The following is a 72,089-nucleotide window of genomic DNA, read 5'->3' as shown; positions in this document are numbered from 1 at the left end:
CTCTTTGGAGCTTCAAGGTGTTCTGGGAGGTCTCTGAGAAAACTTGTCCTGGTGCCTTGGACTGGTTCAACAGTGGGTTTTGTGTTGGTAAAGACAGTACCGGTGGGCATTGCAAAGGCTTTGGCGTTTCTGAACTGTTCCTGGAAGGCGGTGGGTATCGCTCAGGGAGTTTCGGAGGGCTTTCTTCTGGAAATCATGGTTCTGATGGGTGTCACACTGGGGCTTGTAGTACTGATGGGCATGGTTCTGTAGGTTCTGGTTCTGATGGGTCCAGTCTTGTGGGGACTGATTCTGGAATTCGGTCTTGCCGGGCTGTCCCGGTCATCATGAATTATCAGTCAGACTGTTTTGTTGGAAATTTCAGTTTTGAAAAGCGTCTGGAATCCACTTTTAAAGGCGGGGGTACTGTAATGATCGCTGCTGCAGCAGCTATTACTGGAAGTATTAGTGCTGCAGCTCAGGCAGTTCTGATCTATTTCCATGCAAGTTGCATAGCTTTGTCTGTCTTTCCCTGCTGTCAGCTTGTGACTGATTATCATTCACCTGTGTGGGAATCTGCATGTCTGCTCCCATTGAATGACCTCAGTATAAAGATCTGCTTCCTGCAGGGTTTCCTTGGGTTTTCATAGCTTCAGCCTAAGCCTGTCTTGCTGTCGCTTTAGCCCCCGATCGTGTTTCTTGTTATAAAGATACTTTGCTGGTCTTTGCATCATATATTGGTTCATTGCCAATATATATGCATACCAGCACGTTTATTATTTTCCTTGTATTTGTGTTACGTGATACATCAGTGTCGCTGATGTCAGGGCCGGCCTTAGGTTTCACAGCGCCCTGAGCGAAGCCTGATTTTGGTGCCCCCCCCCCTTCATCCTCTTTGCATACACCTACACACAGGCCCATATGCAATTTTCTCCTGGGAAAGTCTGAATAGATAATATAGGAATGGATGAATAGGGAGAAAGGGATGGACAGACAGACAGGTATATATACATAGAGAGAGCAAGAAAGACACAGATAGGGATGAATGGATGGAGAGAGAGAGAGAGAGAGAGAGAGAGAGAGAGAGAGAGAGAGACACAGATAGGGATGAATGGATGGAGAGAGAGAGAGAGAGAGAGAGAGAGAGAGGGACACAGATAGGGATGAATGGATGGAGAGAGAGAGAGGGACACAGATAGGGATGAATGGATGGAGAGAGAGAGAGGGACACAGATAGGGATGAATGGATGGAGAGAGAGAGAGGGACACAGATAGGGATGAATGGATGGAGAGAGAGAGAGGGACACAGATAGGGATGAATGGATGGAGAGAGAGAGAGGGACACAGATAGGGATGAATGGATGGAGAGAGAGAGAGGGACACAGATAGGGATGAATGGATGGAGAGAGAGAGGGACAGATAGGGATGGATGGATGGATGGAGAGAGAGAGAGAGAGAGAGAGAGAGGGACAGATAGGGATGGATGGATGGATGGAGAGAGAGAGAGGGACAGATAGGGATGGATGGATGGATGGAGAGAGAGTGGGACAGATAGGGATGGATGGATGGAGAGAGAGAGGGATGGATGGATGGATGGAGAGAGAGAGAGAGAGGGATGGATGGATGGAGAGAGAGAGGGACAGATAGGGATGGATGGATGGAGAGAGAGGGACAGATAGGGATGGATGGATGGAGAGAGAGGGACAGATAGGGATGGATGGATGGAGAGAGAGGGACAGATAGGGATGGATGGATGGATGGATGGATGGATGGATGGAGAGAGAGGGACAGATAGGGATGGATGGAGAGAGAGAGGGACAGATAGGGATGGATGGATGGATGGATGGAGAGAGAGAGGGACAGATAGGGATGGATGGATGGATGGATGGATGGATGGAGAGAGAGAGGGATGGATGGATGGATGGATGGATGGATGGAGAGAGAGAGGGATGGATGGATGGATGGATGGATGGAGAGAGAGGGATGGATGGATGGATGGAGAGAGAGAGGGACAGATAGGGATGGATGGATGGAGAGAGAGGGACAGATAGGGATGGATGGATGGAGAGAGAGGGACAGATAGGGATGGATGGATGGAGAGAGAGGGACAGATAGGGATGGATGGATGGAGAGAGAGGGACAGATAGGGATGGATGGATGGAGAGAGAGGGACAGATAGGGATGGATGGATGGAGAGAGAGGGACAGATAGGGATGGATGGAGAGAGAGAGGGACAGATAGGGATGGATGGATGGAGAGAGAGAGGGACAGATAGGGATGGATGGAGAGAGAGAGAGAGCTAGACAGATAGATAGGGATGGATGGAGGGGAGGGAGAGAGAGATAGACAGATAGATAGGAATGGGTGGAGGGGAGAGAGAGACAGATAGGGATGGATGATGGATAGAGGTGGGAGAGAAAGACTGGGCACTCTGGGGGAGCTGGGGCGGTGTGCTACTGCACACACAGACCTGTGGGCTGCATCAAAATAACTTCCCCTCACTCGTGGCTCCCTCCATCCCTGGCACTCACTGTCAGCCCTGTGTTAGTTCAGCGGTGGGGGTGGCCCAGCAGCATTGATGATAGAGCGAGTGAAGCCTGTATACTTCAAATACAGGAAGTGCTCATTCAGGAAAGCACTTCCTGTATTTTAGGTACACAGCGCCACCACTGGGCTCCCTCTGTCATCACTGCTGCCGGGTAGCCCACGGCTGAACTAACACAGGGCTGACAGTGAGTGCCGGGGATGGGATGGGAGGGAGACGCGGGGAATAGAAAGCCCTGCGCATGTGCGCCCTTGGCTGGTGGGCGCCCTGAGCGACCGCTCCGGTCGCTCAGGTCAAAGGCCGGCCGTGGCTGATGTATACGTACACGAACTGTTTATATCCTGTGTGCAGTTAGTCAGCTTTCCAGCACGTTTTGGTAGGTTGCGCGTACCGTGACCACCCGTGCTGAGGTAGTTACCCTGCTCCTGGTTCTGTTTGTGGATTGCGTTCATCTCTGCGAAGAGATAACGAATCCTTCTGAATCCTGTTCTGTTACTGTTTGTGGATTGCGTTCATCTCTGCGAAGAGATAACGAATCCTTCTGAATCCTGTCCTGTTACCGTTTGTGGATTGCGTTCATCTCTGCAAAGAGATAACGAATCCTTCTGAATCCTGTTCTGTTACTGTTTGTGGATTGCGTTCATCTCTGCGAAGAGATAGCGAATCCTTCTGAGTCCTGTTCCCTGTGTTACTCCATTCCTAGTCAGCGTTCCTGCCTATGTCATATATCGGTTCATTGCCGATATATACATATGTTAGTCAGACGTAACAAATAGTTTCATTGATAGCTGTAATTGTAATACGCTAGGAAAACATACTTATTGTATATTTATCTGTGTTACGTTCTTCTATCTCAATCCTGCTATTTTCTGACTATCCTGTCCTGTCTTTGTGAGGCACGCCATCGCCGCATCGCATTGGCTGCCTCATTCCAGTCTGTCTGGTTTTGGACGCTTGCTGTCGCTAAGTAGCCGCTAGCTAGCAAGCGTTCATTCTGACTACCTGTCCTGATCTCCTCAGTTCTGGTTTATGCGCTCAGCGCTACTTTGCGCTGAGACGTTATAACGAAAGCATTGTTTGTGGCTGTCAGATCTGCACTGGCTCTGTGCGCCACAATCTCCTATTGGAGTCAGTCCTCCCCTCCACTATACTAGGGATAGCCTGTTTCCTGGTGCTAGTGTGTGTACCTCCTCCACGCCAGCTCATGCGTTGCATGCTGACTGTGGAGAATACACCACCAAGCCTTACACAAACTCACTGTGTAACGCACCGCAAACAGCTGTTTGTGTAGTGACGGCCGAGCTTGACTAGTGCGCAACATGGCGAGAGTGCAGGCGATAACGGTTTTCAAGCCCATATGGTTGCCAGGCTGAGGTAGCTGAATAACAGAACAGTGACTGTCCAGCTGAACTAATTTGGTCTGTCCACAATGAAGCAACCTTATTATCTATCTTCTTTGGTCAGGTGTGCCCCCAACACACTCATTTAGCCGGTCATTGCTTCATTGTGATACGCAAGCCCCTTCACCGCGGCAAGGATACGATCATGAAGGGGAATTGACACATGTACATGCCTTTTTTTGTTGTTGTTGCAGCTGCAGTGCAGCCAGAAAAATTAGGCAGGCATGTACACGCACCAGAAAAATTGACTAATACAGTGCGTTTACACAGGTGCAGTGAAAAGGTTGCAGTGACTGCTGGTACAACAACGTGCGGTTACACGGGTGCAGTGAACAGGTTGCAGTGACTGCTGGTACAGCAATGTGTGGTTACACAGGTGCAGTGAACAGGTTGCAGTGACTGCTGGTACAGCAATGTGTGGTTACACAGGTGCAGTGAACAGGTTGCAGTGACTGCTGGTACAACAACGTGCGGTTACACAGGTGGTGAACAGGTTGCAGTGACTGCTGGTACAGCAATGTGTGGTTACACAGGTGCAGTGAACAGGTTGCAGTCACTGCTGGTACAACAATGTGCGGTTAAACAGGTGCAGTTAACAGGTATGCACGGACTGGTATATAAAACAGCGTGCAGTCACACAGGTGCAGTGAACAGGTATGCAGTGACTGGTATTCCAAATGTGCAGCTGTCACACACACAGGTACCCTGAACAGGTATGCAGGGATTGGTATTACAAATGTGCAGCTGTCACACACACAGGTACCGTGAACAGGTGCACTGACTGGTGGTATATAGCACTGTGTGCGCTCACGTAGGTAGGAGCACTGAACAGGTAGGTATGCTGTGATTGGTATTACAAATGTGCAGCTGTCACACACACACACAGGCACCGTGAACAGGTGCACTGACTGGTGGTATATAACACTGCGTGCGCTCACGTAGGTAGGTGCACTGAACAGGTAGGTATGCTGTGATTGGTATTACAAATGTGCAGCTGTCACACACACAGGTACCGCGAACAGGTGCAGTGACTGGTGGTATATAACACTGCTTGCGGTCACGTAGGTAGGTGCACTACTGAACAGGTATGCAGGGATTGGTATTACAAATGTGCAGCTGTCACACACACAGGTACCGTGAACAGTTGCAGCGACTGACTGGTATATAATATAACACTGCTTGCGGTCATGTAGGTAGGTGCACTACTGAACAGGTATGCAGGGATTGGTATTACAAATATGCAGCTGTCACACACACAGGTAGTCACTGAATGTGCTGGGCCTGGCAGTAGCAGTAGGAATCGCCAAGGGCCAGCTACGACTGACTGACAGGGCTGTATATGCAACAGTGTCTGTGGGACACACACACACACACAAAAAATAGATCACAAGAACATTAGCTCTCAAAAGAGCTGTTGAGGGGTGCTTTTTAGCAATAAGTATCAGCAGAGAGCAAGCTAACAAGTCTAACGAGAGCCTAACTAAGATTTCCCTATGTCTACAGCAGGTTCTTTCCCTTCTCTAATTACTGCAGCCAAACGAGTGAGTGAAAAGGCTGACGCTGCCTGCCTTTTATAAGGGGGGAGGGGCTCCAGGAGGGAGTGTAGCCTGATTGGCTACCCTGTGTCTGCTGACTGTGATGTAGAGGGTCAAAGCTGACCCTAATGATGTAGTATAGGGGGCGAGTCGAACTCACATATAGTTCGCGGTTCACTGTGAACGCGAACCACCGAAGTTCGCGCGAATAAATTTGCGTGCGAACCGTTCTGGCCATCTCTATTTAGCACTACTCATCACACGTAAATTATCTATATCTTGTTTTTTTCACCACAAATTAAGCTTTCGGTGGGCGATACTTGTTTTCAGTAATTATTTTATTTTCTATGCATTTTATATGCAAGTCCTCCCTCTTTCCCCCCCCCCCCCCCCCCCCCCAAGAAAAAGAAAAAATACACTATTTCTCCAGTTTTATCCCCTATAGTTATAAAGTAAGCAATGCTACTATAAATAAAACCCACCCATTTTATCCGCCCATTAGTCCCGGGTATCACAACATTTCAATTATGTTCCCAGCACAATGTATGGCGCCAATATATTATGTGAAAATAAAGGTGTATTTTTTCAGTTTAGGGTTTTTTTTTTTTTGTGTCCCGTCAATTCTAAGCCCTTATGTACTAAAATAACAGTAATATACCCTTATGACATACATATTAAAAAAAAAGCTAAGTCCCTCAGGAAAATAGGGGAGATAAAGCTTTCTTTTTTCCAGGGTTGCTGTAAAGGATCACTCTGTTACAGTTTAGGTACAATTTAAATAGGTTGTAAACATATGAACTCTTTGCACCTTGAAATGTATGGATTTTTTTTATTTTTTTACTGTTTTTTTTTTTTTTTAAACATCTGCTTGGTAACTGGGGTGGGAGTTTTGGAATGGATTGATTATATTATTTTATATTATTTTTAAATTAAAAATAACTGGTGTATGTTATTTAACTTTTCGCCACTAGATGGCGATAAAAACACTCCCTGGATTACCAGGAAGTTTTTAATTTATTTTTTTTGGCTACATTTTCATTCACAATCTTTATTATGAACGGACATGGCCCCTGAACGGGGTTATGTCCATTCATTACACACACTGCCATTGCTACAGGGAAGCCGTGCTTTCCTTCCCCAACCGCCAACACAGAAAACAGCCGGGGTGTGCACCGCCACACAAACACTGGACGTGGATACGCTCCCAGATAGACTTGAGCGGCGCCCATCTGGAAGAGAACACTCGTCTGGTTAAAGACGGGAGATGAGATTAGTGAATTATGGCCATTGTCTAACTTGTAGAGATGGACAATAGGATTATTATAATTAATGCAAATTGCATGCAGCATGGAATTAGACCAATCAAATTCACTTCTTGGCATTTTTCCCTGACCCAGTTCCAAACGGCATACAATTTGCATTAGATTTGCATGCAAGATGGAAAATGTAGCATTTCATTGACTATCACTACTCAGTCTCTTACAAGGTATGCTTCCAGCATACTCAATGAAGAACTAATGTAAATATATCGAAGACACAACATCACCTCATAATTTGCAATACAATGCATGCTTCAAATGCTTCCTCCCTCATAACAAGATCATTCTGTTTGCCCTTGTTACTTGTAATTGTCTCACAGATTAATGCAGAGGCAAATTAAATTATTAACTGATTTGAATATATTTGCATATATCTTATGAAGAAGGATGACAGCCGGTATAGAGGGATTATACCGCCAATAAATTCAGAGAGAAACTCAGGCTGATTGGATAGGGTGAGTGAAGTATGGAGTGAAATGTACAATAAGGCTCTCAAGGCATTTTCCACCCTCAGTGTAATTATTGTCATACAGACATGATAATGCACTGAAATTATAACACATTTCATGATGTGCCGAGGAAAAAATGTATGGAGAAGACAGAAAAGACTATTTGAATATAAATGACAAATTTGAAATGGAAAAAAAAAATCATCGCCCTTATATAGGTTATCACACGCCAGTGCAAGCAAAAGTCATATTTCCGTTTGGCCAAATGTTAAACCTAACTTCAAAAATCCTTCAAGCAATCTATGCAATTTATGTGAAAACAACATAATGAATACAATTGCTTATTTTTTACAATATTCATTTTTAGAGTGTTTAGTCAGTGTTTGGCCATTGTAAAACCTTTCCTCTCTCTGATTTACATTCTGAAACTTATCACAGGAAGTGACATCTTTAGTTCTGCCAAGTGATCTGTACGGAATGTTCGTTACTGAGAGTTCTATGCACAGAGGAAGATGTTGCTTGCTTGGCAGTTGGAAAAAGCCGTTATTTCTCACAATGCAATGAGGTTGACAGATGGCAAACTGTCAGGGCCATGGCTTTCCACCGCTGTCTCCGTTCAACTTTCACACCTTCAAGAGTCCTTTAAAGATTTTGGAAGTACTGACGTCCCCAGGTGCTTCCAAAGATGGGCGCATTGGTACTGCACATGCGGACTTGCGCATGTGCGGCGTATGGAATCTACTCGTCTTCAGAAGAACTCAGGGACACAAGTACTTTAGAAGGCTGCCTGAGGAGGGGCAAAGATACACTGTAGTCAACCTGCAGGTTGAATAACTTGAACGGAGGTGGGTTTTTTTTCCACTTCAGGGTTCCTGGAAAGGATCACTATGTTACAGTTTAGGTACAATTTAATCACTTCACCCCAAAGACGTTTTACCCTAACGGACAAGAGCGATTTTCCCCTTTCAGTACTCATCCCTTTGATTTGCCAATAGCTTAATCACTACTATTCACAATGAATGATCTATATCTTGTTTTTTTCACCACCAATTGGGCTTTTTGGGGTTGATATTTGTTTTCAGTAATTACTTTATTTTCTATGCATTTTAAAGGGAAAAACAAGGGAAAAATGAAAAAATACATTATTTCTCCAATTTCATCCCCTATAGTTTTAATATTAACACTGCTACTGTGCATAAAACCCACACATTTTATCTGCCTATTTGTTCTGGTTATCACAAGATTTTAATTATGTCCCTAGTACAAAGAATGGTGACAATATAGTATTTGGAAATAAAGGTGTCTTTTTTTTGGGAGGGTTTTCTTTTTCTCTATTTTCACGTGCACGGGAATGCACGTGCACCCGCGGGAGCATGCACGCGCACGCGCACAGCAGCAGCAGCAACACTTATAAAAACGTCCTGGAGCCATTAAGAGGCTTTAGCAGGATGTTGTTTTTATAAGTCAGGTTGTCATAAAGTGGTTAAATAGGTTGTAAACTCTTTGCACCTTGAAATTCATAAACACACCCAAACTTTTTCAGACAGATATAAGCAATTATTTTTATTTAGTAGTTATATAGTGCCAACATCTTTGTCTTGTATATTGTCTTGTCACTAACTGTCCCTCAGAGGGGATCACAATCTAATCCCTACCATAGTCATATGTCTGTGTTTGTTATATTGTGTAGTGTATGTATCGTGGTCTAGGGCCAATTTTAGGGGGAAGCCAATTAACTTATCTGTATGTTTTTGTGTTGTGGGAGGAATCTGGAGTGCCCGGAGGAAACCCACAGAGAGAACATACAAACTCAGTGCAGATAGTGCCCTGGCTGGGATTTGAACCGAGGACCCAGCACTGCAAGGCAAGAGTGCTAACCACTATGCCACCATGCTGCCTAATGTACTCATTTTAAGATAGAGAAGAAACAAAGAAGATGGGCCAGTCTAGGCTACACCATTAAAATTGAGCAAAATAGCTTTATTAAAAACAAAAATTAGCACAAAAAATACTATTGTAACCCGATTTATCCTTGTGTTCTGCCCCGACTGAGAGGAATCCACCAGACACTGACTCAAAACGTGAATAACAAGAATTTATTTGTGACCCAACTATGGTCAACTGGTAACTTCCACAACCAGTATTAACTCTCAACACAAATACCAATTCTTTTCACAGTACAATGTCAGAAAATCAAGCAAACTGCAGCGAGTCCCTGTGGAATAGGCCTAGTCAGGTCTATGTTGCCGGTGCACAATCCCTCTGTGGGTCACCACTCCACACACGGTTCAATGTAGTAAATACGAAGGAGGCACTCAATTGGCTTCAAACTTGCGTTTTATCAAATCCCAGTAATACACGACATGTTTCGGGGCATATCCCCTTCATCAGGTGAAGGGGATATGCCCCGAAACATGTCGTGTATTACTGGGATTTGATAAAACGCAAGTTTGAAGCCAATTGAGTGCCTCCTTCGTATTTACTACAATGTCAGAAAATCTCTTCTCCTCTTCATAGCCGGTGCTACGAAGCTGCGGAATAAAATTCAGGTTACTTATACATACAACTGAGCTACAAGAGATCTTTCGGGTCTTACAATCAACAACCAATTTTTAATACAACTCTTGTTTTACAATACCATATGCTGAGGTATGGGGGCTTAGGCGAGAACCGGTCTACTGAGCAATTCAAGTTCTATACAGTCTCAGTCCCTTGTAGCCAACTCCAAGCTATATTGCTCAGCAAATCCTTAGGGTGACAAAGTTTCTCTTTAATGATGGTACGAAGCAGCTCTCACTTTCCTTTGCTGGTTGATGGCATTGAAATGATCTTTCTTTTCTGACTAGAAGGATTTCTCAGATCTTTCCCTTGTTATACTGTGGACCCCAAATAAAATAATAATAAAACAAAATAAAAATAATAAAATCAACGGATAAGGGTTAAAAGAAATAGAAAGAACTAAATAAAACAAATGCACCCAGATATAGCACCTAGACCTCTATGTGATAAGATCACTTTCTCTTTTGGCTGTTTCAATCTCACACTTCACCAAAGCTCCAGCTCATGCAATTGCAATACTTGAATCACCAACTCTGTTTGACTCTTTTTCTCTATCAGGTGCTACTTTCTTGGTTACTGTAGTTCTCGCTGGTATTACTGGATGCAGAGTATCTCCAACCCAAATCTTCTCCTTTTCTACTGACAGATTAGCAGAATTTATTATTTTCAACTGACAGTTCGAGATCTCCTTTAAACAGAAAATGAAAAATTATCTCTAGACCTAGGAGAAAACCTTGCATTAGAGAAAAAGTAAATTGGATTAGGCACTGTGCAAGTAGCATGCTACACCTTTAACTGACTAACTAAATCCTACCTATAAACAGATTCAAGTTTTCAGGCGTAAACATGGCAAGGCCTGTAACATCAATCTTATTTTCCTCTTCAATGAATTAAACCTGAATTTGCGCTAGCTGCAGTCAGGGTTGCGTAACTCATTAGAATTCCGCCTTTATCTGGGACGTCGTGTACCTCTTATAAATGTTTAATGATTGCATTTGTGTATTGGAATATAGCAGCTTGCTCACATTCTATTGTGTATTAAATAAAAACCGCAGAAAGGCATCATTATCATACTTATTAGACCACATGAAAAACAATCTGTGAAAGTTTGATATTAATGAGCCCAGGAAGCTGCAAGAATCATACTTATTCTCTTCTTTTCAAACTCACTTTGAAAAAAAAGGTCAGTGGGACATATACTGTATAACTCTGGCTTGTGTGAAACTTTTAAGGACCAATATTGCGAAAAAAGTAGGCAGTTAAAATCTGACAGAACTGACGGGTTTTGGGCCAGTCCATCTCCTCATGCGGGATTCTCATGTTTTTTTTTGTTTTCAACAGCATTTCTTGAACAGCAGTTTAACTGCCAAAATAGTAAGATACCAGTCAGCCTCCCTACTCGCGTGCACACTATTTTGTCAGTTAGACTTTGCAACTGCTGTTGAGGAAATGATGTTGAAAACAAAGAAAACCCTGAGAATTCCCCATGAGGAGATGGGGAAGCCCAAAACCTGTCGTTCTGTCAGATCTTAACTGCCTAATTTTTTCGCGGTAGTGGTCCTTTAATGCAAATTATATGCTGCTTGGAATCTGGCCAATCAACAGCTTTATAAAGTGCATTTGTTTGGCCTAATTTCAAACTGCATACATTTGTATTACACACACGCAAGCTAGAATCTACATTCCATTGACGATTTCCGCCCGCTGGGTATTCAGAAGTAGGGATGAGCCAGATCAATTTTGCAACAGCGAAACTGCTCCTGAGCGTTCGGGGGGCGGGGACTGCAACAGAGAGGGTTAATCAGGATCAGAATCAGAATCAATTTATTTTCGCCAAGTAAGTTTGCACCTACAAGGAATTTGTCTTGGCAGTTGCTTAACAAACACAAACAAAAACAATACAAGGACAGACAGTGTGAATATTACAAGTTAAGGACATTATAAGTATAGTGGCAGTAAGCAATGTGAGAATTGTTCATGTTTAGTTCTGTGCTGATTACTTTCAGTCCTAGCAGCTCTAACGTGGTTCAGCATTAAGTATGGCTACCGCTTGAGGAAAAAAGCTGTTCCTGTGTCTGGAGGTTTTGGTAGCGATTGACCGGAATCTTACTCCTGAAGGCATGCGCTGGAAGATGGAGTGAGCTGGGTGAGAGGGGTCAGAGGCAATTTTGGTTGCTCTCTTTCTGCACCTGCTAGTGTAAAGATCCTGCAGGGGAGGTAAGCTACAGCCAATTATCCTTTCCGCTGATCGGATGATGCGCTGCAGCCTCCCCTTTTCTAATGCTGAGCAGGAGCCGAACCATACAGTCATAGATGATGTTATGGTTGATTCGATGATTGCAGTGTAGAACTGCACCATTAGATTTTGAGGTAGGCCAAACTTTTTCAGCTGCCGTAGATGGTACATTCTCTGTTGTGCTTTCTTGACAATAACTTACCCGTGACACCATCTCTTGCTGCTGCAATGTACGCTGCTCTCCATCTTCCAGACACTTTTGCCTTCACAGCCAGAAGTCGAGAAGATGGAGAACAGCATCAAACGCAAAGGCGAGAGGTGGCGTTATGGGTAAGTTAACCTTCTCTACCATGGTCTCTCTCAAAGTTTTGCTTTCGCAGAATTGCAAGTGTTTTTTCAAGCGTCCACTCCTGAAAAACAGCAGCATCTGCATAATTCCCAGCAGAGTCTCGCGGCAGGAGGTGTAGTCTGTGATGCATCCGCGGACTGCATCTCCCCGCATGCATTGTGAGTGAGACTGCCAGAAAGTTGTAAATTTGGCAGCTGTGGTCTCACTGTGGAGAAGATGGTGGATCCCATACAGACCAGGCACCCTCTAGGTAAGTAGAGAGGCTCACTCCTGCCACTCCAATGGCACACTTCATTACAAACCTCCATTATGGGGATATATATACTTTTTAAAAAAGCATAGTTTTAAAAAAGCATTTCTTAACCCCCTTGGCATTATAATTCTTTCTGGATTTTAAGGTCTAAAAATAGTGCAATTTTTTGCATGCTTTTAGATCCTAAAACCTGGAAAAAATCATGCTGCTAGGGACTTCTGCAGCAGCCCAGCACTCACTCACCTCCCTGAGAACCAATGCTGCAGTTTTCATGCCATGTCATGACAACAGACGGCAATCTCACCAGGGAGAAGCAGAGCCTCGGAGGAGAGGAAGAAGAATGGCGGCCGACATCAGGATTCCCCGGGAGGTGAGTTAAAATGCCCGCTGTGTGCACTGCTCAGGGGCGGACTGACCATTAGGGCACTCGGGCACGGACCGAGGGCCTGTGGTCAGGGGGGGGCCCGCCACCCGCCAGAGAACCCTGAGCAGGAGGGGAGACAGCCAGTGAAGGAGGGCAATAGGCATAGCAGCGGAGAAGGGGGGAAGTTCCCCCCCCCTTCTCTCACCTTGGGGCCCCCCTTCCTGGCTCTCCCCTCCGTAATCTATAATGTGTCGGACAGCTGGAAGCGGCTGACAGCGGGCGGAGACGCTGTTCAGCCACCGAAGGGATCGCTGATCTGTGTGCAGCTAGTGTGGGCTTGAGAAGCCCAGACTAGCTGCACACAGATTAGCGATGCCTCCGGTGGATGAACAGCGGTAAGTCTCCGCCTGCTGTCAGCCGCTTCCAGCTGTCCTACACATTATAGATTACGGAGGGGAGAGCCAGGAAGGGGGGCCCCGAGGTGAGAGAAGGGGGGGAACTTCCCCCCTTCTCCGCTGCTATGCCCATTGCCCTCCTTCACTGGCTGTCTCCCCTCCTGGAGACACCTACAAGCCTGGCTGCTTATACTGGGGGCACTTATAGACCTAGCTACATATACTGAGGGCACCTATAGACCTGGCTATACTGGGGAGACCTATACACCTGGCTGCATATACTGGGGAGACCTATACACCTGGCTGCATATACTGGGGGCACTTATACACCTGACTACATATACTGGGGGCACTTATAGACCTAGCTACACATACTGAGGGCACCTATAAACCTGGCTATACTGGGGACACCTATACACCTGGCTGCATATACTGGGGAGACCTATACACCTGGCTATACTGGGGAGACCTATACACCTGGCTACATATACTGGGGGCACTTACAGACCTGGCTATACTGGGGAGACCTATACACCTGGCTGCATATACTGGGGAGACCTATACACCTGGCTGCATATACTGGGGAGACCTATACACCTGGCTGCATATACTGGGGGCACTTACAGACCTGGCTATACTGGGGAGACCTATACACCTGGCTGCATATACTGGGGAGACCTATACACCTGGCTGCATATACTGGGGGCACTTATACACCTGACTACATATACTGGGGGCACTTATAGACCTAGCTACATATACTGGGGGCACTTATAAACCTGGCTATACTGGGGACACCTATACACCTGGCTGCATATACTGGGGAGACCTATACACCTGGCTATACTGGGGAGACCTATACACCTGGCTATACTGGGGAGACCTATACATCTGACTGCATATACTGGGGGCACCTATACACCTGGCTGCATATACTGGGGGCACCTATATACCTGGCTGCATATACTGGGGGCACCTATACACCTGGCTACATATACTGGGGACACCTAAAGACCTGGCTATCTATACAGGAGACACCTATAGACCTGGCTATCTTAACTGGGGACATCTATAGACCTGGCTATCTTAAATGGGGACATCTATAGACCTGGTTATCTATTCTGGGGACACCTGTAGATTAGGCTACTTATACTGGGGACACCTGTAGATTAGGCTACTTATACTGGGGACACCTATAGACCTGGATACCTGCACTGGGGATACCTTTTGACCTGGTTACCTATACTGGGGGCACCTATTTTGGGGGAACTGCTGCCAGATTAACTATTTTTGGGGAACTGCTGCTGCCAGATTAAGTGTATTTTGAGAAACAGCTGCCAGATTATGTGTATTTTTGGGGAACCGCTGCCAGATTGTGTATAATGGGGGAACTGCTGCTTCCAGATTCTGTGTATTTTGGGGGAACCACTGCTGCTACATGTATTTTTGGTGATCCGCTGCCAAATTATGTGTATTTGGGGGAACCGCTGCTGCCAGATAACGTCTATTTTGGGGGAACGACTGCCATATTATCTGTATTTTGGAGGAACCTCTGCCAAATTGCATGGATTTTTGGTGAAATGCTGTCAGATTACATCTATTTTTTGGGGGAAACACTATGGCAGAGTTCAGACTTCCCTGGCAGACCTTTTACACCACTGCTAAGGTCATGAATATTTTGCCCCACCCATGACCACGCCCACATTCTGTTGCGTGACCACACCCATTTTTTGGCGGCATTTTTGTCAGTGTACAATATCTCAATATAACATATTTACTGTTGTCAATAAATGATTATATCTTAGTCTGTAAAAATATAACGTGAAAGGTGGGAAACACTGGTATGGGGGCCCCATAATCTCCTATTTCCCGGGGGCCCCATGAGTTGTCAGTCCGCCCCTGGCACTGCTCTACACAGACCTCCCGGCGGCTACCACGAGTTTAGCTCGGGGTTACCGCTCCTGGCTTGCTTTTTCCACCCCGAGCTAAACTCGTGATTACCGCTAAGGAGGTTAAACAGCCTGTGAGAACCTTTGTTTCACGGCTGCTTCACTTATTTTGTTGTAAGAAAAGTAATTAATTCTTGTGCCCATGGAATGAGACTCGTTTTAAATAATAAGACATCAATTTCTGCTGACAGTGTTACACACAGAGAGTGAAGCAAAACCACTACAATTATCTTGTTAGGATCTGCTGTCTGTGAGACATCTGCTTTTTCTGAACTCTGCAACACGATAAATCTGCGCACCTTCTAAATGCCAGGGTAGATGATAGACACACTCTCAATAGTCATCCGTCATTTGGATAACTACCCTTGATAGTACTAGATTGAAAGAGGAACGTTAGCTAAAAGGGTGGAAAAAAACAAATGAAACAAATCAATTATTGCAAAGTGGGAAGTTAACCAGTTAACGGCATACTGACTTATTAAAACGTCCTGTTTGGGCTGGTGCACATCAAAACCTGCTAGCAGATCCGCAAAATGCTAGCAGATTTTTAAACGCTTTTTTTTATTTTTATGAGGCGTTTTGCTAGCGTTTTGCGGATTGCTGCTGCGGTTTTCAGTATAGTAGATTTCATATATTGTTACAGTAAAGCTGTTACTGAACAGCTTCTGTAACAAAAACGCCTGCAAAACCGCTCTGAAGTGCCGTTTTTCAGAGCGGTTTGCGTTTTTCCTATACTTAACATTGAGGCAGAAACGCATCCGAAATCCAAAAAATGCCTCACCCAGGCATTTTTCGTTTCTGCAAAACGCCTGCCGCTCTGGTGTGCACCACCCCATTGAGATACATTGACCAAGCAGATCCGCAGCCGCAAGCGGATCTGAAAACGCCCAAAAAGCCGCTCGGTGTGCACCAGCCCTTTGAGCCTGTTAACGGCAACAGGACGTTTTAATAAGTTGCTCGTTTCCCGCCTCCGCTCCACACATGTGCGCGCCACTCCCGCTGCCGTTTCCGTCAGGACTCCGTGTTCCGTGATTGGGGAAGAGGTCCTCTACCCAATCGCAATGCCTGGAATGAATGGACATGACCACGATCAGCGGCCACATCCATTCATAACACAGGAAACAGTCACAGTGTAGTTAAATGTAAAAAAAAAAAAGTGAACACTTCCTACAAAACAGGAGAGTGTTCACTAGCGCCATCTTGTGGCCAAAACGTAAAATTACATATACAGGCGCATACATACATACATACACAATTTTAATAAAATTAATAACTTACACTTCCAAAGCCCCCCCCCTCCCCCCCCCCCCAAAAAAAACTTAAAAAAAAATCAATTTAAAATAAAATACATAAATAGTTGCCTTAGGGACTCAGCTTTTTTAATCTATATGTTATGAGGGAACATTACTTTTACTTTACTACGTAGGGGCTTGTAATTATGGACCGTGTCAAAAAAAAAAAAACAGAGAAATAACACTTATATTTCCAAATAAAATATTGGCGCCATACATTGTGATAGGGACATAATTTAAATGGTTTAATAATTGGGACAACTGGGCAAATAAAATGTAACCACAGGAGAACGTTTAATTTTAAAACTATAATGGCCGAAAACTGAGAAATAATGATTTTTTTTTCCATTACTTCCTTATTTTTCCTGTTAAAGCGCATTTAGAATAACAACAATTCTTAGCAAAATGTACTACCCACAAAAAGCCTAATTGGTGGCGAAAAAAACAGGTATAGATAATTTTGTTGTGTAGTAATAAAGTTATTGAGGAATAAAAGCGACGAGCACCGACAGGTGAAAATTGCTCTGGTCCCTTAGGGTAAAAACCCTTGGGGGTGAACTGGTTAAAGGAAACCAGAGCTGAGGGGAAAAAAAAAAGTTTTATACATACCTGGGGCTTCCTCCAACCCCATGCGCTCGGATCGCTCCCATGCCGCCGTCCTCAGTCTTCTCCATCTTCTCTGCCGGGTCTTGTTATTTCCTCCAGTCGCAGCCAGTCTGCGCAAGAAAAGTGCGCTCCTCTACATATCTCTCCGGCGGCTGCTGGAGAGATACGTAAATAGCGCACTTCACTTGCGTCAGACTGGCTGCGACTGGAGGAAGTAACGGGAGCCGGTACAGAAGACTGAGGACATCGTGGGAGCGATCCGAGCGCATGAGGCTGGAGGAAGCCCCAGGTATGTATAACACTTTTTTTTCCTCAGCTCTGGTACACTTTCAGAAATAAAAAAAAAGAGATCAAAAAATGATGTAATTTGTTCATGTTGTTTGATCCACAGTGTGCCTGCATGTCATTATCTTTACCATTGGCAGACAAGAAAAAAACTAGACAGCACCAACTACCATTATTTATATCCATACTCACTAACATAGCAATAAATTAAAAGTTTTTTTTCATAGATATACATATGCACAGTGGGAGATACTGGTTGCTTGGCAGTTGGAAACAGCTGTTATTTCCCACAGTGCAGGTTCACAGACAGGAAACTGTCAGGACCTAGGTCCTGACATCACACTGTAGGAGGGGTTTCACCACAATATCAGCCATACAGTCCCCCCTGATCATCTATTAGAGATAGGTGCCTCCAATATAGGTAGCCAAGCATAGGTGCCTCCAGTATAAGTAGCTAAGTATAGGTGCATCCGGTATAGGTAGCGAAGTATAGGTGCCATCAGTATAGGTAGCTAGCTGTAGGTGCCCCAAGTACAGATAGCTAGCTGTAGGTGCCCCCAGTACAGATAGCTAGCTATAGGTGCTCCCAGAATAGGTAGCTAGGTATAGGTGCCACCAGTATCGGTTAGCTAGGTACAGGTGCCTTCGGTATAGGTAGTTAGTATAGGTACTTACAGTATAGGTAGTTAAGTATAGATGTTGCCAGTATAGGTTAGCTAGGTATAGTTGCCTTCAGTATAGATAGCTAGTTATGGGTGCCTTCAGTATAGGTAGCTAAGTATAGGTACCTCCCTCCAGTAATGGTGTCTGCGGCTTGTCCTGGTCTCCCCTCCTTCAGCTTCGGCTGGCTGGAGGGCAGATGAGTAAGCCGGCGGTTGAGGTAGTGCAGTGGGCAGCGTGCGTGTATGTGTTTTTACCCGGTACCGCCGTCAGCCATGATGTCACGCCATGGCAGAACTGTCTCTCCACTTCAGCCATGTCGCCTCTCTCCTCTCCCGGATCAGTGAATAATGGCGCACTGCGCCTATGCATAAAAATGGCGCCGCATTAAAAAGATACGCTTATTGCTATTTATCGTTAGTACTGCATAATAATGGCGCACAGGGAAAAAAGAAGAAAAACGGTGCTTAGGGTTAGGCACCACCAGGGGGGTGGTTAGGGTTAGGCACCTCCAAGGGGGTGGTTAGGGTTAGGCACCACCAGGGGGGTCTTAGGGTTAGGCACCACCAGGGGGGTGGTTAGGGTTAGGCACCACCAGTGAAGTGGTTAGGGTTAGGCACCACCAGGGGGATGGTTAGGGTTAGGCACCACCAGGGAAGTGGTTAGGGTTAGGCACCACCAGGAGGTGGTTAGGGTTAGGCACCACCAGGGGGTGGTTAGGGTTAGGCACCACCAGGGGGTGGTTAGTGTTAGGCACCTCCAGGGGGTGGTTAGGGTTAGGCACCACTAGGGGGGTCTTAGGATTAGGCACCACCAGGGGGGTGGTTAGGGTTAGGCACCACCAGGGGGGTGGTTAGGGTTAGGCACCAACAGGGAAGTGGTTAGGGTTAGGCACCACCAGGGGGGTCTAGGGGTTAGGGATAGGTACAGAGAGGGTTCTGTGTGTTAACGCTAATTGTCAATAAAATAAACAGAGCTAAATAACGATAAGGCTTTACAGGTAAATAGCGATAAGCGAGAAACAGATTAGTGGCAACACCGTGCGCCATTATTCGCAAGCGCCATTTTCTGATGGACCCCTCCTCCCCTGCCTTCCGATTAGCTGCGATCGGGACCAGTGGCCAGTCGCAAAATTTAATTGGATGCGGCCTACCTGCCTGGTTTTACTTGATCTGTATTTTTGACTAATCTTCTGCCTGCTGATTTTGAGCTTCGCCTTGTTGTATATTGGTAACTAACTTTTGTTTGTTTATTAGCTATCTAGGTTTCTGTGCATTTCTGGATTTGATTGCTGTGGTGTTGGTCATTTGGATATGTGTTGTTTTCACTTCTATTTATTTTATTTATTTATTGTATTTATAAAGCGCCAACATATTACGCAGCGCTGTACATTAATTTAGGTTACAGACAATATTTAGGGGTGACATACAGCAAAATGACAATACCTGAATACAAGAAAGACCAGATCACACAGCACAGTATGAGTACCAGGTAATGCTTAGTCAGTCACTGGAGGGGAGCATGGAGATTAGGCAAGTTAGGTTCACTCAGATGCATAGTATGGGTTCACAGTAATGGAGGTGCAAGATCAGGTAGGACACAAAAGGAGGAGGACCCTGCCCAAAGGCTTACAATCTAGAGGGAGAGGTAAGGACACGAATGGTAGGGGACCAGAGTTCAGCTGTAGGTTTAGAGCACTTGTGAGGGGTAGTAGGCCAGAGTGAAAAGGTGAGTTTTGAGGGCTTTCTATCATGTAGTGCACTATTCTAATAAATCATTATATTTCACAGTACTCCTGAGTCCAGTCATAAGTATTGCTGCAAATAGTGGTCACTTGCTGATTTATGCGTGCACTCGTAACACATGTAATAGCAGAGTAAAAATAGTAAAACATGGATGCTAATGGGGACAGCTAACTAACAACAATTTAACTTGGAAACAAGTAAACAGCACAATGAATAGTACAGCATGACTCACCATGCTCCTCTGAGATACATGGCAGCCATGCTTAATTTACAATCTGATGCGCTTGGATAAGTTGTTCTACAATACATGGTACACAAAACCTTCCTCTGACTCCCAGGGAAGCAGAAATTCCCAGGGCCGGCCCGCTCATGAGGCGGGGTGAAACTTTTGCCTCAGGCGGCAAATTTCCAGGGGCGGCACCCGCCCGTCCGTGGGTGCGGGGAGCCGGCCCGCCGAGCTGGAGGGGTAGCTGGCAGGACGGGGGTATTGGGCCAGCGGCGGGGAGGGGGGTCGGACCCCCCCCCCCCTCCCTCGCCTGGGTCCCCCGTCCTCCGCTCCCCTCCAGCCTAAATAGACGCAGCCGTATGTGTAAGAGGCACGGGCGGGGAGGACACTCACCTCTTCCTCGCTCCAGCGTGCGCTCCACTGACATCACTTCCTGCAACGCTGCAGGAAGTGATGTCAGTGGAGCGCATGCTGGGAAGAGGTGAGTGTCCTCCCCGCCCGTGCCTCTTACACATACGGCTGCGTCTATTTAGGCTGGAGGGGAGCGGAGGACGGGGGACCCAGGCGAGGGAGGGGGGGTCCGACCCCCCTCCCCGCCGCTGGCCCAATACCCCCGTCCTGCCAGCTACCCCTCCAGCTCGGCGGCCCCCCAGAGCGCCCCCCCCCCCCCGAGGGGGGGGGAGGGGCGGCGGTGGCAATTTTTTAAAAATTTGCCTCAGGCGGCAAAAAGTCTAGGGCCGGCCCTGGAAATTCCAATAAACAAGAGTCATCCTTGAGAGAGAATACATCCAAACAACGCAAAAGATTGGACAATTGTATTCTATAAAAGCAGACATACCACAAATAAACAAAGAAGAAATGCAAACAAAAATAAATTATTGTTATGCATTTATAGCAATCACATTTTCCATAGTGTCTTATGGCTAAAGTCCTTGGGCTTGATTCACAAAGAGGTGCTAACCTACTTAGCACGTCTAAAGTGTTTAGACGTGCTAACCAGGGTGCTAAGTAGGTTAGCACCGGATTTCTCAATCAGATCGCGTGCTAACGCGCAAAGTTTTGCGCACGCAAAGTCCTATGCACGCTAAGTCCCATAGGCTTTAATGGGCACTTCGCGCGGAGTGCCCTGCGCTCTGTGCAGTGCGCGCGTAAAGTTTTACGCGCATAAAGTTTTGCGGGCGAAAAGCTCGTTTAGACGTGCTAAGGGGGTTTTCACAGGCGTGCTAACAGTTAGCACTGCTTTGTGAATCAAGCCCCTTGTCATTTACTGCCACTCAGAATCTAAACACAACCATTGTCTTATGGTCCTATCACAGCCTTTGGCCAAATGTTGGAGGGAACCACTTAGCATATTAGTATACTTTTGGGATGTAGGAAACTGGAGAGCCCAGAAAAAACTCACACAAACATGGTGAGAACATACAATCTCCATGCTGTTAGTGACTTTGCCACTATCGTGAAAAAAGTAGGCAGTTAAAATGTGACAGAACCAACAGGTTCTCCTCATGGGGGATTCTCAGGGTTTTCTTTGTTTTCAACATCATTTCCTGAACAGCAGTTGCAAAGTCTAACTGACAAAATAGTGTGCAAGCGAGTTGAGAGGCTGGCTGGTATCATACTATTTTGTCAGTTAAACTGCTGTTACGGAAATTCTGTTGAAAATAAAGAAAACCCTGAAAATCCCCCATGAGGAGATGGACTGACCCAAAACCTGTCGTTTCTGTCAGATTTTAACTGCCTACTTTTTTCGCGATAGTGGTCCTGCATGCATTTACCATTTACAGAGGCAGTGAGGCTTACTTTCATTGTACTGTATGCCTCACTGCATGCTTGCACTGCAACGATGCCATGTGGTGCAACTTTCCCGAAAGATGGCGCCGCCATAGGCACCTATTATAAAAGCAGCAATTTGCAGCAGACAACTGAAATTTGGGGCTCTATTGGGCGCCGAAATTTACCTCATTTGCCACAATTCGCAGCTTTTATAATGGCCATGGCATGCGGCAAAGGGGGTAAATTTCACAGGTCAGAGGCACCCGATTAGCTGCAAGAATGTTACATTTTGGCGCCAGGAGGCACCCAATAAATGTTGGTGTGTGGAGCGCCCGCCATGCAATGCTGCAGTTTGCATTTCTGCAAGCCCCGGTGCCCATGAATCTTGACACTAATCGCGGCTCTGCAGCAGATGGGGAGGATAAGGTTTGGGGGGTTAGGCACCACTAGTTGAGTCTTAGGGTTAGGCACCACCAGTGGAGTCTTAGGGTTAGGCACCACCAGGGGGTCTTAGATTTAGGCACCACCTGGGGCGGTTAGGGTTAGGCACCACCAGGGGGTTAGGGTTAGACATCAGTAGAGGGAGGGTTCTGTGTGAGAGTAGGGTTAGGTTTAGCCTTAGTAAAATATCGGTACATATTACATATATTTTACTATTAGAATCCAGCAGTAGAATATTGCCAACTTTAGTGATATTCCACTAGCAGCAATCAATGTGGCCCGGGACTTAGACTACATTTTAGATTTTGGCCCCTTACATGATTGAGTTTGACACCCCTGCTTTAAGACCTACAGGAAAATGTAATGGGGGATTTTCCTTGGAGTGCCAACATAACATGTTGTTGGATAGATGTAGTTGAGTATTGCTGGCCAAGCAATTAAAATGATCCATTTGGCACGAAAGATGACATAATTAAGAACAATTTGCAAGCGTGGAAGAAGATTCTGAAATTCTGTGCCTCAGATGTATTTTCATGCAGTGCGCAATGTATGGCATGCCAGCAAATGACTCCAGGATTGGCTGTGTGACCTCTTTAGCAAAGTAAATAAAAAAAATAAATAATTAGGTTTGAGAGAGAGAAACTACATTGACGGTTGCTGGAAAATACTCTTCTCAAGTAATTATTAACATAATTCATAAACCACTGTGAATATAGAAGTAACTAATTATTTCTACACGGACAATAATAACGGTCCCTTTCACACAATATTCTTTATCATTCCAGAATTATCTCATCTTGTCCTGATTCAGTTCCTAAAAACATTAGTGTTAAGTACCTTAAGCCCCATCTACACCATACAATTTCTTGTCCGATTCGATTCATTGATTCGATTTGATTCAACCCGATCGGGATTCGATTTGATTAAATTTGCCATTGTTTTGCAATGGCACATTGAATACAACTACAACTAAACCGAATCCTATTCTCACGCTGAACCCTACCGATGCCTATCCTTAACCAACCCCCAAGCCTAACCTTAACCACCCCCACTGGATGCCTAACCTTAACCGCCCCCCCCCCCCCTCTATGCCTAACCTTAATCTCCCCCCCCCCCCTCACATCTAACTTAATCCTCCCCACGCCTAACCTTAAAGTGAACCTCCGGACTAAAAATCTACTCAGCAGCACGGAAAAGGCTTGGTGTTTCTTTAACAGTTTCACAGCATCAGAACTTTGTTTTTCTTACCCAAGCCTCATTTTTAGCTGCACAGAAGCTAAGCCCCGCCCCATCAAAGAAATCTGCCTTGATGCTGTGCAAAGCATGATGGGATTTTTGATGTTGTCGTTCTTGTTGCCTAGCGCGCGCAGCTGGGAGGGGTTTTCAGCAGGGCTGTGGAGTCGGTCCAAAAATCCACCGACTCCGACTCCTCAGTTTAGGATTCCACCGACTCCGACTCCGACCCCACGACTCCGACTCCTCTAATTTGCATATTACAATTTTGTTGATTAAAAGTATGTAACATGAAATTCGTCTCTTAACTGCCAACGCTTAGGAATTTTACAAGACAACTGAAGTGAGAAGGATATGTAGACTACTATATTTATTCCCTTTAGACTAAAACTAGTCCTTGGTAAGAGTACTTGTAAAAGGTACAAACCGGAACAAAGAACATCTATCAGGCCCTAGGCAATGTAAGTGTGGGTACATGTAAGAATGATGTGCAGGTACTCTGCAGGGGAATGAGGAGATTGTAAACAGACAACACCTCTGTGTTCAATGTGCACAGCATTCTCAGTGGATTCCCTGCAGCTCTGTGGGGAGTGCATATGTAGAGTATAGTACTACTGTGTAACAAAGTAAACCTGAGACAGATGAAATTAAAGTTTTATACATACCTGGGGCTTCCTCCAGCCGCCTTCAGGATAATCAGTCCCTCGTTGTCCTCATCCGCCACCTGGATCCTCTGCTTTGAGTCCAGGTACTTGAGCCAGTCAGGCGTAGTGCGCATGCACACACTCCACCGCCAGGAGCATACTACACCTGTGCAGCACTATTGCGCAGGTGCAGAATGTTCCTGGCTGTGGGAGCGGCATGTGGCCGGACAGCGCTGACTGGCTGAATTACCAGGACTCATAGCAGAAGATCCGGGTGGTGGAGGACAGCGAGGGACTGATTAGCCTGAAGGGGGCTGGAGGAAGCCCCAGGTATGTATAAAACTTTACTTTTCATCCGTCTCAGTTACCCTTTAATTTGTAGTCACCAAACCAAATTTTAACAACATATCAAATTATTTGATTTCATCAGCAAAGGGAGTGCATACATTTGCATAAATCAGCATCAATGCAGAATTATTTCCATCTCGTTGACCATCTCTATTAGTGACACAGCTACACATCAGGCTTTATTCTTACAGCATAGATGTTATTTAGTATATACAGTGGTGTGAAAAACTATTTGCCCCCTTCCTGATTTCTTATTCTTTTGCATGTTTGTCACACTTAAATGTTTCTGCTCATCAAAAACCATTAACTATTAGTCAAAGACAACATAATTGAACACAAAATGCAGTTTTAAATGATGGTTTTTATTATTTAGTGAGAAAAAAAAACAAATCTACATGGCCCTGTGTGAAAAAGTGATTGCCCCCCCTTGATAAAAATTAACTTAACTGTGGTTTATCACACCTGAGTTCAATTTCTGTAGTCACCCCCAGGCCTGATTACTGCCACACCTGTTTCAATCAAGAAATCACTTAAATAGGAGCTATCTGACACAGAGAAGTAGACCAAAAGCACCTCAAAAGCTAGACATCATGCCAAGATCCAAAGACATTCAGGAACAAATGAGAACAAAAGTACTGTAATTGAGATCTATCAGTCTGGTGAATGTTATAAAGCCATTTCTAAAGCTTTGGGACTCCAGCGAACCACAGTGAGAGCCATTATCCACAAATGGCAAAAACATGAAACAGTGATGAACCTTCCCAGGAGTGGCCGGCCGACCAAAATTACCCCAAGAGCGCAGAGAAAACTCATCCGAGAGGCCACAAAAGACCCCAGGACAACATCTAAAGAACTGCAGGCCTCACTTGCCTCAATTAAGGTCAGTAATCACTACTCCACCATGAGAAAGAGACTGGGCAAAAACGGCCTGCATGGCAGATATAGAAGGCGCAAACCACTTTTAAGCAAAAAGAACATTAAAGCTTGTCTCAATTTTGCTAAAAAACATCTCAATGATTGCCAAGACTTTTGGGAAAATACCTTGTGGACCGACAAGACGAAAGTTGAACTTTTTGAAAGGTGCGTGTACCGTTACATCTGGCGTAGAAGTAACACAGCATTTCAGCAAAAGAACATCATACCAACAGTAAAATGTGGTGGTAGTGTGATGGTCTGGGGTTGTTTTGCTGCTTCAGGACCTGGAAGGCTTGCTGTGATAGATGGAACCATGAATTCTACTGTCTACCAAAAAATCCTGAAGGAGAATGTCCGGCCATCTGTTCGTCAACTCAAGCTGAAGCGATCTTGGGTGCTGCAGCAGGACAATGACCCAAAACACACCAGCAAATCCACCTCTGAATGGCTGAAGAAAAACAAAATGAAGACTTTGTAGTGGCCTAGTCAAAGTCCTGACCTGAATCCTATTGAGATGTTGTGGCATGACCTTAAAAAGGTGGTTCATGCTAGATAACCCTCAAATAAAGCTGAATTACAACAATTCTGCAAAGATGAGTGGGCCAAAATTCCTCCAGAGCGCTGTAAAAGACTTGTTGCAAGTTATCGCAAACGCTTGATTGCAGTTATTGCTGCTAAGGGTGGCCCAACCAGTTATTAGGTTCAGGGGGCAATTTCTTTTTCACACAGGGCCATGTAGGTTTGGTTTTTTTTTTCTTACTTAATAATAAAAACCATCATTTAAAACTGCATTTTGTGTTCAATTATGTTATCTTTGACTAATAGTTAACGGTTTTTGATGAGCAGAAACATTTAAGTGTGACAAACATGCAAAAGAATAAGAAATCAGGAAGGGGGCAAATAGTTTTTCACACCACTGTATAAGAGATTCCTGTGTACACACCATATGAACAGTCACAATCAGATATGTATATCTGACCTTAAAAATACGGGGACTGCTTTATTGAAGCAGCACAAGTAACTAATTTTGATTGGTTTATTTCATTTTTGTGGACTAAGCACAGCTATTACTGTATATATACTGTATATATACATTATTTTTCATGACTATTATCTGAGAAATAGAACATTTTATCATATTTTCTATTTTAATTACAGTTACAAATTCATTAGGAGTCGGAGTTGGTGCATTTTTTCCCGACTCCGACTCCAGGCACCCAAAATTGCCCGACTCCACGACTCCGACTCCACGACTCCGACTCCACAGCCCTGGTTTTCAGGACACAGGACAGTTGGAACTATGTCTCATGCTCCCTGTCACCTCAACCAAAAACCAAAAAGATGGCTGCCCTCATGAAATCACAAACATTTGTCTGTTCTTTTAAAACATGGTCGGTAAGAGATTATATTACCTATTTTAATTAACATAACTAATGTAACGTAATGACAGTATGTTTGTTTAGGCTGAAATTTAACCACACACCCCCACCACACCTAACCTTCACCACCACTGCATGTGAACCTTAACCATCACCAATCAACCCCAAAACTTTCAAATAACAAAATTTCAGGTGCTGCCACAGACACCCGTATATATACTGGCTACAGGCGCCCGCTATTTGTAGCCGTATTTAGCATTGTGGGCGGCCCCAATAGTGGGAATTCATAAAGCGCCTATGGCGATGTCCAAACTCCCACCACTAGAGAGCGCTCACATTTCCTGTTGCCAAGGTAGACCATTGTTCAAGTGTGCCCCATCAAAATGTTTCTATGGGGCTCCATCATAACCTATGTCTCTGTGCAGAATCCTGGAAGTAGAAGAAGAGAGGATGGCCAAAGAAGAAATGTTAAAATGATGCGGCAGAGATAAAAGATAAAGGCAACCGAGCCTGAAAGCAGTAAACAGAGCAGAAAAAGCTAACATGATGGAGGAGGCCAGGGTCACTCAAGGGCTGTAATGCAAGAAAGAGAGAGACCGTGAGAGAAAAGAGAGGTGAGAGGGGTGGAGAGAGATTCAATACAGGTTTCCCTCTTACATCCAATAGCCTATATTCTAATCAGTATGCTATTATAAAGGATGGTTGGGATGTTTGTTAACAGATGATTAGGAGGAGGGGCAGAGCCATTATTACACCAGCGCTGTGTGAGTAATATCACCGGGAGAACGCAGCACAGGAACACACAGAGTAATCACTGAACAAGAGATGTAATGTGGGAGGCCGACACGTCAAGGAAATTGTTGGTTTCCAACACTGCTAGAGATATAAATATATTGTGCTTCCATACTTTATATTACTTACCAGAGATAGGAGATCTCGTGCATTATTTAAACGATTACCCCTTTCATATAGCAGGTGCATTATTTATGAGAGGTATCTCAACCAAATCATATCACTAATCAAATTTAGGTCACTTAGGCTACACATAGATGGGCAGAGCGTGGGAGTGACACGAAGTAAAAGTGCCGCAGCCTGGGAACATTACAGTGCACCAGACAGACAGAGAGCTGTATCCATTTAGCAGTCAGTACAGAGAAGTCTGGTCAGGTGTCAGTCCTGTTACATACGGCCACACCTTTGAATACATGAAATGCTATAAGGGGGGTTCATTTGAAAAGAATTTTGCACTTTGGAGCACCCAAGAGCAGGGGTGTAGCAATAGAGGGTGCAGAGGTAGCGAGCGCATCGGGGCCCACAGCTCCTTAGCTACGCCACTGCCCAAGAGCTCAGTATACTGAGACTGCAGGGACGTTTTATTTACTATTTCTACTACACATATTAATTATCTTAAAACTGTATTTCCAGTTCAGGTGTGCTTGAGGCCAGGCCCAGACTTACATCACAGGAGCCTATAGGCACAGATGTCCTGGAACCCTAAACTTCGCCTCCATGAACCTACAAACCCTCACCAAACCGCACCATACCGCTAGTGTGCTGACCAGCCATGCTGTCACTTCTCCCTTAGTTCTCTTGACCATCATAGGTAGCTACAGGTACCCCTTAGTGTTAGGTAGCCAGAGATACCCTCAGTATTAAGTAGCTAGAGGTTCCCCCCGACTAAAGGGAGATCTCGTCAGTAGGAGAGAGCTGGGTGAGTAACCTCTCATTTATGCTCTTCTTGGGGCTGTGCATTGGGAAGGAGTGAGGGAGGCATTCAGGGAGGAGAGTGAGCTGCCTTTCCATCATCAGGCGCCTGTAGGCACGTGCCTACAGTGCCTTATGGTAAATCCAGCCCAGCTTGAAGCTCAAACAAGATACAGATATAGTAATGCTACAGGGGGATCGCCTATCATTTCACATGGCATTCCCACAGGCTGTACATCTAGATAAATATTTAAGAGAGAATTAGGGTTGCAGTTGTGTGTATATAATGCGCAGGATGAGTGAAGCAAGTTGCATTGCCTGCCCAATTTCCATTGTAAGCGTATAGAGCAAAGTCCCCATTATCCAGAACTCAGGTAACCAAAAGTCTCAACTAACCGGCATGCAGTGCAACAAATACTCACCAAGTATCCAGAGCCGTCTTTTAACCTTCCTGTAGCTTGTAGCAGCTTACCGGCGTCCCAGCACGGCTCCCGACCCGTCACATGACGCGCCGGGAACCATGCATGGTGGGCGCTGGAAAGCCGTTGCGAGCTACAGGAAGGTTAGAAGACCGCTCTGGACACCTGTTTTGCACAAGGGGAGGTTTGTGCTTTTTCGGTCGGTTGCTCAAGCAACCGGAATGCTCAAGTATCCAGCATGAGGCGATCCCCGCCGGTGCCGAATTCCCGGGGACTTTGCTTTACTTATGTAGGGGAAACTATGATAGTAGGCTAAGAATGAATATAGGTTTTCAAGTTACACTGTCATCTAAACTTACAAGACGAAAAAGCCAGAGAAGGAGAGCAGCATCCGGCCAGAGAAATTTCACATCAGGAATCCCTTCCTTTAAAAATTAAAATGTTTGGGGCAGTTTTGGCTTTGATCCGCTTATTGATTGTGGTTTATGAAAGCTTTTCAAACGCTGTTATTTTTCCTGAAAGTGTTATACCTTTCCTTACCAAAGAATAACAGAAGGCTAATTAATGTTCTTTCAGCATTTGTTGTTGTATAGTCAGGTCTAGTAAACAAGCGTTAGGTGTGGGAGTAATGCAGCTCTCTAGCGGTTCTGAGATAAATATAATGTATTGCTGCAAATAAGTCATTAGTAGAGATGGGCCGAACCTCCGATTTTAGGTTCGCGAACCTACCGCGAAAGTTCGGTTCTTTCGCGAACCGCAATAAACTTCAATGGAGAGGCGAACTTAGAAATTTAGAAAGAATTGTGGTAGCCAGAAAAATGATGGAAAAGATGTTTCAAACGGTCTAAAACTTGGGCAGAGACATGGTTGAGTGGGATACACGTCAAAAGTCTCAATAAAACAACTAGATTTGATACAAACCACTGTTTTAAGGTCAGAAATCTCATTGAAGTTTGAATTGCAGGCACACACTGCTTTACAACATCAGGAAGTGTAATCCTCCCTTACTCCTCCTCCTCCAGATGAGGGTCTTGTCTTCCAGGGAAGTGTAGGATTTCAAAAGCCAGCTCACAAACATTGGCCAGGAATCAAACCCAGGTCTAGTGCTTGGTAGGCAGCTCTCCTCACCGCTATACCACCACCAACACTACATGCTGAAGCCAGCCTAGCATGTACCATTATGATATATCCAAGAGAAAAATGAGCTTGCTTAACCACCTTAGCGGTATGGACGAGCTCAGCTCGTCCATTACCGCCAGAGGGTGCCGCTCAGGCCCTGCTGGGCCGATTTTGATCAAATAAAGAGCAGCACACGCAGCCGGCACTTTGCCAGCCGCGTGTGCTGCCCGATCGCCGCCGCTCTGCGGCGATCCGCCGCGAGCAGCGGCGAAAGAGGGTCCCCCCAGCCGCCTGAGCCCTGCGCAGCCGGAACAAATAGTTCCGGCCAGCGCTAAGGGCTGGATCGGAGGCGGCAGACGTCAGGACGTCGGCTGACGTCCATGACGTCACTCCGCTCGTCGCCATGGCGACGAAGTAAACAAAACACGGAAGGCCGCTCATTGCGGCCTTCCGTGTTACTTTTGGCCGCCGGAGGCGATCAGAAGAACGCCTCCGGAGCGCCATCTAGTGGGCTTTCATGCAGCCAACTTTCAGTTGGCTGCATGAAATAGTTTTTTTTTTATTTAAAAAAAACCCTCATGCAGCTGCCCTGGCGATCTTAATAGAACGCCAGGGTGGTTAAGGATTTGTAGAATGTTAAAAGCCAACTCACATACATTGGCCAGGAATCAAACCCAGGCCTACCACTTGGTAGGCTGCTATCCTAACCATTATACCACCAACACAACTCACTACAATGCTACATGCTGAAGCCAGCCTAGCATGTACCATTGTGATATATCAGCAGGGCTGGATTACCATAACGCACTGTAGCCATGTGCCGACAGGCACCTAATGATCGAAAGCCGGCTCGCTCCACTCCCCTAGTGCCTTCCCTCTTTCCATATGCAGAGTCCTCAAACTGTAAATGAGAGGTTACTGACCCTGCTCTCTGTATTCCTCTGACGTGATCTCCCTTCAGTCGGAGGCACCACTAGCTATTTACCCTAATACTGAGGTTACCTATTGCTAAGGGACACCTGTAGCTATGACGGGCAAGATAAGTTCGGGTGAAGTGACAACTAGGCCAACCAGCACGCTTGTGGTGCGGTTCGGAGGGGTTTTGTAGGTTCATGGAGGGAACCTCCAGGACACCTGTGCCTATAGGCTCCTGTGATGTAAATATGGGTCTGCTCCTCATTCAGGTCAGCAGTGCCACCTCCTCCCTTTTGCTGTGCAAGTCAAATGACACACTGCTGTTCTCCTGCCTCCCCCTTCCTCACTCAATGTCAGACTCCTCACATAGCACAACAAGCTGCTTTTCCCCAATGATGACCTCTTCACGTTGCTCTCCTCTCGCTTCTCCTCCTACTCTGACTGCATGCTGTTAGTGTAAACACAGTACACACATGCTGCCCCTGTAACAGGGGTGTAACAATAGGGGATGCAGTCCCTGCACCCTGGGGCCCACTCAGGAGGGATCGCAGCATGAGGGGAGAGCAGTGCACATCAGCGGGGAGGGGGGACAGTCCCCCCCCCCCCCTCCCTCACCTCGGGCTCACCCCTCAGCGCACTCCCCTCCTGCATAAATCATGAGTGGCAGCAGCGACGGGAGACACATACCTCCATCCACCGCCGGAGGTTCCGATCTCTAAGGGTCTTCACATTACTTCCTGTTTGAAATAAAAAATTAAGTAAATTTCAGGCACTGCAATGGACACCTCAGGCTGTCTCCCAGCATAGAGCGTGCTTATTGGCAAAGCCCCGGAACCTCCCCAAAGTAGATTTTGCTCTGTTGAATGCCCCTGTTAAGTTTGCCGTAATGTAACTTCCATGTTTTTTCAATAGACTGTGACATGGGATTTTACTTATTTATTCTTAAGATATGAATTTTATTTTTAGCTTGTCTTCCAAGTTCAGCTGTGTTCATTGAAAACATATATCCGTGGTACTGTTGCTGATGCTACTAAGTTACAGCTGTTTGCATTTTTAGGTTGGTCTCCGGGCCGGCCCTCCGCAGTCCCACATAAGCTGTACAATAGTTCAGAGCATTGTTTCTTCAGAGAGTGCCACGGATTGTAAAATATGGTACTGATCCTTACATGCCCTGAGAAATGGGTGGTTTTGGCACACAGAGCTCACCGGACCCTGAATTACACCTCCCTGGGGCAGCAGGTCGCCCAAAAGATTTGCGGCAGCAGGGCGCCCAACTGACTGGCGGCGCTCCCTGTCTTTCACTTCCTCTTTCATACCGGTTTACCATCGTTCTAATTCAGTAGCATATCTAGAGAAACTAGAGCTTAGGGAAACACTGACACTGGGGGATTCCAAAGGGATTCACCTGCGTACATAAGAAAAGGGCACCTGGAAATGGGTCCCCAGGAAAGAGGATAGTAGAATATAGGTAAAAGTGTAAAGAAGGACTATAAAATATCGGTATTGAATACAGATGCTTTACTATAGCTAAACCTAACCCTACTCTCCCACAGAACCCTCCCCGCAAAGCCTAATCCTAACCATCCCCCCACCTACGCATAGACACACTTCCTGATGCCTAACACTAACTGTACCTGACGCCTAACTTTAACCGCCCCATGCCTAACCACCAACCCCGTCACCAGTTGCTGCAAAAAAAAAAAAAAAAAAGCATAATTTCTTGGGCAACGCCATACCACGGGTGTGCTAAACAGTTAGCACGTGAAGTGGCGTTCACGGACTTTTGCGCGCACAAAGTTGCGCGATTCGCGCACACAAAAGTCCGCGAACGCCACTTCATGTGCTAACTGTTTAGCACACCCGTGCTAAACAGTTAGCACCACTTTGTGAATCAAGCCCTAAAATGCCGGTAATGTGGGGTCATTTCGGCACCTGCGCGCAGGACCCAAAGCTGTGGGCGCCCAAATTTCCCCTCATTAATGCTATTTCAATGGTCGCCTACGGCGGCGCCCAAATTTTCGCCACTGGCAGGCGCCCAAATTTTCTTCTATGGATTCACCTTGCCCAAAAAATTTCCAGCATCACTCATAAATTATGCTTAAGAATGTAAATCAATGTAAGATTTTACAATGGGCAAACACAAAATAAATAAATAAATATTCTACAAAAAAAAAAAAATAGGTGAAATAATGAAAAAAAACGTCAGAGCTTTCCTATAAATGGATGTCTAAACTTCTATTTTAGAAAAAAAAAACGAAAAAAAAAGCACACCTTAGTGTGTGGATCAGCTGGTGCAGGATTCCAGTGCAGTAAAAATCCAGTATCAGAAAAGAGGAATCTGCAAAACAGTCTTCAGGAACAAAGCAGCAGGTTTTTCTATCCTATGCCTTGACAAAGGGGACCTCAGGGGCCATTTGGTCAGATCTTTATTGCATGTGTGCATATTGGAACAATAAACTTGTTGCTTTGTTCCTGAAGACTGTTGTGCGGATTCCTCCTTTCTGACAATAAACTTGTATTTTGAAAAAAGTTTTATTGCACAAGGCAATGCGTTTCATGGGCAGCAACGCCCGCTTCATCAGGTCAATAATGTGCCAAAAATAGCGGTCCGATGGAGCTCAGAGCGGCTGTATATTCAGTAGAGTTCCCCTTTAAATTAAGTATAAATATATACCTTACAGACTATAATGAGCAATAGGTGGAAATCCACATAGTTGTAAAGTTCCCTCTGGAATATGGGAGTTGTTCCCATCTCAGGGCAGTAGCCCTTTAATTCTAATTTCAAGTTGACTGTTGATATTTCATGTTATCATTTTTGTAAGATGGAGCTTTAAACCAAAAAAAGGGTTCCCGCTACTAAAATATTTAGCCAGAAGCCATCTGTGAAGACAGGGCTGCCGGCTATAAATACGGATTGAGTGGGGAATTCACGCAGTGTAAATTGTTAAAATTGGAAGCTCTCAGCAGTTGTCCATTCATTCCACATTGATTCCCTATAACAGATGCATGTCTGGACTGCAATGGAAATATTAATTTATGCCTGCACAGTAGAAGAATAAAACTGTTATGTAACATGGAGATAAGAAAACACGCACACATCACTCCTACACAAATGCACACAAATATCTCCTCCCCACACCCACAAATAAATGACGCACGCATACACGCCTTATCTATGCCATATTTTACTAAAGGTACAGACTAACCAGCAAACTCATGGTGACCCAGAACTCATTGGAGTGTGTAAGGGGCAACAATGGTCCTAAAATCCCCCTTATTATTTATTATTTATTTATTGTATTTATAAAGCGCCAACATATTACGCAGCGCTGAACATTAATTTAGGTTACAGACAATATTTAGGGGTGACATACAGCAATATGACAATACAGGAATACAAGAAAACCAGATCACACAGCACAGTATGAGTACCAGGTAATGGTTAGTCAGTCACTGGATGGAGCATGGAGATTAGGCAAGTTAGGTTCACTGAGATGCATAGCATGGGTTCAAAGTAATGGAGGTGCATGATCAGGAAGGACACAAAAGGAGCAGGACCCTGCCCGAAGGCTTACAATCTAGAGGGAGAGGTAGGAACACGAAAGGTAGGGGACCAGAGTTCAGCTGCTGGTTTAGAGTACTTGTGAGGGGTGGTAGGCCAGAGTTAAAAGGTGAGTTTTGAGGGCCTTCTTGAAGATTTTGAAGGAGGTAGCTGCCCTAATGGGGGGAGGTAGGGAGTTCCATAGTGTTGGAGCAGCTCTTGAAAAGTCCTGGAGGCGTGCATGGGACTGGGTGACACGGGGGGAGGTTAGGCAAAGTTCATTGGAAGAGCGGAGTGAGCGGCTAAGTGTGTACCTCTGAGTAAGATCAGAAATGTAGATTGGACAGGTTTTGTGGACAGATTTGTAGGTCAATCCACAAAGTCTCACCAGCACACCACCAGTTGCAGCACACCTTTTATTGTGCCATTATCCACAGAATTCCAACAATCGTGCCACGCAGGGTCCCCTTTATCAAGGCATGTGGTTACATTACACATAACAGACAGTTGCTCTATATAGACTCTTAATCCCCAATACCCCACCCAGACAAAGTGACCTCAAATGACATCATGATCATTAGCATAGGTAAACACATCATCGTTCTGCTCATTGTAATTGTTTATGGGTCCATTTTCAAACTATATACATTGCTTATACCATCTTGAGTGCACACTGTGCGACTCTCACTCAAACTTACCGCCTCAGATGCCCCCAGATCGCCCCCGGTGTACTTCAATGACAATTAGAGGGGATTTCAAATCCTAATACCCTCCCCTCCATCCGTTACTCCATGACCCTCGTCTCCCTCGGACAAGAGTGTCCGAGTTCAGTCCCGTCTGTCCGAGCGCTGATGGGCGTGGCTTCCGCTCTGCTCTATTGCCCAATTGGTTGAGCTTCCCCTATGGGCGTGAGAAAATGCTAATGCGACCTCTATGCCGCATGTGTTAGCATTTTCAATGGCGCTCCACGCTACATGAAGTCGGAGCTGTTGGGGGCGTGTCACAGATGCCCTGCTCCCCGTCCTATCACTGCCTGGTCCCTTCACGTGGTTAAACCCACGTGTTGTAAACAATCCCCAAACACGTTCTTTTCTCATGAGGCTTCAAGGTTGCCGGCTGATCGCATGAATGTACGTTCACTGCCGCATGGTCTGTCCACAGGACTAGATCCTATGTAATGGTGGATACAGGGTAACGTTCCCCCATGTCCACTCTATTCGGGTCATGTATTAATTTCGAGAGGGGAGTGCATTAACAAATTTAAGCTGTAGAAAACACAGCAATGTGAAGCATATCACTCACCACCCAACGGTCCAGGGGCACCAGATGACGCAAGCTCACATCAGGTCGATCATGGAGCAAGGGATGCCAGATAGATGGGAACACTGATAGATGGTCTGTACTGAGGCTAGGCACTTCTAGTACTACGGGCCCCACCGCTCTGACACCGGACCCCACTGTTATGCACTGTAGTATGGACTGTTTTCTAGACTGTACTCTGCCCTCACGAGGCCATACATACTGGTAGTGAATATGCTATGCACGGTCCTGCTGCTAGGCACTGTTATGCCCCCTATCATGGTATGTTTCTGCTGCTAGGCACTGCTATGTACTGTATATGGACTGTTTCTGCTGTGTACTGCATTATGGACCGTTTCTGCTGCCAGGCACTGCTACGTACAGTAGTATGGACTGTTTCTGCTGCTAGGCACCGCTTCGCACAGTATCACGGACTGTTCTGCTGCTTAGCACTGTATGCACAGTATCAAAGACTGCCCTGCTGCCAGGCACTGTGATGCACAGTATCAGGAGTGATCTGCTGCGGCACACTGTTATCTTGTTATCCGGGCCACTGTGGGGGCAGTGCTCCAAGCTCTGTCCCGCTCTGCTGCCGGACCATGTCTTCCGTGCCACTTCCCCTCTCCCCACGTACCACCTACACCAGATCACAACTTCTCAGGTGGGAATACACTACAGCCCTGCACCCAGAGGACAGGCTCCTGTCCGATTCTGTCTGGAGACACGTTCAGAAAATAACATGCAAGCGACGGAGGGGCTGCCGGGCAGGTGCACGCGCGAGGCTGCAGAGGAAAGGCCTGAAGTCGGCCATACCAGCAGTCCTCCTGGCAAACGTTCGCTCCCTCCCCAACAAGCTAGACGAACTGCGGCTCCTCGGGGCAAGGAGGGACCTCGGCAGCAACACCCCAATCTTCTGTTTTACAGAAACGTGGCTACACGACAACATCCCTGACAATGCTCTTCACCTCCCAGGCTACAACCTCATCCGGGCAGATCGCGATAGCACCCTCTCTGGGAAAAAGAAAGGGGGCGGCATCTGCTTCTACATCAGCCCCGCTTGGTGCTCCAACACCTCTGTACTCGCCAAGAAATGCTCACCAGAGCTTGAACTTCTCCTGATTAACTGCAGGCCTTTCTACTCTCCCAGAGAGTTCTCATCCTACGTCCTTGTCGGAGTGTACATCCCACCCGATGCCGATGTCAAAGCTGCCCTGCACGTCCTTAGCGACACGGTCACGCACTGGGAGATAACCCTCCCAGATGCATTGTTCATCATCCTGGGAGACTTTAACAGGGCCAACCTCCGCCATGAGCTCCCACGCTTTCATCAGCACATCGCCTGCCCCACCAGGAACGCAAACACTCTCGACCACTGCTACACGGTCTTGAGAGACGCTTACAAAGCCACCCCATGGGCAGCTCTAGGCTCATCCGATCACTGTCTCATCCACCTGATACCTACCTACAGGATGCGCCTAGAAACTGCTAAACCAGTCCTTAAAACAACCAAGGTGTGGTCAAACGAGGCCAAGCTGCAACTTCAAGCCTGCTTTGACTGCACGGACTGGAAGGCTCTGGAAACCCCAAACCTAGATGAGTGGGCTGACAACGTGAGCTCGTACATCAGTTTCTGCGAGGACTCCTGCATACCAAAGAAAACGCACAAAGTCTATCCGAACGACAAACCTTGGTTCTCCAAGAAACTCCGGCAACTGCGCAGAAGCAAGGAAGACGCACACAAGGCTGGAAACCATGAGGAATACAGGAAGGCAAGGAACATCCTAGACAAGGAATTGAGAATCGCAAAAAAAGGCTACGCAGACAAGCTGGAGCAGGACCTCTCCTCAAATGACGCACAAGCCGTTTGGCGGGGGCTCAAAGCAGCCACCAACTACAATCCCCCCCCCCCAAAATGCAGCCCCCAGCGCCGAACTGGCGGAAAAGCTCAGCGGCTTCTACTGTAGGTTCGAGGAGCAGGTGGCTCAGGCGGGGCTTCCAAAACTACAGGTCCCCTTCACCCCACCCCATGTCTCAGCCCCACCATGCCAAAACTCGACCACCCTGGCTGTAAGTGAGACAGATGTGGCATACCAACTATCTAAACTAAATGCCAGGAAAGCCTCAGGCCCGGATGGGGTGTCGCCAGCCTGCCTGAAAGCTTGCGCACGGCAGCTTGCCCCCATCCTCTCCTCCATCCTCAACAAGTCTCTTCAGAGTGGCAAAGTACCAACATGCTTCAAGAGGTCCACCATCATTCCTGTCCCCAAAAAACAGGGTGCCTCAGACCTTAACAACTTCAGGCCTGTCGCACTCACATCGGTCATAATGAAAACCTTTGAGAAAGCAGTCCTGCCCCTCCTGAAACACAAAACTGAAGCTCAGCTAGACCCGTATCAATTTGCTTATAGGGCAAATAGGTCAACCGACGATGCCATTAAGATCTGTCTGGAACTTGTCAACAATCACCTTGACAAATCAAATTCATATGCCAGGGTCCTCCTCCTCGACTTCAGCTCGGCGTTTAACACCATTAGCCCCCATATAATACAAGAGAATCTGGCTGAGCTCGGGGTCCACCCCACCCTTCAACTGTGGATCAAAGACTTTCTTACAAACAGATCTCAGGTTGTCAAGCTGGGCTCCATCACGTCGCAGCCAAAGATCACCAACACAGGGGCCCCACAAGGCTGCGTCTTGTCACCATACCTGTTCTCCCTGTACATGAACAATTGCAGATCCTCGGCAAACTCTGTCAAGGTAATAAAATTTGCTGATGACACCACCATAGTCGGCCTGATCTCCAACAATGACGAGCAGGAATACCGCCAGCAGGTGGACAGGATTTGCCACTGGTGCAGGGAGAACAAGCTGGTCCTCAACAATGCAAAAACCGTTGAGGCTATCATTGACTTCAGGAAGCACGCCCCCACCCCGCCTCCACTGCACACTGAAGGGATGGTGGTGGAAAGAGTGCCTTGTGTACGCCTTCTGGGCACCACCATCTCAAATAACCTGAAGTGAGAGGCAAACACTGTCTCCACCCAGAGAAAAGCCCAGCAGAGGCTCTACTTCCTCCGCCAACTGAGGAAGTTCGGCATGTCCCAAAAACTCCTGAGGAACTTCTATACCGCAACCATTGAATCTGTCCTCTGCTCCTCCATCCTTGTCTGGTATGCTGGCTCCACCGATAGCGACAGACGCAAACTACAGAGGGTCATCAGGTCAGCGGAAAAGATCATCGGGAACCAACTCCCTGCCCTGGACTCCCTCTATAAGGCCAGACTACGCTCCAGAGCACTGAAGATTGCAAACGATCCCTCCCACCCTGGCCACCAGTTTTTCAGCCAGCTCCCCGTGGGGCGGAGGTATCGGAGATATCGGTCCATCGCTACAAAGACCACGAGACACAAAAACAGCTTCTTTCCCTCAGCGGTAAATTTGCTGAACGCGATAAACTCTGCTCATGCTCTACCCCCTTAGACTGCCCCTGCTCCTCCATGCTGACTTTAGGCATGTAATTCACCCGGTTTTGGGTAAACAGTGGTTTATGGTTATGTTTTAGGTGATGAAGTGAGGGAAGCTTGTGGTTTATGGTATGTTATGTGGTTTATGGCTATGTTTGTGCAATGGAATGTTGTCTACTATGTTCTATGTCCTATGTTCGATGTCTCTTATGTTCTATGTATACGCCCTGCATCTGTTGTGCCAAGCCCAATTCTGGGCACGACCCAGTCGTGCTTGGCGAAATAAAAGCGATTCTGATTCTGATTCTGAACACAGATCCAAGGAAATGGGAAGGGAGGGGGCGAGGAGAAAAGGAAGGGAGGAAAAAAGAGAAGGGGAGGAGGGGGGGGGGAGAGGGGGATATGAAAAAGTAGAATTCAGCAGATAATTATTACACCCTGCAAAGTGAAGTGTGGTACTGCCTATGCCACTTACCAAGCACCCCGAGAATTTGATGTCGGATGGTGTGCCTGTTTCACCTTGAAAGATTTGTAGGTCAGATACAGTATCTTGAATCTGATTCTGGACTGGATAGGAAGCCAGAGCCAGTGGAGGGATTCTAGGAGGGGATCTGCTGTGGTGGAGCGATGGGAGCAGTGGATAATTCTGGCTGCCGCATTCATGATGGACTGCAGTGGGGCTGTTCGGGTCATAGGGAGACCAGACAGAAGGGCATTGCAGTAGTCAAGGCAAGAAATTATGAGGGCATGGATGAGGCGTTTGGTGGTGGCAGAGGTCAGGAAAGGGCGAATCTTACAGATGTTACGAAGGTGGAAGTTGCAGGACTTTGTGAGGTTTTGGATGTGGGAAGTGAAGGAGAGTGCGGAGTCCAGGGTGACACCCAGACAGCGGGCTTGAGAGGTAGGGCGAATGGTAGTGTGGTTAACAGTGACATGCACATCTGGGAGGTTCGTGGATGGCCGGGGTGGGAAGATCATAAATTTTGTTTTGTCTAGATTTAGTTTCAGGATCCTAGCGGACATCCAGAAGGAAATGGCTGATAGACAGGAGGAGATCTTGTCCATGGTAGTGGTGGATATGTCAGGGGTGTGGAGGTAGATCTGGGTGTCATCTGCATACAGATGATAGTTAAAACCCATGGAGGAGATAACCTTGCCAATGAAGGATGTGTATAGGGTGAACAGTAGGGGGCCAAGGACCGAACCTTGGGGGACTCCCACCGAGAGGTGGTTGGGGGTGGACGAGGACTCATTGAAGGAGATCATGAAGGAGCGGTTGGAGAGGTAGGATGAAAGCCAGGCCAGGGCGAGATCGTGAATGCCCAAGGACTGGAGGGACTGGAGGAGTAGGGTATGATCTACTGTGTCAAACGCTGCTGAAAGGTCAAGGAGGAGGAGAATGGAGTACTTACCTTCAGCTTTAGCTAAGGCAAGGTCGTTGACCACTTTGGTGAGAGCAGTTTCGGTTGAGTGGGCAGGCCGAAATCCAGATTGCAGTGGGTCTAGCAGTGAGTTGGCATTGAGGTACTGGGTCAGGCGTTTGTGAACCAGACGCTCAAGGAGTTTTGAGGCAAAGGGGAGGAGGGAGATAGGATGGTAGTTGGAGGGTAGCGAGGGGTCGAGGGAGGGTTTCTTGAGCAGGGGTAGTACAGTGGCCTGCTTGAAGTCTGAGGGGAAGGTGCCTGTGGATAGGGAGAGGTTGAACAGGGTAGTGAGGACTTACTAAAATGCTATGGAAAACAAGTTTGCTTTCTTAAAACAGAAAGAATTTGCGATAATTCAGGTTGGAGTGAGCTCTGAGATGTCCCCCATGTGCATCACTGCTGAATATATGCATAATAACCATTGTTGCCCTCTAAAGCTAAACACACCCCCAGAACCGCTGGAATGCAATGATGTATCTTCTTGTTTTAGGACCATTGTAGCCCCTTACACACTCCAATGAGTTCTGGTTCACCATGAGCTTGCTGGTTAGTCTGTACCTCTAGGTGTTTCAAGCCCTACCCCATAGACCCAAATTAATACATGCCATGCACTGATGAGGATCAAACAATCCAAAACAGTCTGTATGCATGTTGGATTATTATGGCTCTGTACAAATGAACAAGCTGACACATCATTGCATTCCAGCGGTTCTGGAGATGTATTTAGCTTCTAAGGGCAACAATGGTTCATTTGCATATATTCAGCAGTGTTGCACTGGGAGACATCTCAGAGCTCACTCCAACCTGAATTATTGCGAATACTTTCTGTTTTAAGAAAGCAAACTTTTGTTTTCCATATTTTACTAAAGCAAGTATTTCTACGGTATATTGCTAATTGTTTTGTTAATTACAGGTAGTCAGAGGTGTAGCTATGGGTAGGCAAGGGGGGACATATGTCCCCAGGCGCAGCAGCGACTTTAAAGTTTGAAAACCACTGCGCCTGCGTTGCCGTGTCCTGGCTTCCCCTGATGTCACTCACCAGAAGCATACTGTGCAGGTCTAGTATGGACTGTGCCTGCGCAGTACGCTCCTGGTGACATCGGCAGGAGCGAGGACACGGCAACGCAGGCAAAGTGGTTTTCAGACTTTAAAGTCTGAAATTCCAGAAGTGAACTGAAGGCGGGGCCGGAGCATCGGTGAGTGGCTGCGCGGGCACAGGATGTCTGCAGGGAACCATTAGAAGCCCCGGGTAAGTTCAACTCATTTTCCCCTGACCCCTACAGTATTCCTTTAAGTAAAGGCTCCTGGAAATAAGGGCACACAGTAACGTAGTAGTAAAATATTGTTTTATGACATCAATAATTAACAATTCAAACTGGCTGTTTAATGTGACTCGCTGTTTTGCAAGCAATGTGCCAGCGATACTCCCCCTGTCTCTGCTCTATATTGTTCTGTGACATTGATAATCCACAATATAAACTGGTTGATCGTTCTTCACAAGGAGAGGTAATAAAACAATATTTAACAATCTATGGCTGGACTGGAGTGGACAAAATAAAACATGAGACGTTATACTGGAAAAATTTAAATAGATTCTCTAGATCTTTCATGCAAAGGGGGAGGGCAGGAGACGATATGTAACTAAGTCATAAAACGATATTTAACAATCTGTCTGGAGTGGACAATATACAAAAGAGGGAATTACAGAAGAGGAGGACATAAAAAGATATTTAAGAATCTATGGCTGGAGTGGACAAATTACAACATTAGATGATATTTAACAACAGCAAGCTGTGCGGGGAAAATTACAATACAATCGCTAGATCTTTTCTTTAAAAACGGTAATTAACGTTTTGAAGTAGTAGAAAACAACATACAGTAAATAGCGGGTGCCCAAATTATGCTCTGGTGCCCAAAGAACAATAAATTGTATCGAGTCCAAAGAAAGAGCCAAATTTGTACACTTGCTACATGTGTCCTTTTTTTTCCTGCTCCGACCGCTATGCAGTGGCGTAGCTAGGGAGCTGTAGGCCCAGATGCAAGTTTTACATTGGGGCCCCCCAAGCACTCTATACATAACTGCACACCAAAACCTGCACATGGTGTCAGAGGTGCAAGAAGGGGATAGGGATCAGTTTGTTAAGGATTACTACTATTCAAAGTATCTATAGAAGTGATTATTATGAGCACAGGACCAATAGAGAGCTAATACTGAAGATGAGGGAGGTCCCCTCGGGGCCCCTCTGGCCCCAATGCGGTCGCGACCACTGCAACCCCTATTGCTACATCCCTGCCGCTATGTGAGACCACACAGGGGTCAAGCTTACCTATCTGACGTCTTCTTCGGTCTTTGAAGAGAAGATTCTCCACTCAGTGGTGTCATTTTCCTGAACTTGTTGATTATGTTAATAATCTGACTTTGAGCTAAAATTATTTCAGAAACTCTAGAGCAGGGGTGTCAAACTCGAATAGAAAGTGGGCTGAAATTGTTCAAAAAAAAAAAAAAACCTTCCTCCCTTATAGAGTTCCCAGGTGTCTGATGGCTCTCCTCCAACCCCTATACAGTTTCCTGGTGACTAGAGGCCCCCACCCTCCCTTATACAGTTTCCTCGTGTCTAGTGTTCATCCATCCCCTATACAGTTCCCTGGTGTCTAGAGACCCCCACCCTCCCCTATACAGTTCCCTGGTGTCTAGAGGTCCCGACCCTCTCCTAAACAGTTTCCTGGTGTTTAGTGGTTTCCCCCTACCTCCCCCATATGGTTTCCCTGGTGTTCTAGGGCTTGACTCCAATGTAGCTTGACTGGTGGTCTAGAGTGGGCCAAACATTATGCAAAGTGGAGAGACCACTTGAGGGCCAATTTTAATGTCTTCAAGGGCCAGATTTAGCCACGGGCCAGAGTTTGGCAGGTATGCTCTAGAGCAGTGATGGCTAACCTTGGCTCCAGCTGTGGTGGAACTACAAGTCCCATGAGGTATTGCAATACCCTGACAACTCTAAGCATAACTCGGGGAGGCAGAGGCATGATGGGATTTGTAGTTTTGTCACAGCCAGGGCCGGATTTGTACTCTTTACTGCCCAAGGCCAATGTCACCAGCCACCCCCTTCAGTATAGGTAGCGAGTTGACCCCTATCCCATTCCCACCAATATAGGTAGCCAGATGAACCCTCCCCTCTAGTATAGGTAGCCTCATGACCCACCCTCCAGTATAGGTAGCCAAATTACCCCTCCCCTCTTTCCCTCTAGTATAGGTAGCCAGATAACTCCCTTAACCACTTGCCGACCGCCCACAGCCCATGGGCGGCGGCAAAGTGGACGCCTAAAGGACCGCAATACGCCTTCAGGCGGCGCGTCCTTTAGGCATGCCGGGGGAGCGATCGCGTCATTGATGACGCGCGCTTCCCCCGGCAACTGGCTCCGCCCACCCGCCGTAACATCCCGCCGGCCATACGGAAGCGCCGGCGGGATGTTAACCCCGCGATCGCCGCTACAAAGTGTATAATACACTTTGTAATGTATACAAAGTGTATTATACAGGCTGCCTCCTGCCCTGGTGGTCCCAGTGTCCGAGGGACCACCAGGGCAGGCTGCAGGCACCCTAGTCTGCACCCAAACACACTGATCTGCCCCCCCCGCCCACTGATCGCCCACAGCACCCCTCAGACCCCCCCCCTGCCCACCCCCCAGACCCCTGTTTGCACCCAATCACCCCCCTAATAACCCATCAATCACTCCCTGTCACTATCTGTCAACGCTATTTTTTTTTATCCCCCCCCCCCTGCCCCCTGCCCCCTCCTGATCACCCCCCCACCCCTCAGATTCTCCCCAGACCCCCCCCCCCCTGTGTACTGTATGCATCTATCTTCCCTGATAACCTGTCAATCACCCGTCAATCACCCATCAATCACCCATCAATCACCCATCAATCACCCCCTGTCACTGCCACCCAACAATCAGCCCCTAACCTGCCCCTTGCGGGCAATCTGATCACCCACCCACACCAATAGATCGCCCGCAGATCCGACATCAGATCACCTCCCAAATCCATTGTTTACATCTATTCTCTCCTCTAAACACCCACTAATTACCCATCAATCACCCATCAATCACCCCCTATCACCACCTGTCACTTTTACCTATCAGATCAGACCCTAATCTGCCCCTTGCGGGCACCCAATCACCCGCCAACACGCTCAGATTGCCCTCTGACCCCCCCTTATCAATTCGCCAGTGCATTAATTACATCTGTTCTTCCCTGTAATAACCCACTGATCACCTGTCAATCACCTGCCAATCACCTATCACCCATCAATCACCCCCTGTCACTGCCACCCATCAATCAGCCCCTAACCTGCCCCTTGCGGGCAATCTGATCACCCACCCACACCATTAGATCGCCCGCAAACCCGCCGTCAGATTACCTCCCAAATGTATTGTTTACATCTGTTATCTTCTCTAAACACCCACTAATTACCCATCAATCACCCCCTATCACCACCTGTCACTGTTACCTATCAGATCAGACCCTAAGCTGCCCCTTGCGGGCACCCAATCACCCGCCCACACGCTCAGATTGCCCTCAGACCCCCCCTTATCAATTCACCAGTGCATTAATTACATCTGTCCTTCCCTGTAATAACCCACTGATCACCTGTCAATCACCTGCCAATCACCTATCACCCATCAATCAACCCCTGTCACTGCCACCCAACAATCAGCCCCTAACCTGCCCCTTGCGGGCAAACTGATCACCCACCCACACCAATAGATCGCCCGCAGATCCGACATCAGATCACCACCCAAGCGCAGTGTTTCCATCTATTCTCTCCTCTAAACACTCACTAATTACCCATCAATCACCCATCAATCACCCCCTATCGCCACCTGTCACTGTTACCCATCAGATCAGACCCTAATCTGCCCCTTGCGGGCACCCAATCACCCGCCTACACGCTCAGATTGCCCTCAGACCCCCCCTTATCAATTCGCCAGGGCATTATTTACATCTGTCCTTCCCTGTAATAACCCACTGATCACCTGTCAATCACCTGTCAATCACCCATCAATCACCCCCTGTCACTGCCACCCATCAATCACCCCTGTCACTGCCACCCATCAATCAGCCCCTAACCTGCCCCTTGCGGGCAAACTGATCACCCACCCACACCAATAGATCGCCCGCAGATCCGACATCAGATCACCACCCAAGCGCAGTGTTTCCATCTATTCTCTCCTCTAAACACCCACTAATTACCCATCAATCACCCCCTATCACCACCTGTCACTGTTACCCATCAGATCAGACCCTAATCTGCCCCTTGCGGGCACCCAATCACCCGCCTACACGCTCAGATTGCCCTCAGACCCCCCCTTATCAATTCGCCAGGGCATTATTTACATCTGTCCTTCCCTGTAATAACCCACTGATCACCTGTCAATCACCTGTCAATCACCCATCAATCACCCCCTGTCACTGCCACCCATCAATCACCCCTGTCACTGCCACCCATCAATCAGCCCCTAACCTGCCCCTTGCGGGCAAACTGATCACCCACCCACACCAATAGATCGCCCGCAGATCCGACGTCCGATCACCTCCCAAGTGCAGTGTTCACATCTGTTCTCTACCCTAAACACCCACTAATTACCCATCAATCACCCCCTGTCACTGCTACCTATCAGATTAGACCCCTATCTGCCCCTAGGGCACTCAATCACCCGCCCACACCCTCAGAATGCCCTCAGACCCCAGCCCTGATCACCTCGCCAGTGCATTGCTTGCATCTATTCCCCCCTCTAATCACACCTTGAGACACCCATCAATCACCTCCTGTCACCCCCTAGCACACCTACCCATCAGATCAGGCCCTAATTTGCCCCGTGTGGGCTCCTGATCACTCGGCCAAACCCTCAGATCCCCCTCAGACCCCCTTCCGATCACCTCCCCAGTGCATTGATTGCATCTATTTTCCCCTCTAACCACCCCCTGAGACACCCATCAATCACCTCCTGTCACCCCCCTAGCAATCCTATCCATCAGATCAGGCCCAATACAACCTGTCATCTAAAAGGCCACCCTGCTTATGACCGGTTCCACAAAATTCGCCCCCTCATAGACCACCTGTCATCAAAATTTGCAGATGCTTATACCCCTGAACAGTCATTTTGAGACATTTGGTTTCCAGACTACTCACGGTTTTGGGCCCGTAAAATGCCAGGGCGGTATAGGAACCCCACAAGTGACCCCATTTTAGAAAAAAAGACACCCCAAGGTATTCTGTTAGGTGTATGACGAGTTCATAGAAGATTTTATTTTTTGTCAAAAGTTAGCGGAAATTGATTTTTATTGGGTTTTTTTCACAAAGTGTCATTTTTCACTAACTTGTGACAAAAAATAAAATCTTCTATGAACTCGCCATACACCTAACGGAATACCTTGGGGTGTCTTCTTTCTAAAATGGGGTCACTTGTGGGGTTCCTATACTGCCCTGGCATTTTAGGGGCCCTAAACCGCGAGGAGTAGTCTAGAAAACAAATGTCTCAAAATGACCCGTGAATAGGACGTTGGGCCCCTTAGCGCACCTAGGCTGCAAAAAAGTGTCACACATGTGGTACCGCCGTACTCAGGAAAAGTAGTATAATGTGTTTTGGGGTGTATTTTTACACATACCCATGCTGGGTGGGAGAAATTTCTATGTAAATGGTCAATTGTGTGTAAAACAAATCAAACAATTGTCATTTACAGAGATATTTCTCCCACTTAGCATGGGTATGTGTAAAAATACACCCCAAAACACATTATACTACTTCTCCTGAGTACGGCGGTACCACATGTGTGGCACTTTTTTACACCCTAAGTACGCTAAGGGGCCCAAAGTCCAATGAGTACCTTTAGGATTTCACAGGTTATTTTGCGACATTTGGTTTCAAGACTACTCCTCACGGTTTAGGGCCCCTAAAATGCCAGGGCAGTATAGTAACCCCACAAATGACCCCATTCTAGAAAGAAGACACCCAAAGGTATTCCGTTAGGAGTATGGTGAGTTCATAGAAGATTTTATTTTTTGTCAAAAGTTAGCGGAAAATTGATTTTTATTGTTTTTTTCACAAAGTGTCATTTTCCACTAACTTGTGACAAAAAATAAAATCTTCTATGAACTCACCATACTCCTAACGGAATACCTTGGGGTGTCTTCTTTCTAAAATGGGGTCATTTGTGGGGTTCCTATACTGAACTGGCATTTTAGGGGCCCTAAACCGTGAGGAGTAGTCTGGAAATCAAATTTCGCAAAATGACCTGTGAAATCCTAAAGGTACTCATTGGACTTTGGGCCCTTTAGCGCAGTTAGGGTGCAAAAAAGTGCCACACATGTGGTATTGCCATACTCGGGAGAAGTAGTACAATGTGTTTTGGGGTGTATTTTTACACATACCCATGCTGGGTGGGAGAAATCCCTCTGTAAATGACAATCTTTTGATTTTTTTACACACAATTGTCCATTTACAGAGTTATTTCTCCCACCCAGCATGGGTATGTGTAAAAATACACCCCAAAACACATTGTACTACTTCTCCCGAGTACGGCGATACCACATGTGTGGCACTTTTTTGCACCCTAACTGCGCTAAAGGGCCCAAAGTCCAATGAGTACCTTTAGGATTTCACAGGTCATTTTGCGGAATTTGATTTCCAGACTACTCCTCACGGTTTAGGGCCCCTAAAATGCCAGGGCAGTATAGGAACCCCACAAATGACCCCATTTTAGAAAGAAGACACCTCAAGGTATTCCGTTAGGAGTATGGTGAGTTCATAGAAGATTTTATTTTTTGTCACAAGTTAGTGGAAAATGACACTTTGTGAAAATAACAATAAAAATCAAATTTCCGCTAACTTTTGACAAAAAATAAAATCTTCTATGAACTCACCATACTCCTAACGGAATACCTTGGGGTGTCTTCTTTCTAAAATGGGGTCATTTGTGGGGTTCCTATACTGCCCTGGCATTTTAGGGGCCCTAAACCGTGAGGAGTAGTCTGGAAATCAAATTCCGCAAAATGACTTGTGAAATCCTAAAGGTACTCATTGGACTTTGGGCCCTTTAGCGCAGTTAGGGTGCAAAAAAGTGCCACACATGTGGTATCGCCGTACTCGGGAGAAGTAGTACAATGTGTTTTGGGGTGTATTTTTACACATACCCATGCTGGGTGGGAGAAATAACTCTGTAAATGGACAATTGTGTGTAAAAAAAAATGAAAAAATTGTCATTTACAGAGATATTTCTCCCACCCAGCATGGGTATGTGTAAAAATACACCCCAAAACACATTCTACTACTTCTCTTGAGTACGGCAATACCACATGTGTGGCACTTTTTTGCAGCCTAACTGCGCTAAGGGGCCCAAAGTCCAATGAGCACCTTTAGGCTTTACAGGGGTGCTTACAAATTAGCACCCCCCAAAATGCGAGGACAGTAAACACACCCCACAAATGACCCCATTTTGGAAAGTAGACACTTCAAGGTATTCAGAGAGGGGCATGGTGAGTCCGTGGCAGATTTCATTTTTTTTTGTCGCAAGTTAGAAGAAATGGATTCTTTTTTTTTTTCTTTTTTTTTGTCACAAAGTGTCATTTTCCGCTTACTTGTGACAAAAAATAATATCTTCTATGAACTCACTATGCCTCTCAGTGAATACTTTGGGATGTCTTCTTTCCAAAATGGGGTCATTTGGGGGGTATTTATACTATCCTGGAATTCTAGCCCCTCATGAAACATGACAGGGGGTCAGAAAAGTCATAGATGCTTGAAAATGGCAAAAATCACTTTTTGCACCATAGTTTGTAAACGCTATAACTTTTACCCAAACCAATAAATATACACTGAATGGTTTTTTTTTTTATCAAAAACATGTTTGTCCACATTTTTCGCGCTGCATGTATACAGAAATTTTACTTTATTTGAAAATTGTCAGCACAGAAAGTTAAAAAAATCATTTTTTTGCCAAAATTCATGTCTTTTTTGATGAATATAATAAAAAGTAAAAATCGCAGGAGCAATCAAATAGCACCAAAAGAAAGCTTTATTAGTGACAAGAAAAGGAGCCAAAATTCATTTAGGTGGTAGGTTGTATGAGCGAGCAATAAACCGTGAAAGCTGCAGTGGTCTGAATGGAAAAAAAGTGGCCGGTCCTTAAGGGGTAGAAAGACTGTGGTCCTCAAGTGGTTAATCCCTCCCTTTCCCACTCCCCCTCTTTCAGTATAGGTAGCCAGCTCACCTTCACACCGCAGCAGCCATCAGTGTCACTCACTTCTCTGCTCGTCTTCAGTGCAGAGGTTTCCTCTTCCCCTCCATCTCCAATGCTGTCCCAGTCCGTAGTTGCCCGCCACAACGCTAAAGTGCACAGAGAGCAAGGTGGCTGCTGCACAGGTGGCTGGCACTTGCCTAATCTCCCTGAATTGCAGCATTTGCAAGCCTGCAAATGCTACACCAGTTTAGCCTGCTGCTTTGGTGCTGTTGCTCCTGTGGTGCCCTAGGCCATGGCCTAGGTGACCTTGGCCTAAATCTGGCCCTGGTCACAGCTGGAGTGCCAAGGTTAGCCATCACTGCTCTAGAGTATAGATCAGTGAGCGGGAATCGTAAGTTTGAATTTCAACACATTGGGCCTTTCTTGCTTACCGAAGACTCTCACAAGAAAGGCACCATGCGGTCAATTTCTCACTGAATGATCGTGGGTAAAACATAAGGGCAGTACGGCGCAGAATGGGTGAGGAAACCATTTGCTCACAGGAAGCACCAGCATTCATTAAGAATAGATCTCACCCCATGCAGATATAAAGGAGGGTGGAGGGAAGGTTCTTTCACTCCTTTTTATGTTGTGTGATAGGAGCTATAGAGGAAGACAGGGAGAGAAGTGTAAGCTTCAGGGACAGAAAGCTGAAATTTAGGTCTGTATTACCAATGTAGAGCTGTTATTTATTGGGTGTTTTGTGTGTATGCAGAACTGTTATAGGTAGGTTAGAACTATGTGTGCTTAATTACAAGTTAAGCAAAGTACCTGTAGTCCTCCAGCTTGTTTGCTACTAGCTGTACTCTGCACCTAGTACTGTGAGAAGATCTGTCAGCTATAGCATCCCTAAAGTGTTGCTGAATGCTGAAGTGTGTGTACAAATTGGTTAGGCAAATCTTAGTCTTCAGATCACAAATTTATTTTATAGATGGATTCATTTGCAATCCTGTTTCAGCGAAAAATTGTGGAACTACCCGAAGTTCAAAGAAATGCTAGTTGAGTTTTTCTGCCTAACTAACATACTGTTGGCATGTCCTCCTCTATTTATAGGCTCAGCAGAGTCTCCCTGCTACATGGTCTAGTCAAGGCCATAAATAAAAATGAATGTGAAAATCAATGGTACTCAAAAAGGGTGGAACTCTTCCATAGATTCTGCAAGCAAAATCAAAGACTGCAAGCAACATTCAGTGCCAACTTCTATTAACAAGAAAGGAGCCATACTATACTTAGAGCTGCTGATGAAGATGGATCCAGAAGTAGAAGCCTATAAAGTTCAGAATATAAAAGTCTCAATAGACCCCGTTCTGCAGAGTAGCGCAATAGAGCAGTTTAATACTTCCCTGCTCCAGTGCTTTTGGGTCTCATCTGATTTTCCTGACAACCACATGCTTTATGTTGCACGCCTCTGGCTCCGAATGCATGTCACGTAATCAGAAGTTGGAGTATAAGTATAGAAGCATGGAGCGTGCAGCTGCTGGGAAGAACAGAAGGCACTGATGCATCGCTGGAGCAGGTAAATATTACACCAGTGGTATTCACCAGTGGTGAGGAAGGGGCTTTGACAAATGAGGCAGAAGATTTGTAACCCTGCCCCCTCTTTTAAAGGATACCTAAGAATGATATAGGGCAATTTACCCTTACTGGGGGCTTCCTCCAGCCCTATGAGGTTATGGGCTTTATCACTGTCCTCCCTGGCCATTCCGTTAATCCAGGATCCCCTCTGGTATCTTGCACAGTCAGGGTGGTTTTCTGTGCTTGTTCGGCCAGGCTGCACGTGCACACGCCCATCGCGCTACCGCAGCTTGGAGCAATCTGCACCTGCACAGTACTACTGTGTAGGCACAGAATGATCCTAGCCATGTGAGCTCAACGGGGGGCACACATGCAGCCAGGCCGCGCAGGCATAGAGGACCGTCACTGTTGAAGAAATCTGAAGCGATCCTGGATTAATGGATCGGTCGGGGTGGACAGTGAGAGAGCCCACGGTCCTCACAGGGCTGGAGGAAGCCCCAGGTAAGTATAAATTGCCGCATATAATTCGTCTCTGGTTCACTTTAAGGGGAAAAGGCGGCGGTTCACTGGTAATGTTCACATGGTCAGAGCACATACTATGGTAAAGCATGCCTGATTGCAGGATTCAGTGCTGTGATGGTATAATGGTGTAATAGTCTAGCCTTGTGGTGCTAGGGTCCCCGGTTCAAATCTTACCCGGAACACTATCTGCATGGCTGTAAAATAATCTTTTACTGAGAACACAAGAGAAGACACATCAAAAGTTATGATGTAGGCAGCACATAGCCCTTTGGGGACCTCTTAATTCCAATAGCCTCTAGAAATAAAAAAAAAAAAGAGATCATAATCATAATTAAATTCTCTCTCAGCTCAAATTATAGAGCTTGACTCATGACTCACACAAATAGTGACTTTAAGAAAACGCAATAAAGTAAGATATGAACTGAGAGACCTCTGGAATAAATTCACTGAGAAGGTGCTGAGAAAACTGAACTATTAATTTATTTTATGACAAGGCAAATTAACCTGATAGAATTCTGGCTGATAAACAAGATACAGTTGTGCTTCCAATTGTACAACCCCTGGCAGAGCGTACATTTGTCAAACAATCCGAAACAGTCTGTATGCATGTTGGATTATTATGGCTCTGTACAAATTAACAAGCATCATTGCATTCCAGCGGTTCTGGAGGTGTGTTTAGCTGCTAAGGGTACAATAGTTAATTTGCATATATTCAGCAGTGGTGCCTGGGAGACATCTCAAGCTCACTCCAACCTGAATTATTGCAAATTCTTTCTGTTTTAAGAAAGAAAACTCTTGTTTTCCTTAGTATTTTAGTAAGGGGGCTTTTAGGACCATTGTAGCCCCTCACACACTTCAATGAGTTCTGGTTCACCATGAGCTTGCTGGTTAGTCTGTACCTCATAAGGAAAAGAAAGAGATGGTCCATGTTTAGAAGTTTATATGCCCCTGGTTTTTAGCACGGGGTATTGCCACCTTTAGCGTCAATGATGGCGCGCAGTCTTTAACCACTTTAGTATCAGCGTTCTCTGGTACCTTAAGGACCAGAGACTGCTGGTACAAAAAATGAGGTTTACCCGCCGTTACCGCCGATCACGTTGCTCTACCGTCACTGAAGCTCACCCGCTCTGCTATTGCTATGGCGCAGTAGAGCAGACCCGACGGCCAGTGGCGTAGCTAAGGAGCTGTGGTCCCCGATGCAAGTTTTACAATGGGGCCCCCCAAGCACTCTATACATAACAATTAATACGGCGCACAAAGACCTGGCAATGGCAACTACAGTGTCAGAGGTGCAAGAAGGGGATGGGAAATAGCTTGTTAATGATTACCACTGTTCAAAGTATCTATAGAAGTGATTATTATGAGCACAGGACCAATAGAGAGCTAATACTGTGGTTGAGGGAGGGTCCTCCGGGGCCCCTCTGGCCCAAGGGCCCCGATGCGGTCGCTACCTCTGCACCCCCTATTGCTACGCCCCTGCCGACGGCGATCGGGTATTTCCGCCTACTTCGGAGCCGACAGTCTCCAGAGCGCCTGCGCAGGAGCTGGGAAGGTAAATATTTACGTCGCCGCTGTACCGAGGGCTGCAGCGAGACCCCCGAGGGACGGAGGACGGCGTGGGAAGCCTCATTAGGGTCCTGAGGCTTCCCCCACCCGAGGTGAGTACCCCCCAGGGGACATTTTGATGTTACAGATTCTCTTTAAGGTAGCCATTAACGATACAATTCTCTGGACAATCATTCAACTCAACCATAATATCGATCGGAAACGATTGTTCGGGCCCACTATTGGAAGGAAAGCTGCTATGCAATTTGATCAGTCGGTGAAAGTTGAGGATAAAGCCCTGGATTTTATCAGGTGGGAGAGCTTTGAATTTTTCTTGACTAAAAGTCTTCAGGTCCTCATGGGGTGTCATGCATGGTTTGCACTAGGGTTGATCGGAACAATCGATTTCCGATCCGTTGAATTTCTATTTAAGTCAATGGTGTCAATTTCCACGGTTAATAGTAAAGCCCCTGTACATGCTATCGTTGCCAAAACGAAGCTAGCTGGCGGCAGGGGACAGGAGGATCTGTGAGTGACAGGGAATGACTGCAGGGGGCTGATAGAAGCCCTAGGTGAGTAAAACTGATTTTTTTATGAAAGGTTTAAGTAATAAGTATCCCTTTACCCTTCCTGGCGGTAACGTAGTTCAGGGTAAGCTGCGCAGCCGCAGGAGGATTTCTCAGGCCGGGCCGATTTGCATAATTTTTTTTTTGCTACACTGCGTGTGCACACCGATCGCCGCCGCTCTGCGCCGATTCGCCGCGCCACCCCCCCCCCCCCCCCCCCAGACCACTTGTGCAGCCCGGCCTATCAGCGCCAGGCAGCAGACGCGTATCTGGAGGGATGCATATGGGGCACCTGCTATAGGCGCCTATTGTCACTAACGTTCAAGGGGGCGCATAAGGAATCAGATCACCCCTCCCTCCCAGCCATGTTCGAGTCCGCACTCTGCACACTGGCTCCTTCCCATGATGAGAAAGGCTGGCTGCAACACCGCCACATTACCGTTATGCTGGCCCGTACAAGTAGTAGGAGACACTACTACAGTCACCTTCCTGCTGCTTACTTCCTCGCCCCAGAAGCGTCTGGCATCCCCATCTGATTGGATCCTGCTGCTACCGCTGGGGCTGATGGGGGTGGGAGAGCAGAGGAGAACAGTGTGTGTAGCTGTAGCTGGCTGGCACAGCCCGAGTTCCGTAGTGAGTGCACACACCACTGAACTGGCAGAGACAGCCAGAGAGAGAGAGCGATGTATTCTAAAAGCAGCCAGCGAGTGCTTTCAAAGGCATGAGACCCCGCAGCTGAGGTGACGCTGACAGCTATGTGTGAAGTAGATAAGAGAATTAATTGCCTTTCCTGCTCTGTCCGCTCTCAGAATGTGCTCTCCTCTGCCTGCTCTTTCTCTCCTGCACAGTGCAGCATGGTGATGCGTTTATACATACTGTATACCTGCTGTGTGACTGGTGAAGAGATTCCTCCATTTCCACCCAGTCTTTCTCTCCTGTTCCTCTTTACCTGCCCCCTTCTTTATCTCTACTTCATCTCTACTGTGTTTTTACCCTTTTTATGCTCTATTTTCTGTCCACCCTCTGCTTTCCACTTTCTTCCATTTCCCCATCCCACTCTCTCCTCTCTCTGCTTCACTTTCCCCCTCCTCTTTCTATCCATTGTCCCTCCCTTAAAAGGGACTTTTAAGTGGAATGAATCTGGCTATTTTAACTTATCTGGGGCTTCTTCCAGCCCATCGAAGTCCCTCTGTGTCCTCAATGTCATTCCGAGCTGCTCCGTTCAGCCGCTGTCCCATCTAATAGCTGGCAGAGTCCACCAGTCACTGGCCACCACACATTCTCCGTGGCTCTTTTGTCACGCTCCTGTGGCTGGGAGTGTTCTGGGCATGGGCAGTAGCAATTTTTACTTACTGCGCAAGCGCATAATGCTGCCAGCCATGGGAGCGCAATGGAGGAGGCATCGGGCCACACAGGCAGCTTTTGGAGGGGCAAAGCGGAAGATGGAGCAGCGTGGAATGACAGGGAGGCACCAGAAGGACTTCAGGGGGCTGTAAAGCTAAGTACCCACGGGGGTACAATTGTAGCTGTCGCCGCACACGGGAGCGTGTGCGCGACAGTTCGGCGGCAGTTCGGCGACAGCTCGTCGCCAAATCCCCCTGCATCCACTTGGCAGCAGAGGGATTAGCGATGCGGCGGAAGCTGTCGCCGAGTTTCCTCCCCCCCGCCGGAAGCTCCGTGTGGTGTGTGTGGGTAGCTGTCGCTAGCCCGCATACACATGCGGGGCTAGCGACAGTTCCAGCGAGGTTGCGGCGACGACTGTAGCCGGCGATTGAACATGTCAATCGCCTGGCGACAGCTCCGACGGGCGACGGTTCGGGGCGCGCGCATCATACACACGGGGGAACTGTCGCCGCAACACGCGCGTGCCACGCGGTTGCGGCGACGGCCGTCCCCCGTGAGTATGGGCCTTAAGAGGCCCCAGGAAAGTAGCTGGTGACATTCTCCTAAAATGTTCTATCTTGAGGCACCTATCTGTGTTTTTTTTTTTTTTACAAGCAAATTAGATTTTGCTGGGGGAGGGGCGCAATTTCAGTATTTGCCATAGGCGCTTTTTAACCCAGATACGCCATTGCCAGGCAGCGCTGAGGGGTGGATCTGGACTCCCGATGTCATCACGACCGTCGCCATGGCGACGGGAAAAGCCCTCCAGGAAATCCCGTTCTTTGGACGGGATTTCCTGATTGGAGCGGGTGGGGGGATGCTGCTGCACAGCGGCTATCATGTAGCGAGCCCTAGGCTCGCTACATGATTTAAAGAACATTTTTGAAAAAAAAACTGCTGCGCTGCCTCCTGGCGGTTTTTAATAGACCGCCAGGAGGGTTAAGGGCTTTCTTAAAAAAAAAAGTATAGTATAGGGTTGCCTTTTTTTTTAACCTAATACATCCTTATATCAATACCCGGGTCCCGGCTACTTCTTTCTAATTTATTTAAATTAATTCAGTTTAGTTCAGAGTTAGAGTTTTATTGAATAAAACTAAATTATCGGTAGTAGTAGTAGTGTAGTTCCTTTTCACCTCAATGATACACAACAAAAGACACCTAGAAAGGCTTTTAATTTTAGATTTCTATCAGACTAAATTATGCCTTTATGGATGGACTTGTACAAAAGCAAATTACATCCCCCTATTAAACAAAAGGGAAAACCAATTGCATGACTGGCGTAATAGAGATTTTCATTATGTGGTCAGATGAATTTCTGAATGAACCTTCTGCCTCCTATCCTGGATTAAAGCACTGCCGGTAGACTACTGAAAAAGGAAAATATACAGCTTTAAATCCAGCAGGATTCTAAATGTGTTTGCTGTGGATTGGAAAAATGCTTGGAATTAAAGCGGACCAGAACTCTTGCACAGGACAAAGCGGAGACAGAGAGAAATGTACCGTGTGCGTTTTTAGAGAGAAGAGCCTGTCTATTCCCCCTCATCTTAAAGCGGACCTGAACTCAAAACTGCTCTGCTCTAAAAGATACGCAACAGCATAATAACAGCCGATACAAATCCTGCAATAAATATGCAGTTTGTCTACTTCCTGCTTTCATGGAAGCAGAATATTGATAACATACTGTGCTTTCAAATGAGCTTATCTGTCGTGGCAGTCAGCTGACACAGCTGAGGGATCAAATTACAACTTGTGATTAGACACAGATGAGGGGGAATTAGGCTAAACACTCTCATTTCTCGGTTTCCCTTCTGTCCTGTGCAGGAGTTCAGGTCCACTTTGACCGCATGAGGACCACAGGCTTACACCCCCCCCCCCAGTGACCAGGCCTTTTTTTACAATTCAGGCCACTGCAGCTTTAACCACTTGCTGCAGGGCCATACAACTAAGCACACAAATTAATCTTGGTCCCTTTGGCTTTCTGTTGGTGGAATCCGATTGCTGCTGCGACATGTTTTTTTTTTTATTAATTCATGTTTTTGTTTTTATTTTAATAAAATGTGCTATTTTTTAATATATTCATCTTCTCCCCGACCTCCCTCCCCCCGAGATCCAATCAACATGATCCCTTTCATAGGCATCAGCCTATGAGAGGGATCACATGGTGTGCCTCCCCTGGGGGGGGACAGCTCAGCGACGGAGCTGTCCCCCGTACAGCGCTACAGTAGATCGCAGCGCTGTACAAGTGATTACCCGCTTTTTTTTTTTAGCCTGCCAGCTGCAATCCCGGCTAGCAGGTTGTTTACGGAGCTCCGCTCCGATTTTAGCCGGGATGTGCGCACAATCCTCTGAAATCTCCGCCCCCAGGACTTGACGCCGATCAGCGTTAGGCGGCCCTGGGGGTGCCACCTTCCCGACGCCTATCGGCGTTAGGTGGTCGGGAAGGGGTTAAAGTAATCACAAATGTAATTTGATTTCTCAGCTGTGTCAGCACAGAAATTTGGCATTAGATTGTGAGCTCCTCTGAGGACAGCCAGTGACATGGCTATATACATTGTAAAGTGCTGCAGAAGATGTCAGTGTTATATAAATACATAATACTCAATACAGTAATGGGGACTGTTTCTTGAGGGTTACCGGCCTTAAAATACTCACTGCTACTGCATTTCAGTTCTCTAGTGTGTGTCTTGTTAAATCACCGTCTTTAGAGTACAGAACATGATTCATCTTGTTTGCCACCCCCATCCAGAGACCCGCTTAGTGAGGTGGCCTCACTACTATAACTTCCAACACAGAAGAAATACATTTCCAGCTGCCTTATACTCTGTGACAAGGAAAATACAAGAAATCACAGCCTGTCAGCAATCAATTCCTTTTACAACTTGTGCATGACATCACTGCTATGGAAAGCGAGTTCTTTCTCCGGAGTACTTCTTGTGGGCTGATGAGTGGGAGACAAGGTGGCTTTTATGAGGTAAAATCCATGGCAATAGGTGAGCAGTTATAATGTGCTCCTCATAATTGTCTTTATTCAATATGTACGATTGAGCGTTGGTGCTTTCATGAGTATTTTGTGGGGTGTTTTGTGTAAAATGAAAAAAAAATAAATAAGAATAAACACTTCATTTCAGTTAGTGGAGATCAATAGATCTTATGAGGGGTCTGTATGAATGGGCACTTGGATCATTATTTTTTTTTTCTTTAGGTTTCAAGTACTGGGGAATTGTATTTCAAGGTCCACCACAGGTTTACAATTGTGTTTCAAGTACATCTATAGGATATAAAGGCCTAGTACAAAGTGAGCAGTTCCAGTTATAATTGCTGATTTAAAAAGATGTCTGTAGTATGAAAAAACAACAACAATGAATATAAGTTTTACTCAAACAGACCCCATGCAGAGTAATTACATTAAAATCTGCACGTACCTGGGGCTTCCTCCAGCCCCCTCCTCCCCCCCCCCATCCCCCGCGTAGCCTGCGAGGTCCCCTGGCATCCTCCGGGGTCACTCTGGCAGCTCCATTAGGTGGGCGACTTGGTGGAGGTAGTTGGCAACCGCGCATGTGCAGCCCGTGCTTTTCCTGGCTCAATCATGGGCCTGTTGTCTTAAGGTGGCCACTAATGATCCAATCTTTTTCATCCAATCTTACCATTTCTATGTAATATAAGGTAACTGCCTGAAGTATCCATTCAGTATATTCATTCAGTTTACCCTTCTACTACATAGATTTGGTAAGATTGGATGAAAAAGGTTGGATCATTAGTGGCCACCATTAAGCATCCTGTGAATGCATGGTTCAGTCTTTTGAGAACCGTGCATGCACAAAACACTAATAACGACGAGCACGTGATCGAGCCAGGTGCACGGACAGGAGCACAGCTGCACAACTTTGGCCAAAGTCGCGCACCTAACAGAGCTGCCAGTGGAAGCATGGAGGGGGCCCAGAGGACGCTGAGGGACCTCGCGGGCTACGAGGGGGCTGGAGGAAGCCCCAGATAAGTGGAGATTTAAATTGAATTACTCTGCTCAGGATTCCTTTAAAGGGCCCCATTGTGAAAAATAGTAAAGTTTAAAATACATGAAAACACATAAATAAGAAGTACATTTCTCCAAGTGTAAAATGAGCTATAAATTACTTTTCTCCTATTTTGCTGTCACTTCTCACTTATAGTAGGAAGTAGAAATCCGACAGATCTGACATTTTTTTAACTAGCCCATATCCTTATGGGGAATTCTCAGGGATTTATTTTTATTTTCAAAAGCGTGAACGGCAGTTGCTCAGTCCAACTGCCAGAATAGTGTGCAAACAGGTGGGGGAGGCTGAATCTTTTGTAGAGATTCTTTGAGTGCTTTTGTAAGAAATAAATGAAATACCATGAATACCCCACGAAGAGATGGACCAGTCAAAAACTTGTCATTTCCGTCAGATTTCTACTAACTACGGCCAGGGGAGCACAGGAGGGGGGGGGGGGGGCTGGTGGAGGAGAAAGTAAGAAGTCCGGGCCCCTCCACCCTACCAACTACTGGTACTTACTACTTGCACATGCTTTCTTTCAAGGCACATCATTTTACATACTGTCTCTTTGCTCTACCATTACTGCTAACATAGGTGTCCCAAAATACTTTCTTCCTTCCCAAACACAGCGAAATCGTCATTTATTGGCTTTTACAGATGAAAGATCAACTGCTCTATTTATTCAGAGGTTACCTTAAACACGCAGGGCAACCCTTCATTACCTAACTCCTGAAAATACATCATCACACATTTCAAGGAATAAACGGAAAATAGCATATTTAATAACTAAATAGCTGCCCCAATTACATACTGTATAATTAGAAACTAAATAGAAATAATTGCACGAAGATGAATCATGCTGTGTACTATAATTTAGTGACCTAACAACATACAGCAAGCCATAAGCATTGCATTAGTTAGATTCACTCTTGGATAACATGGATATTATTATTATTTTTTATTTATGTAGCGCCAACATCTTCCATACCGCTGTACAAAAAAAAGAGTGGAGAGCACAGAGACATGAGACGTTCAAAACTCTGTACAATCAGGACAGCCAGCAATACAAATACATACACATACCTCCCAACATTTGAATTATAGAAAGCGGGACGCTTAGGCCACACCCCTGGCCACACCCCCAACCCCCTGGTCACAGGAAGCAGGAAGTCGAGAAGACCAGATGAGATCCCGGTACGCACGGAGAGGCAATAATAAGATTTACAGCCCGCTCCGCATTTTACCCTGCAGGCGGAGGGGGGAGGGGGGACACTGGGGGCACATTAAGAGGGAGGCAGTTAGAAATTTAAGGGCATACCGCATCCCCCGGCTGGTGCCTCGATCGTTTTTTTCCCCCCCTCTCCCCAGCGGCCGGAACCAAGGGGGGGGCAGCGGGGGATAGCGGGAGGGCCCCCCAAAATCGGGACCGTCCCGGCGAAAACGGGACGGTTGGAGGCAATGCATACATAGTTAATGTGTGGATCAGCGGCCCTACCATGAAGCATACTGAATCACATGATTCAGGGCACCGGACTGTAGGGGGCAGCATCAGCTCTACACTCAGATGATCTTTTTCAGTCTCGCCCTCTGCTCTGCGGCTTTTGCCTGACTCACGGAGCACAGAGCTTGCCTGCTGAGTCTGTGTGTACCGGGCCGGCACACCCCTTAACCACTTGCCGACCGCCTACTACCTATGGGCGTCGGCAAGGTGGCTCCCCAGGACCGCGTAATGCCGATCGGCGGTGGCACCTGGGGGACTGATTAGCCGGGGATCGCGCGCATCCGCCGGCATTAGGCTACGCCCATCCGCAACGTCAACACGTAATCACCCCTATCTCTCCGATCTAAGTGTATAATACACTTTGTTAAACTAACAAAATGTATTATACATGCTGCCTCCTCCCCTGGTGGTCCCAGTGATAGAGCGACCCCCAGGGGAGGAGGCAGCCTTTGTAGTAATGACACAAGCACACTGATCCTGTCCCCCCTGATCGCCCACAGCACCCCTCAGACCCCCCCCCCCCCTGATCACCCCCTCAGACCACTGTTTGCACCCAATCACCCCCCTAATCACCCATTAATCACCCCCTGTCACTATCTGTCAACGCTATATTTTAGATTAGGTCCTAAACTGCCCCCTGGGGGTTCCTGATCACCCCCCCCCCCAACACCCTCAGATCCTCCCCAGACCCCCCCCCCCCTGTGTACTGTATACATCTATTCTCCCCTGTAATCACCCACTGATCACCTGTCAATCACCCCCTGTCACCACCTGTCACTGCCATCCATCAGATCAGACCCTAATCTGCCCCTTGCGGGCACCTGATCACCCGCCCACAACCTCAGATCGCCCGCAGACCCGCCCTCAGATCACCTCCCAAGCCCATTGTTTACATCTGTTCTCCCCTCTATTCACCCACTGATCATCCATCAATCACCCCCTGTCACTGCTACCCATCAGATCAGACCCTAATCTGCCCCTTGCGGGCACCCAATTACCCGCCCACACCCTCAGATCACCCTCAGACCCCCCTGATCACCTCGCCTTGCATTTCTTGCATCTATTCTCCCCTCTAATCACACCCTAATCACCTATCAATCACCCCATCACCACCTGTCACTGCTACCCATCAGATCAGACCCTAATCTGACCCTTGTGGGCACCCAATCACCCGTCCACACCCTCAGATCGCCCTCAGTCCCCCCTGATCACATCCCCAGTGCATTGATTGCATCTATTCTCCCCTCTAATCACCCACTGATCATCCATCAATCACCCCGTCACCACCTGTCACTGCTACCAATCATACCCATCAGATCAGACCCTCATCTGCCCTTTGTGGGCACCCAATTACCCGCCCACACCCTCAGATCGCCCTCAGACACCCCCCCCCCCAATCACCTCCCCAGTGCACTGATTGCATCTATTCCCACCTCTAATCACACCCTAAGATACCCATCAATCACCTCCTGTCACCACCTGTCACCCCCTAGCACCCCTACCCAATCAGATCAGGCCCTAATTTGCCCCGTGTGGGCTCCTGATCACTCGGCCAAACCCTCAGATCCCCCTCAGACCCCCTTCCGATCACCTCCCCAGTGCATTGATTGCATCTAATATCCCCTCTAATCACCCCCTGAGACACCCATCAATCACCTCCTGTCACCCCCTAGCACTCCTACCCATCAGATCAGGCCCTAATCTGCCCCTGCAAGCTTCTGATCACCTGGCCAAACCCTCACCCGCCCTACCACAGTGACAGAATTTTTTTCTCTGATCACTGCAAAAAACACTGTACAATAACTGTGGCGCTGTAAAGATCAGTTTTTTTTTTTTTTAAATCAAAACTCAGTGACCACAGCTTTCTACTTCACAAGTACTCCCTTTTGCTAGGTAGGTGCTCTTTTTCCTGGGTAGTCTCAGAGGAATACCGCCTAAATTTAGCAGTCCACCATGCCAAAAAAGGGGTATTCCGCTGAAGAGGCCGCCGAGATTCTGGCCAAGTGGGGTGAGTGCGATTGGGAAGCCTCACCACGTTGCCGATCTCCAGCTGGTGCGGGGGTCAGCCACTGATCCACCTGTTTGTTAAGAGCAGCCAGAAGAGCTGGTCCAGTGTGACGCTCCGCTTTGAGGCAAGACATGTCTAAGATGGCGTGACACCGTCGTACCTGGCATGCAGCATAGATCCTGGGGAGATGAAGCTGTGTAGCTGGAGAGGAGATCGCAGCACCAGTAGAGTTGAACTGCCATTCAACCAAGGACGATAGCGAAGAGGATGTAGCAGGAGGAGGAGAGGAGGTGGCAGGAGGCCTGCCTGCAAGCCGTGGAGGTGTCACAAGTTGGTCCGCTGCACAGCCACGTACTCCCTGCTTGTTAGCGGTCACCAGGCTGACCCAATGGGCTGTGTAAGTTATGTACCTGCCCTGATCGTGCTTGGCAGACCAGGCATCCGCGGTCAGGTGAACCCTTGACCCAACGCTGTGCCAGAGATGACACCACTTGCCTCTCAACTTCACGGTACAGTTTGGGTATCGTCTTTTTAGAGAAATAATTGCAGCCTGGTATCTTCCACTGCGGTGTCCCAATGGCCACAAATTTACAGAAGGCCTCAGAGTCCACCAGCTGGTATGGTAACAGCTGGCGAGCTAACAGTTCCGCCAAGCCAGCTGTCAGACGCCATGCAAGGGGGTGACTGGCAGAAATTGGCTTCTTCCGCTCAAAGATTTCCTTCACTGACACCTAGCTGCTGTGGGCAGAGGAGCAGGAACTGTCAAGGGCAGAGGCGGAGTGGAGGAGGGTGGCTGTGAAGGTGCAAGGGAGAAAGCGGCTGAAGATGCTGCACCTGAAGGAGGAAGAGGAGAAGGAGGGTGGCTTTGCGTGCTGCCTTTGCTCAGGTGCTCTTCCCATAGCAGTTTGTGCCTTGTCTGCAGGTGTCTTTGTAAGGCAGTTGTCCCTACGTGGGTGTTGGCCTTTCCACGGCTCAATTTTTGGAGGCAGAGAGAACAGATGGCATTGCTCTGATCTAGTGAAGACACACTAAAAAATGTCCAAACCGCTGAGCAGCCCTGGGGTGATGGCACTATGGTGGCATCAGCAGCTGACGTTAAAGGGCATGTTGGCTGGCACCGGACACTGCCACCAGCTGTTTCTGATGACGAGCTCCCCCTACTTTTTTCAGCAACTCGTCTCCTCCTACTCCTCTCTGGCTCCCCCTCTGAACTGTCTCCTTGGTCATCTTGTCTCGTAGGATCCCACGTGGTATCTGTATCATCGTCGTCATCATAATCATCCTGCCCAGCTTCGCTTGCCTCAGACACCTCCAAAACTGCGCCAACAGCAGGTACTTCACCATCCTCATCCTCAAACGTTACATCCATAGTGTCATCACCTAACTCAGACATATGAGGTGGTGTAACTTGGTTAGCGCCTTCATCTGGTTGTAACAATAATGGCTGTGAATCAGTTAATTCCCCACCAATTAACTCCTGCGAAGTGTCAAATGCAGTGGATGTGGTGCTTGTAGTAGCGCTGGTGGCTGCGGAAGATGTGTTCTGTGTTAAATAGTCAACCACGTCCTGACAATCTTGGGAGTTGATGGGACGTGCCTTCTTCTGAGCACTGTACTTTGGGCCAGAGCCGCACAAAACCACATCAACACGACCTCGCACAGACCTGCCGGGTGGCCTTCCTCTGGGTCTGCCTCTACCTGTTTTGTCCGTTTTGTCCATATCAGGGGGTGATGAAGTGAAAGGTATGCACTGACTTGACTAATACAATGTGCAGTCACACAGGTGCAGTTAACAGGTATGCACGGAGTGGTATATCACACTGCGTGCATTCACGTAGGTAGGTGGGTGCACTGTGAACAACAGGTAGGTATATGCAGTGATGGGTATTACAATGTGCACCTGTCAGTTCACACACAGACAGGTAGCGGACAGGCACAGTGACACTGCGTGCGCTCAACTCACGTAGGTAGGTGGGTGCACTGTGAACAACAGGTAGGTATATGCAGTAATGGGTATTACAATGTGCACCTGTCACACACAGACAGGTAGCGGACAGGCCTAATGCCTAAACTTTTCTATTGGCACCTATGACTGCGCCCAATTAGTCCACTTGCTGGCTGCATGCGCCTTTTTACTGCTTTGCTGTAGGGGCTATACAGTATAACCTGTATATCCATCATGCTTTCTTCTGCTGTAAAATATTCTGAATATCATCAGCTCTGTTTTGAAGGGGTTCCATGATCCATTACCACACATCTGAACTGTGACAACCTGTGCCCACATTCAAGAAAATGTCCTCCCACAGGGACGTATCTGGTGGGTGATGGATCAAAGACAAAGGCTCCATTATGACATTTGATCGTCATCCACCAGAGATGGCCCTGTGGCAAGACATTTTTGTTGAATGTGGACAACAGGGTGTCACAGTTAAGATGGATGGTAATAGATCATGTGCCCTCCCCCCCCCCCCCATACCAGAGGTGATGATAGGGAGTTTTCCCTGCAGAAAGAAGCATGAAGAATACACAGGTTAGACTATATAGCCCCTAGAGGCATGAATGAGATAATGAGCTTAAAATGTTTTCTATAATTTGGCTCTCTCTTTAATATTTTGCAGATTAATGTGCGGAGGAGGCTCATAGCATGAAGCCCACCAGCTGGGGGTCCTATAGGAGCAGATGGCTCACAGAGGGAGATTATCTGTATATTACCCTGGTTTCTGTGTTGATGTGATTTGATTGCATGATACATGTATTGCATAATTACTCTAGCATAGCATAAGTTGCATTTAAAGGGGAACTGAAGAGAGGTACAGTGATGTGAAAAACTATTTGCCCCCTTCCTGATTTCTTATTCTTTTGCATGTTTGTCACACTTAAATGTTTCTGCTCATCAAAAACCGTTAACTATTAGTCAAAGATAACAAAATGCAGCTTTAAATGATGGTTTTTATGATTCAGTGAGAAAAAAAACCTACATGGCCCTGTGTGAAAAAGAAATTACCCCCTGAACCTAATAACTGGTTGGGCCACCCTTAGCAGCAATAACTGCAATTAAGCGTTTGCGATAACTTGCAACGAGTCTTTTACAGCACTCTGGAGGAATTTTGGCCCACTCATCTTTGCAGAATTGTTGTAATTCAGCTTTATTTGAGGGTTTTCTAGCATGAACTGCCTTTTAAGGTCATACCACAACATCTCAATAGGATTCAGGTCAGGACTTTGACTAGGCCACTCCAAAGTCTTCATTTTGTTTTTATTCAGCCATTCAGAGGAGGATTTGCTGGTGTGTTTTGGGTCATTGTCCTGCTGCAGCACCCAAGATCGATTCAGCTTGAGTTGACGAACAGATGGCCGGACATTCTTCTTCAGGATTTTTTGGTAGACAGTAGAATTCATGGTTCCATCTATCACAGCAAGCCTTCCAGGTCCTGAAGCAGCAAAACAATCCCAGACCATCACACTACCACCACCATATTTTACTGTTGGTATGATGTTCTTTTGCTGAAATGCGGTGTTACTTCTACGCCAGATGTAACGGGACACAAACCTTCTAAAAAGTTCAACTTTTGTCTCGTCGGTGTGAGAAAACGCGGAAAAGCCGCCGCGTGCGCTCAGAGCAAGGCGGCGGATTCCGCATCCAACGCGGCGGTTTGCACGCGTAGGCCTACATCTGCCAGTATGGCTAACCGCGGAGAAACCGCCACATGCATTGCTAGCGGTGCGGCGGGCTCCGCGTCCAGCGCGGCGGGTGGTACTCAAGACATGTCTGGTGTGGCTGGGACTGATAGTCCACAAAGGTTCAGAAGGACGCACGCGCGCGTTGAGAGGCAGAACTTTTATGACAGCCAGAAGGGAGTCAGCTGACCAAGCCGGTCAGCTGATGATTGTACCAGTTCCCATTGGTCCAGCACTTAGGGGAGGCGCTGGAGAGCGCTGGGCTATATATACTGGGTGCTGGTCATTCACTGGTTGTCTGCCGTTGCGATCACTACGTGGAAGCACTCAGACCTTATTGTCAGAATCTGTGTTATCTTTCTGTTATACTTCAGACTAGTTCCAGGGTGTTGATGATCAAGGGCCTCACACCCAAGATTAGGAATCTGTGTTATCATTCTGTTATACTTCAGACTAGTTCCAGGGTGTTGATGATCAAGGACCTCACACCCAAGATTAGGAATCTGTGTTATCATTCTGTTATACTTCAGACTAGTCCCAGGGTGTTGATGATCAAGGACCTCACACCCAAGATAGTAATCTGTGTTATCATTCTGTTATACCTCAGACTAGTTCCAGGGTGTTGATGATCAAGGACCTCACACCTCAGATTAGGAATCTGTGTAACCATTCTGTTATACTTCAGACTAGATCCAGGGTGTTGATGATCACGGAGCTCACACCCAAGACTAGGCATTGTTATTATCTGTTATGACTTTCTGCTTTCCTGACCACTCTTCTGTTCACTGATTTGGTACTTCGCTATATCTGATACTCTGTTGCCAAACCCTGCTTGCCTTAGGATTACCAAATCAGCCTCCTGTCTTTGTACTTTGTATGTCCGTGTGTTGCCGACCTGGCTTGTCCGACCTTGAGAGCTATCTCCCCAGTTAAGAGATAGTTCACAGATCAGTCAGTGACATCCTCCTATCAGTGTCACTCACGCTCTGGTCCTTCCCTCTCCCAGTCTGACTCCTCCCTGCTGGAGAGTCTCAGGCTGCGGAAAGGTACTTACTCTAGCAGTATTCCTTACTGCCTTGTACCTGTCCTCCTGGTATTGTTCTCAAAGTGTTACTGTTACACCAAACACTCATATCTCTCAGGTGTCCAGAGGTTAGTAATATATCGGATTATCGGTGATACTGCAGATCATCAATAATTGGGTATATATCTGTATTTTTGGTGATACTGCAGATCACCAATAATCAGATCCTCTCTGTGTTACACCGATCGTCAGGGGCGTAGCAATAGGGGGTGCAGAGGTAGCGACCGCATCGGGGCCCTTGGGCCAGAGGGGCCCCATTGGGCTCTCCTTCAAGCACAATATTAGCTCTCTATTGGTCCTGTGCTGGTAATAATCACTTCTATAGATGCTCTAAATACTTGTAATCATTAACACACTGTTCCCCATTCCCTTCTTGCACCTCCAACACTGTGGTTGTCCTTGGCAGGTTTTGGTACGCCGTATCAATTTTTATGTATAGAGTGTTTGGGGGGGGCCCCATGTAAATCTTGCACCGGGGCCCACAGCTCCTTAGCTACGCCACTGCCGATCGTTACAGAATGGCAGGCCAAAAAATGCAAATGGACGCACTCACCAGCCGTCTGGGCACACTTACCACTTCTGTGGAAAACATCAATATAGTGCTGGGCAGTAACCAGATGGTAATGGACGCTTTGTCTGGATCTTTACAAACCCTCCAGATAGCAGTGAAGGATGTGCGATCTCCTCTTAGCACAGACATACGTATGCCTGTACCTGAAAAATTTTCTGGTCACAGATCTGACTTCCAAAATTTTAGAAGTAGAGTGTTATCATACTTTGAGTTAAGACCTAGTTCTTCAGGAACTGTGGCCCAAAGGGTTACCTTTATTAAAACCTTGTTATCTGGCGATTCTCAGACCTGGGTGTATAGCCTTCCCACCAGTCACCAGGCCCTAACCTTTGTAGAGGAATTTTTTAAAGCTATGACTATAATTTATGATGATCCAGACATTGCCTCGACTTCTGAGCGGAAGCTCAAACTTTTACGTCAAGGCAAGAGTCTGGTTGAAGATTATGCTGCTGAATTTAGGAGATGGTCAGTATCGGCCAGTTGGGACACATTTGCCCTTTTAGATTGTTTTTTATCAGGGTTGTCAGACGAGGTCTCCGATCTTATGTTAAGTCAGCCGGAACCTAAGTCCATCGATGAAGCCATTTCATCGGCCATCAGGATAGATCGCCAGCTGCGATATCAGAGACAGACCCGGGGTAAAAACCATGTAAGAATGGTGTCCCACGTTGCTCCCCCGGTGACTCCACTTCCACCCGCTTCACCTCCACCAGAGCCAATGCAGATTGGTCGGTCAAAGTTGTCTCAAGTGGAGCGGAAACGCAGAATTTCTGAGCGTCTCTGTCTTTATTGTGCAGAGGGGGGTCATAGAGTACAGAATTGCCCTAAGAAGTCGGGAAACGCTACTGCCTAGGTGTAGTCGGGGGTAATACCCTGGGCAAGCAATTTTTACCCCTAGATGATAAACGTTTGCTTCTTCCCTGTACTATTTCATGGGAAGATAGGTCTGAAGTCACTGAAGCCTTCATTGACTCAGGCTCAGCGGCTAATTTTATGGATTTTGAATTTGCAAAAAATTGGGTATTCTGGTCACCCGGGTAGAACCACAGATACAGGTTACTGCAGTAGATGATTCCCCTCTGCAGGGTAACAGTCCTCTGTCACAGACTCCAGAAGTGGGGGTCGGTATCGGGGTGTTGCATAGGGAAGATTTGTTTTTTTTTGTGTTACGTATGACAACCTCCACGATGATTCTTGGCATGCCTTGGTTACAACTTCACTCACCTCAGATTAACTGGGCTACTGGTCAGCTAACGAGCTGGTCTCCCCAGTGTTTTCATCATTGTTTAGCGAAGGTAACCTTAGGTGAGACCAAAATTCATGTGGAAGGATTGCCAGATCAGTATTCTGAGTTTGCAGACGTGTTTTGTCCTAAATCGGCTGATAAACTTCCTCCACACCGCCCTTTCGATTGTCCTATTGATCTCCGGTCTGGTTGTATGCCCCCTAGAGGTCATCTCTACAATTTATCTGGGCCCGAAAAGTTGGCCACGCAGGAATACATCCGTGAAAATGTAGCTAAAGGGTTCATTCGCCCTTCCCGGTCGCCTGCTGGCGCAGGTTTCTTTTTCGTAAAGAAAAAAGACGGAGGCCTTTGGCCGTGCATTGATTATCAGGGCCTGAATAAAATCACAGTAAAAAATCGCTATCCATTGCCTTTGATAGATGATTTATTTACTCAGATCACCAATGCTAAGATTTTCTCAAAATTGGATTTGCGGGGTGCATACAACCTGGTACGGATCAGAGAGGGCGATGAATGGAAGACGGCCTTTAACACACCCGATGGGCACTACGAGTACCTGGTGACGCCCTACAGGTTGTGTAACGCCCCGGCCGTCTTTCAGGAACTCATTAATGAGCTGTTCAGAGAGGTTTTAGGCAAATTTGTCCTGGTATATTTGGATGATATACTAATCTTCTCAGCCAACCACTCAGAGCATAGGGATCATGTCAGGTTTGTGTTGCACAAGCTAAGACAAAACATGTTATATGCCAAATTGGAGAAATGCATTTTTGAGGTAACATCTGTCACCTTTCTGGGGTACATTATTTCTACCTCGGGCCTTTCTATGGACCCTGCCAAGGTCTCTGCTGTTCTAGAGTGGCCTCAGCCCGTGGGTCTGAAGGCTCTCCAGAGATACTTAGGGTTCGCTAACTACTATAGAAGGTTCATAAAGGGGTACTCCACAGTCATCGCACTCCTTACCAGTCTCACAAAGAAAGGGGCAGATACTAACCATTGGTCCTCCGAAGCTCTTGCTGCTGTCTCCACCCTGAAGGAATTGTTTTGTACTGCACCCATTTTAAGACACGTTGACATCTCCTATCCCTTTATTGTGGAGGTAGATGCCTCAGAGGTTGGGGTAGGGGCTGTGCTGTCTCAGCGTTCTGGGTTGCAGGGAAGGTTACACCCGTGTGCCTATTTCTCTCGTAGATTTTCACCCGCAGAAAAAAACTACGATATAGGCAACAGGGAGCTCCTAGCCATTAAATTGGCCTTTGAAGAATGGCGTCATTGGCTAGAGGGAGCAGAACATACGATTACAGTTTACACTGATCACAAAAATTTGGAATACATCGAGGGGGCTAAGAGATTGAGTCCCCGACAGGCTCGGTGGTCACTATTTTTCTCGAGATTCAGATTTATAATCACGTATACCCCGGGTAGTAAAAACGTTAAAGCGGACGCTTTATCCAGATGTTTCGAGCCAGAGACAGCACAGCCCTCAGACCCAGAGACTATTCTCCCACAGAAAGTGGTGTTGGCAGCCACTGAGACCTGGAGGAACTGGACTGAAACTTTAAGTCCTTTCCAACAGGATGTCCCTGAGGGAAAGCCTGAAGGGGTCATGTTTGTACAGTTGCCATTCCGCCTCCAGATTTTGCAGATGTTCCACTCCCACAAAAATGCTGGACATCCTGGTGCCACCAGAACACAGGATCTTGTTGCTAGATGTGCATGGTGGCCTTCATTGGCAACTGACTGCAAGGAGTATGTGAGAGAATTTGCGGTATGTGCAAGAAGTAAACCCTACCGTCAGGCGCCTGTGGGAACATTGCAGCCTTTACCCACCCCGAGTGAACCCTGGACCCACTTGTCCATGGATTTTGTGGGCGAACTCCCGAAGTCTGAGGGCATGTCGGTCATTTGGGTGGTAGTCGACAGATTCAGTAAAATGGCCCATTTCGTGCCCCTGAAAGGACTCCCCCAGGCCCAGGAGTTGGCTGATCTTTTCATCCTGCATATCTTCCGGCTACACGGTATTCCGGAGAATATAGTGTCTGATCGGGGAGTCCAATTTGTTTCCAAATATTGGAGGGAATTCTGTCACCAGTTGGGCATGGAACTTTCATTTTCGTCGGGCTACCACCCACAGACCAATGGTCAGACCGAGAGAATTAATCAATCTCTGGAACAGTTTTTAAGGTGTTATGTGGCGGATGTACAGACTGATTGGGTCAAGTTCTTGCCGTTTGCAGAATTTGCACACAATAATTTGAAAAGCTATTCTTTTGAATTCTCTCCATTTCAGGTGGTAACAGGAAGGTTGTCTAGGTTCTCCCCATTGCCAGTAGCCTCTACTCCGTTTCCAGCTCTGGAGGCTTGGCAAAAGTCATTTAAAAACATTTGGGGAATGGTAAAAAAGAATCTAGAGAAG

Source organism: Hyperolius riggenbachi, chromosome 5, assembly GCF_040937935.1.
Source record: "Hyperolius riggenbachi isolate aHypRig1 chromosome 5, aHypRig1.pri, whole genome shotgun sequence".
Classification (NCBI taxonomy): Eukaryota; Metazoa; Chordata; class Amphibia; order Anura; family Hyperoliidae; genus Hyperolius; species Hyperolius riggenbachi.
The sequence above is the reverse complement of the archived record's forward strand: the minus strand, read 5'-3'. Positions refer to the sequence as shown.